Source organism: Nannobrachium achirus (genome assembly GCF_963921795.1).
Source record: "Nannobrachium achirus genome assembly, contig: SCAFFOLD_112, whole genome shotgun sequence".
In the NCBI taxonomy this organism is placed as follows: domain Eukaryota; kingdom Metazoa; phylum Chordata; class Actinopteri; order Myctophiformes; family Myctophidae; genus Nannobrachium; species Nannobrachium achirus.
This window is the reverse complement of record NW_027665015.1, coordinates 193,729-265,817: the sequence shown is the minus strand read 5'-3', so window position 1 is coordinate 265,817 and position 72,089 is coordinate 193,729.

Below are 72,089 nucleotides of genomic sequence, written 5' to 3'. Positions count from 1 at the left end.
CGAAGGAACAATATTTTTCTAGTTGTGGGCTCGCCTATAAGGCGAGCACACTTTAGATATTGTCATTATTTCTATACTAGGCAGGCATATCAAGTATCAAAAAACTTCGGTTCCTTTCTACTCCTACATACTTAGTGAGAAAATGAAAATAAAAACATCAATGTGTTCAGCTTACTGTGGCGAAGTATGCTATTACTTTTTACAGCAATCGGCCAAATGGTGGCGCTGTAGGAAGCCTTCGAAAGTGCGAACTTTGAACAGGTATAGCTCATGCTGTGTTATAAATACAGCCATGAAACCTGTATACACTTATGCGTCTCCTCATGCCGAACAACTTTTACCCTCTAACTTTTGACCTCTGACCTTTAGGTCTCCCACAATTCGGAATTATATGAAAAACAGTAAAAATCTATCTCCTCCTGGGATTTTCGCGTCAAGTGCACAAAACTTTTTTCACATGAACTTTGGACCAATACGGTCAAACTGTCTGGTCGGATTTCTTTTAAAGTGAAATATAATTTTTTAATAATTCAATCAATATTGCGGTTTTATGCAAATTATTCTTTTGCCTCTAAATCATACATGCAAAGTTACGCGTTCATGGCATTTGGCAAAGATGTAGAGGGTTAGTCAAAATATCACTGAAACCAATCTTATTCCAATTGGCCAAAGGGTGGCGCTATACGAAGCGTTTGAAAATTCAAACTTCAAACGGGCATAAGTCATGACTCGTTTCGTTTGAAGACATGCAACTTGTTACACGCGTGCTTTGACTCGAGCAGAAGACATCTGTGTCGTTGTTAAGTAAGCTCCGCCCTTCGATTTTCCGCCATTTTGAGCACTTTGTAAAACGCGTAAAACCGCTTTTATTCTGGAATTTTCGCTCCACGTGCACAAAACTTTTTTTACGTGAACTTTGGACCGATATCTAAAGATCTGTCAGATCGGATTTCTTTAAAATTGAAACATGCTTTTTTAAATAAATTCCATGAATATTGCAGTTTTATGCAAATTATTCTTCTGCCTCTAAATCATACATGCAAAGTAACATGTTCATGGCATTTGGCAAAGATGTAGAGTGTTAGTCCAAATATCACTAAAACCAATCTTACCCCAATTGGCCAAAGGGGGGCGCTATATCATTTTGAGCAGTTTGTGAAACGCTTAAACCCGTTTGGATTTTTTTTTTTTGCAATTTGCATGAAACATTCTACACACAATCTAAGGACCTTTATCTAATATGCCTATGAAGTGCACACACACAAAAAAAATAATAATAATGAATATAGCTGCAAGCAGCGATAAAGTGGCCAAAGCCAAAAACACCTCAAATCATGAACACAGCCTGCAATGTGCGTGAAATCTTGCAAGCACATTCCCAATAGGTCAAGGAACAGATACCACCCTTCTTACATTGGCCTGTTATAGCGCCACCAGCGGGTCAACTTTTGCACAACACATTTTTGGAACAAAATGGACCAATCTTTGACGTCAGTAACGTCAAAGAGAGCACTGCCTGCGATCTTGACATTTTGTACTTTAATAGCCATTGTTTTCTGGCTTGAAGCGAGCCCACAATTGTTTCGAAGGAACAATATTTTTCTAGTGACAATATCTAACCGTCATATCAAGTTCTCCTCAAAACTTCGGTTCCTTTCTACTCCTACATACTTAGACAGAAAATGAAAATAAAAACATCAATGTGTTCAGCTTACAGTGGCGAAGTGTGCTATTATTTTTTACAGCAATCGGCCAAATGGTGGCGCTGTAGGAAGCCTTCGAAAGTGCGAACTTTGAACAGATAGAGCTCATGCTCTGTTATACGTACAGTCATGAAACCTGTATACACGTATGTGTCTCCTCATGCCGAACAACTTTTACGCTCTGACTTTTGACCTCTGACCTTTAGATCCCCCAGAATTTTGAATTATATGAAAAACAATAAAAATCTATCTCCTCCTGGGATTTTTGCGTTACGCGCACAACACTTTTTTCACATGAACTTTGGACCAATACGGTCAAACTAGTCTGGTCGGATTTCTTTTAAAGTGAAATATATTTTTTTAATAATTCCATCAATATTGCGGTTTTATGCAAATTATTCTTCGGCCTCTAAATCATACATGCAAAGTTACACGTTCATGGCATTTGGCAAAGATGTAGAGGGTTAGTCAAAGTATCACTGAAACCAATTTTATTCCAATCGGCCAAAGGGGGGCGCTATACGAAGCGTTTGAAAATTCAAACTTTAAATGGGCATAAGTCATGCCTCGTTTCGTTTGAAGACATGCAACTTGCTTACACGTGTGCTTTGACTCAAGCGGAAGACATCTGTGTCTTTGTTGAGTAAGCTCCGCCCTTAGATTTTCTGCCATTTTGAGCAGTTTGTAAAACACTTAAACCCACTTTTATTCTGGAATGTTCGCGTCACGTGCACAAAACTTTTTTTACGTGAACTTTGGACCAATATCTAAAGATCTGTCAGATCGGATTTTTTTTTTAAATTTAAACATGCTTTTTTAATAAATTCAATGAATATTGCAGTTTTATGCAAATTATTCTTCTGCCTCTAAATCATACATGCAAAGTAACATATTCATGGCATTGGGCAAAGATGTAGAGTGTTATTCCAAATATCACTAAAACCAATCTTACCCCAATTGGCCAAAGGGGGGCGCTATATCATTTTGAGCAGTTTGTGAAACGCTTAAACCTGTTTTTATTCTAGGGTTCTTTTTTGCAATTTGCATGAAACATTCTACACACAATCGAAGGACCTTTATCTAACATGCCTATGAAGTGCACAATTTTTTTTAAATAATATTAATAATAATAAATATAGCTGCAAGCAGCGATAAAGTGGCCAAAAACACCTCAAATCATGAACACAGCCTGCGATGTGCGTGAAATTTTGCAAGCACATTCCCAATAGGTCAAGGAACAGATGCCGCCCTTCTCACATTGGCCTGTTATAGCGCCACCAGCGGGTCAACTTTTGCATAACACATTTTTGGAACAAAATGCCTCAAATCACGCATGCAGCGTCCGATTGCGTCAGTAACGTCAAAGAGAGCACTGCCTGCGATCTTGACATTTTGTACTTTTATAGCCATTGTTTTCTGGCTTGAAGCGAGCCCACAATTGTTTCGAAGGAACAATATTTTTCTAGTGACAATATCTAACCGTCATATCAAGTTCTCCTCAAACCTTCGGTTCCTTTCTACTCCTACATACTTAGACAGAAAATGAAAATAAAAACATCAATGTGTTCAGCTTACAGTGGCGAAGTGTGCTATTATTTTTTACAGCAATCAGCCAAATGGTGGCGCTGTAGGAAGCCTTCGAAAGTGCGAACTTTGAACAGATAGAGCTCATGCTCTGTTATACGTACAGTCATGAAACCTGTATACACGTATGCGTCTCCTCATGCCGAACAACTTTTACCCTCTGACTTTTGACCTCTGACCTTTAGATCCCCCAGAATTTTGAATTATATAAAAAACAGTAAAAATCTATCTCCTCCTGGGATTTTTGCGTTACGCGCACAAAACCTTTTTAACATGAACTTTGGACCAATACGGTCAGATTGATCAACCAGATTTTTTTTAAAGTGAAATATAATTTTTTAATAATTCAATCAATATTGCGGTTTTATGCAAATTATTCTTCGGCCTCTAAATCATACATGCAAAGTTACACGTTCATGGCATTTGGCAAAGATGTGGAGGGTTAGTCAAAGTATCACTGAAACCAATTTTATTCCAATCGGCCAAAGGGGGGCGCTATACGAAGCGTTTGAAAATTCAAACTTCAAACGGGCATAAGTCATGACTCGTTTCGTTTGAAGACATGCAACTTGTTACACGCGTGCTTTGACTCGAGCGGAAGACATCTGTGTCGTTGTTAAGTAAGCTCCGCCCTTCAATTTTCCGCCATTTTGAGCAGTTTGTAAAACGCGTAAACCCGCTTTTATTCTGGAATTTTCGCTCCACGTGCACAAAACTTTTTTTACGTGAACTTTGGACCGATATCTAAAGATCTGTCAGATCGGATTTCTTTAAAATTGAAACATGCTTTTTTAAATAAATTCAATAAATATTGCAGTTTTATGCAAATTATTCTTCTGCCTCTAAATCATACATGCAAAGTAACATGTTCATGGCATTTGGCAAAGATGTAGAGTGTTAGTCCAAATATCACTAAAACCAATCTTACCCCAATTGGCCAAAGGGGGGCGCTATATCATTTTGAGCAGTTTGTGAAACGCTTAAACCCGTTTGGATTTTTTTTGCAATTTGCATGAAACATTCTACACACAATCTAAGGACCTTTATCTAATATGCCTATGAAGTGCACACACACACAAAAATAATAATAATGAATATAGCTGCAAGCAGCGATAAAGTGGCCAAAGCCAAAAACACCTCAAATCATGAACACAGCCTGCAATGTGCGTGAAATCTTGCAAGCACATTCCCAATAGGTCAAGGAACAGATACCACCCTTCTTACATTGGCCTGTTATAGCGCCACCAGCGGGTCAACTTTTGCACAACACATTTTTGGAACAAAATGGACCAATCTTTGACGTCAGTAACGTCAAAGAGAGCACTGCCTGCGATCTTGACATTTTGTACTTTTATAGCCATTGTTTTCTGGCTTGAAGCGAGCCCACAATTGTTTCGAAGGAACAATATTTTTCTAGTTGTGGGCTCGCCTATAAGGCGAGCACACTTTAGATATTGTCATTAGTGTGGTTGCCCTTACAGGGCAACCACACTATAGTTCTAGGGTAACTTTATTATCCTTTACTTACTGGAGTAACCTTTTTTTCGGCGCGAATCTCCTCCCACAGTTTTTGCGCCACACACTCGCACCATATGTCAAATCGACCGGCTTGATTGGGAATAGTGTGCTATTACTTTTCTAAGAGAAAAGTTGTATAGTTTAATTGATATTAATTTATTAGTGAATTAATTTTCCCATTGACTTATAATGGGAGCCGAGTTCAAGTATTTTTCTCTCAAAAGTCTTAAGGGCTACAGTTTCACAATTTGGAGAGGAGATTCCTAGTGCTTCTAAGGATTAACTGAAAAATAATTACATCAATCGGCCAGATGGTGGCGCTATAACAGCCCACTTTACGTTTCGGCCTATAACTCTCTAACCGTAGGTCGGAAAATTAAAATTCCTTTTTCCCTGGATTCCTTGGGTCATGACGCATCTCCCCATATAGGCCCCGCCCATTTGCGTCAGGATAGATTTTCCGCCATTTTGAATTTTCTTCAAAACACACTTTTTGCTCCTTTTCCTACATATTTTCTCCAAATGTCACAAAAATCAGTACACATGATCTCTGGACCCATGCGATGAACAAATTCAAGCGATATTTCGATAGTCCATACCGTTCCTCCGTAACAGCCTTCCAAAGTTAGCGGGAGGGGCCCGTTTCGCAAAAAATAGCCATAAATCCGGAACGAAACATCCAGTCAACACCACATTTTAACCACTAGTCGGGGGTGGTATACTCAACAAATCCCCAAAAGCATTTCCATTTCGACCCATAGGGGGCGCCGGGCAACCACACTCGCAATTTCCCAAATTGCACATTTTCTAGTTAGTGTGGTTGCCCTTACAGGGCAACACACTATAGTCCTAGGGAAACTTTAGTTTTTCTTCTTTATTCTAGATAAACTTTTTTTTCGGCGCGTTTCACGGCCCACAGTTTTTGCGCCACACACTCGCGCCATATGTCAAATCGACCGGCTTCATCGGGAATTGTGTGCTATCATTTTGCTAAGAGAAAGGTTGTATCGTTTAATTGATATTAATTTATTAGTGAATTAATTTTCCCCATTGACTTATAATGGGAATCACAAAAACTCACATTCAATAATTTTTCTCTCACAAACCATTGGGGCTACAGTTTCAAAACTTGGAGAGGAGGTTCATAATGCATGCAAGGATTAACTGAAAAATTATTACATCATTCGGCCTCATGGTGGCGCTATAACAACTCACTTTACGTTTTGGCTTATAACTCTTGAACCGTAGGTCGGAAAATTAAAATTATTTTTTCCCTGGATTCCTTGGGTCATGACGCATCTCGTCATATAGGCCACGCCCATTTGCGTCAGGATAGATTTTCCGCCATTTTGAATTTTCTTCAAAACACACTTTTTGCTACTTTTCCTACATATTTTCTCCAAATGTCACAAAAATCGGTACACATGATCTATGGGATACCCATGCGATAAACATGTTCAAGCGATATTTCGATAGTCCATACCGTTCGTCCGGAACAGGCTTACGAAGTTAGCGAGAGGGGCCAGTTTCGCCAAAAATAGCCATAAATCACAAACGAAACATCCAGTCAACACCAAATTTTAACCACAAGTTGCAGGTGGGATATTCAACAAATCCCCAAAAGCATTTCCACTTCGACCCATAGGGGGCGGCAGGGCAGGCAACCACACTCGCAATTTCCCAAATTGCACATTTTCTAGTTATTTATTTATCTAGTAAGTAGACGGGATCTTCGGTTCCTTTCTACTCCTACATACTTAGTGAGAAAATGAAAATAAAAACATCAATGTGTTCAGTTTACAGTGGCGAAGTGTGCTATTACTTTTTACAGCAATCGGCCAAATGGTGGCGCTGTAGGAAGCCTTCGAAAGTGCGATCTTTGAACAGGTATAGCTCATGCTGTGTTATACATACAGCCATGAAACCTGTATACACTTATGCGTCTCCTCATGCCGAACAACTTTTACCCTCTAACTTTTGACCTCTGACCTTTAGGTCTCCCACAATTCGGAATTATATGAAAAACAGTAAAAATCTATCTCCTCCTGGGTTTTTTTCGATACGCGCACGAAACTTTTTTCACATGAACTTTGGACCAATACGGTCAGATTTATCTCGGCGGATTTCTTTTAAAGTGAAATATAATTTTTTAATAATTCAATAAATATTGCGGTTTTATGCAAATTATTCTTCTGCCTCTAAATCATGCATGCAAAGTTACACGTTCATGGCATTTGGCAAAGATGTGGAGGGTTAGTCAAAGTATCACTGAAACCAATTTTATTCCAATCGGCCAAAGGGGGGCGCTATACGAAGCGTTTGAAAATTCAAACTTCAAACGGGCATAAGTCATGACTCGTTTCGTTTGAAGACATGCAACTTGTTACACGCATGCTTTGACCCAAGCGGAAGACATCTGTGTCGTTGTTAAGTAAGCTCCGCCCTTCGATTTTCCGCCACTTTGAGCAGTTTGTAAAACGCGTAAACCCGCTTTTATTCTGGAATTTTCGCGTCACGTGCACAAAACATTTTTTTACATGAACTTTGGACCGATATCTAAAGATCTGTCAGATCGGATTTCTTTAACATTGAAACATGCTTTTTTAAATAATTCAAACAATATTGCATTTTTATGCAAATTATTCTTCTGCCTCTAAAACATACAAGCAAAGTCACATTTTCATGACAAAATAGTGTAGAGGGTTAGTTCAAATATCACTGAAACCAATCTTACCCCAAATGGCCAAAGGGGGGCGCTATATAATTTTGAGCAGTTTGTAAAACGCTTAAACCCGTTTTTATTCTAGGATTTTTTTTGCAATTTGCATGAAACATTCTACACGCAATCTAAGGACCTTTATCTAACATGCCTATGAAGTGCACACAAAAAATTATAAAATAATAATAATAAATATAGCTGCAAGCAGCGATAAAGTGTCCAAAGCCAAAAACACCTCAAATCATGAACACAGCCTGGGATGTGCGTGAAATCTTGCAAGCACATTCCCAATAGGTCAAGGAACAGATACCAACCTTCTCACATTGGCCTGTTATAGCGCCACCAGCGGGTCAACTTTTGCACAACACATTTTTGGAACAAAATGGACCAATCTTTGACGTCAGTAACGTCAAAGAGAGCACTGCCTGCGATCTTGACATTTTGTGCTTTTATAGCCATTGTTTTCTGGCTTGAAGCGAGCCCACAATTGTTTCGAAGGAACAATATTTTTCTAGTTGTGGGCTCGCCTATAAGGCGAGCACACTTTAGATATTGTCATTATTGTGGGCTCGCCTATAAGGCGAGCACACTTTAGATATTGTCATTATTTATCTATCAGTCAGTCAGACAGTAGACGGGAACTTCGGTTCCTTTCTACTCCTACATACTTAGTGAGAAAATGAAAATAAAAACATCAATGTGTTCAGTTTACAGTGGCGAAGTGCGCTATTATTTTTTATAGCAATCGGCCAAATGGTGGCGCTGTAGTTAGCCTTCGAAAGTGCGAACTTTGAACAGGTAGAGCTCATGCTGTGTTTGAGGTACAGCCATGAAACCTGTATACACTTATGCGTCTCCTCATGCCGAACAACTTTTAGCCTCTAACTTTTGACCTCTGACCTTTAGGTCTCCCACAATTCGGAATTATATGAAAAACAGTAAAAATCTATCTCCTCCTGGGATTTTCCCGTCAAGTGCACAAAACTTTTTTCACATGAACTTTGGACCAATACGGTCAGATTGATCAACCAGATTTTTTTTAAAGTGAAATATAATTTTTTAATAATTCAATCAATATTGCGGTTTTATGCAAATTATTCTTCGGCCTCTAAATCATACATGCAAAGTTACACGTTCATGGCATTTGGCAAAGATGTGGAGGGTTAGTCAAAGTATCACTGAAACCAATTTTATTCCAATCGGCCAAAGGGGGGCGCTATACGAAGCGTTTGAAAATTCAAACTTCAAACGGGCATAAGTCATGACTCGTTTCGTTTGAAGACATGCAACTTGTTACACGCGTGCTTTGACTCAAGCGGAAGACATCTGTGTCGTTGTTAAGTAAGCTCCGCCCTTCGATTTTCCGCCATTTTGAGCAGTTTGTAAAACGCGTAAACCCGCTTTTATTCTGGAATTTTCGCTCCACGTGCACAAAACTTTTTTTACGTGAACTTTGGACCGATATCTAAAGATCTGTCAGATCGGATTTCTTTAAAATTGAAACATGCTTTTTAAAATAAATTCAATGAATATTGCAGTTTTATGCAAATTATTCTTCTGCCTCTAAATCATACATGCAAAGTAACATGTTCATGGCATTTGGCAAAGATGTAGAGTGTTAGTCCAAATATCACTAAAACCAATCTTACCCCAATTGGCCAAAGGGGGGCGCTATATCATTTTGAGCAGTTTGTGAAACGCTTAAACCCGCTAGGATTTTTTTTTTGCAATTTGCATGAAACATTCTGCACACAATCTAAGGACCTTTATCTAATATGCCTATGAAGTGCACACACACAAAAAAATAATAATAATGAATATAGCTGCAAGCAGCGATAAAGTGGCCAAAGCCAAAAACACCTCAAATCATGAACACAGCCTGCAATGTGCGTGAAATCTTGCAAGCACATTCCCAATAGGTCAAGGAACAGATACCACCCTTCTCACATTGGCCTGTTATAGCGCCACCAGCGGGTCAACTTTTGCACAACACATTTTTGGAACAAAATGGACCAATCGTTGACGTCAGTAACGTCAAAGAGAGCACTGCCTGCGATCTTGACATTTTGTGCTTTTATAGCCATTGTTTTCTGGCTTGAAGCGAGCCCACAATTGTTTCGAAGGAACAATATTTTTCTAGTTTATCTATCAGTCAGTCAGTCAGTCAGACAGTAGACGGGAACTTCGGTTCCTTTCTACTCCTACATACTTAGTGAGAAAATGAAAATAAAAACATCAATGTGTTCAGTTTACAGTGGCGAAGTGCGCTATTATTTTTTATAGCAATCGGCCAAATGGTGGCGCTGCACGAAGCCTTCGAAAGTGCGAACTTTGAACAGGTATAGCTCATGCTGTGTTTGAGGTACAGGCATGAAACCTGTATACACGTATGCGTCTCCTCATGCCGAACAACTTTTAGCCTCTGACTTTTGACCTCTGACCTTTAGATCTCCCACAATTTGGAATTATATGATAAACAGTAAAAATCTATCTCCTCCTGGAATTTTTGCGTTAAGCGTACACAACTTTTTTCACATGAACTTTGGACCAATACGGTCAGATTGATCAACCAGATTTTTTTAAAAGTGAAATATAATTTTTTAATAATTTTATCAATATTGCGGTTTTATGCAAATTATTCTTCGGCCTCTAAATCATACATGCAAAGTTACACGTTCATGGCATTTGGCAAAGATGTGGAGGGTTAGTCAAAGTATCACTGAAACCAATTTTATTCCAATCGGCCAAAGGGGGGCGCTATACGAAGCGTCTGAAAATTCAAACTTCAAACGGGCATAAGTCATGACTCGTTTCGTTTGAAGACATGCAACTTGTTACACGCGTGCTTTGACTCAAGCGGAAGACATATGTGTCGTTGTTAAGTAAGCTCCGCCCTTCAATTTTCCGCCATTTTGAGCAGTTTGTAAAACGCGTAAACCCGCTTTTATTCTGGAACTTTCGCGTCACGTGCACAAAACTTTTTTTACGTGAACTTTGGACCGATATCTAAAGATCTGTCAGATCGGATATCTTTAACATTGAAACATGCTTTTTTAAATAATTCAAACAATATTGCATTTTTATGCAAATTATTCTTCTGCCTCTAAAACATACATGCAAAGTCACATTTTCATGACAAAATAGTGTAGAGGGTTAGTTCAAATATCACTGAAACCAATCTTACCCCAAATGGCCAAAGGGGGGCGCTATGTAATTTTGAGCAGTTTGTAAAACGCTTAAACCCGTTTTTATTCTAGGATTTTTTTTGCAATTTGCATGAAACATTCTACACGCAATCTAAGGACCTTTATCTAACATGCCTATGAAGTGCACACAAAAAAATTATAAAATAATAATAATAAATATAGCTGCAAGCAGCGATAAAGTGTCCAAAGCCAAAAACACCTCAAATCATGAACACAGCCTGGGATGTGCGTGAAATCTTGCAAGCACATTCCCAATAGGTCAAGGAACAGATACCAACCTTCTCACATTGGCCTGTTATAGCGCCACCAGCGGGTCAACTTTTGCACAACACATTTTTGGAACAAAATGGACCAATCTTTGACGTCAGTAACGTCAAAGAGAGCACTGCCTGCGATCTTGACATTTTGTGCTTTTATAGCCATTGTTTTCCGGCTTGAAGCGAGCCCACAATTGTTTCGAAGGAACAATATTTTTCTAGTTGTGGGCTCGCCTATAAGGCGAGCACACTTTAGATATTGTCATTATTTCTATACTAGGCAGGCAGTCAGTGCAAGTATCAAAAAACTTCGGTTCCTTTCTACTCCTACATACTTAGTGAGAAAATGAAAATAAAAACATCAATGTGTTCAGCTTACTGTGGCGACGTGTGCTATTACTTTTTACAGCAATCGGCCAAATGGTGGCGCTGTAGGAAGCCTTCGAAAGTGCGAACTTTGAACAGGTATAGCTCATGCTGTATTTGAGGTAAAGCCATGAAACCTGTATACACGTATGCGTCTCCTCATGCCGAACAACTTTTACGCTCTGACTTTTGACCTCTGACCTTTAGATCCCCCAGAATTTTGAATTATATGAAAAACAGTAAAAATCTATCTCCTCCTGGGATTTTTGCATAACGCGCATGAAACTTTTTTCACATGATCTTTGGACCAATACGGTCAAACTAGTCTCGGCGGATTTCTTTTAAAGTGAAATATATTTTTTTAATAATTCAATCAATATTGCGGTTTTATGCAAATTATTCTTCGGCCTCTAAATCATACATGCAAAGTTACACGTTCATGGCATTTGGCAAAGATGTGGAGGGTTAGTCAACGTATCACTGAAACCAATTTTATTCCAATCGGCCAAAGGGGGGCGCTATACGAAGCGTTTGAAAATTCAAACTTCAAACGGGCATAAGTCATGACTCGTTTCGTTTGAAGACATGCAACTTGTTACACGCGTGCTTTGACTCAAGCGGAAGACATCTGTGTCGTTGTTAAGTAAGCTCCGCCCTTCGATTTTCCGCCATTTTGAGCAGTTTGTAAAACGCGTAAACCCGCTTTTATTCTGGAATTTCCGCTCCACGTGCACAAAACTTTTTTTACGTGAACTTTGGACCGATATCTAAAGATCTGTCAGATCGGATTTCTTTAAAATTGAAACATGCTTTTTTAGATAAATTCAATGAATATTGCAGTTTTATGCAAATTATTCTTCTGCCTCTAAATCATACATGCAAAGTAACATGTTCATGGCATTTGGCAAAGATGTAGAGTGTTAGTCCAAATATCACTAAAACCAATCTTACCCTAATTGGCCAAAGGGGGGCGCTATATCATTTTGAGCAGTTTGTGAAACGCGTAAACCCGTTAGGATTTTTTTTTTGCAATTTGCATGAAACATTCTACACACAATCTAAGGACCTTTATCTAATATGCCTATGAAGTGCACACACACACACACACACACACACAAAAAAAAAAATAATAATGAATATAGCTGCAAGCAGCGATAAAGTGGCCAAAGCCAAAAACACCTCAAATCATGAACACAGCCTGCAATGTGCGTGAAATCTTGCAAGCACATTCCCAGTAGGTCAAGGAACAGATACTACCCTTCTTACATTGGCCTGTTATAGCGCCACCAGCGGGTCAACTTTTGCACAACACTTTTTTGGAACAAAATCGACCAATCTTTGACGTCAGTAACGTCAAAGAGAGCACTGCCTGCGATCTTGACATTTTGTACTTTTATAGCCATTGTTTTCTGGATTGAAGCGAGCCCACAATTGTTTCGAAGGAACAATATTTTTCTAGTGAGAACTTGATATTGTCATATCAAGTTCTCCTCAAAACTTCGGTTCCTTTCTACTCCTACATACTTAGTGAGAAAATGAAAATAAAAACATCAATGTGTTCAGCTTACAGTGGCGAAGTGTGCTATTATTTTATACAGCAATCGGCCAAATGGTGGCGCTGTAGGAAGCCTTCGAAAGTGCGAACTTTGAACAGGGTAGAGCTCATGCTCTGTTATACGTACAGCCATGAAACCTGTATACACGTATGCGTCTCCTCATGCCGAACAACTTTTACGCTCTGACTTTTCACCTCTGACCTTTAGATCCCCCAAAATTTGGAATTATATGAAAAACAGTAAAAATCTATCTCCTCCTGGGATTTTCGCGTTATGCTCACAAAACCTTTTTCACATGAACTTTGGACCAATACGGTCAAACTAGTCTCGCCGGATTTCTTTTAAAGTGAAATATTTTTTTTTTATAATTCAATCTATATTGCGGTTTTATGCAAATTATTCTTCGGCCTCTAAATCATACATGCAAAGTTACACGTTCATGGCATTTGGCAAAGATGTGGAGGGTTAGTCAAAGTATCACTGAAACCAATTTTATTCCAATCGGCCAAAGGGGGGCGCTATACGAAGCGTCTGAAAATTCAAACTTCAAACGGGCATAAGTCATGACTCGTTTCGTTTGAAGACATGCAACTTGTTACACGCGTGCTTTGACTCAAGCGGAAGACATCTGTGTCGTTGTTAAGTAAGCTCCGCCCTTTGATTTTCCGCCATTTTGAGCAGTTTGTAAAACGCGTAAACCCGCTTTTATTCTGGAATTTTCGCGTCACGTGCACAAAACCTTTTTTACGTGAACTTTGGACCGATATCTAAAGATCTGTCAGATCGGATTTCTTTAACATTGAAACATGCTTTTTTAAATAATTCAAACAATATTGCATTTTTATGCAAATTATTCTTCTGCCTCTAAAACATACATGCAAAGTCACATTTTCATGACAAAATAGTGTAGAGGGTTAGTTCAAATATCACTGAAACCAATCTTACCCCAAATGGCCAAAGGGGGGCGCTATATAATTTTGAGCAGTTTGTAAAACGCTTAAACCCGTTTTTATTCTAGGATTTTTTTTGTAATTTGCATGAAACATTCTACACGCAATCTAAGGACCTTTATCTAACATGCCTATGAAGTGCACACAAAAAAATTATAAAATAATAATAATAAATATAGCTGCAAGCAGCGATAAAGTGTCCAAAGCCAAAAACACCTCAAATCATGAACACAGCCTGGGATGTGCGTGAAATCTTGCAAGCACATTCCCAATAGGTCAAGGAACAGATACCAACCTTCTCACATTGGCCTGTTATAGCGCCACCAGCGGGTCAACTTTTGCATAACACATTTTTGGAACAAAATGGACCAATCTTTGACGTCAGTAACGTCAAAGAGAGCACTGCCTGCGATCTTGACATTTTGTGCTTTTATAGCCATTGTTTTCTGGCTTGAAGCGAGCCCACAATTGTTTCGAAGGAACAATATTTTTCTAGTGAGAACTTGATATTGTCATATCAAGTTCTCCTCAAAACTTCGGTTCCTTTCTACTCCTACATACTTAGTGAGAAAATGAAAATAAAAACATCAATGTGTTCAGCTTACAGTGGCGAAGTGTGCTATTATTTTATACGGCAATCGGCCAAATGGTGGCGCTGTAGGAAGCCTTCGAAAGTGCGAACTTTGAACAGGTAGAGCTCATGCTCTGTTATACGTACAGCCATGAACCCTATATACACGTAAGCGTCTCCTCATGCCGAACAACTTTTACGCTCTGACTTTTCACCTCTGACCTTTAGATCCCCCAAAATTTGGAATTATATGAAAAACAGTAAAAATCTATCTCCTCCTGGGATTTTCGCGTTATGCTCACAAAACTTTTTTCACATGAACTTTGGACCAAGACGGTCAAACTAGTCTCGCCGGATTTCTTTTAAAGTGAAATATATTTTTTTTATAATTCAATCTATATTGCGGTTTTATGCAAATTGTTATTCGGCCTCTAAATCATACATGCAAAGTTACACGTTCATGGCATTTGGCAAAGATGTAGAGGGTTAGTCAAAGTATCAGTGAAACCAATTTTATTCCAATCGGCCAAAGGGGGGCGCTATACGAAGCGTCTGAAAATTCAAACTTCAAACGGGCATAAGTCATGACTCGTTTCGTTTGAAGACATGCAACTTGTTACACGCGTGCTTTGACTCAAGCGGAAGACATCTGTGTCGTTGTTAAGTAAGCTCCGCCCTTCAATTATCCGCCATTTTGAGCAGTTTGTAAAACGCGTAAACCCGCTTTTATTCTGGAATTTTCGCATCACGTGCACAAAACTTTTTTTACGTGAACTTTGGACCGATATCTAAAGATCTGTCAGATTGGATTTCTTTAACATTGAAACATGCTTTTTTAAATAATTCAAACAATATTGCATTTTTATGCAAATTATTCTTCTGCCTCTAAAACATACATGCAAAGTCACATTTTCATGACAAAATAGTGTAGAGGGTTAGTTCAAATATCACTGAAACCAATCTTACCCCAAATGGCCAAAGGGGGGCACTATATAATTTTGAGCAGTTTGTAAAACGCTTAAACCCATTTTTATTCTAGGATTTTTTTTGCAATTTGCATGAAACATTCTACACGCAATCTAAGGACCTTTATCTTTATTTAGCCTATGAAGTGCACACAAAACAATTATAAAATAATAATAATAATAAATATAGCTGCAAGCAGCGATAAAGTGGCCAAAGCCAAAAACACCTCAAATCATGAACACAGCCTGGGATGTGCGTGAAATCTTGCAAGCACATTCCCAATAGGTCAAGGAACAGATACCAACCTTCTCACATTGGCCTGTTATAGCGCCACCAGCGGGTCAACTTTTGCACAACACATTTTTGGAACAAAATGGACCAATCTTTGACGTCAGTAACGTCAAAGAGAGCACTGCCTGCGATCTTGACATTTTGTGCTTTTATAGCCATTGTTTTCTGGCTTGAAGCGAGCCCACAATTGTTTCGAAGGAACAATATTTTTCTAGTGACAATATCTAACCGTCATATCAAGTTCTCCTCAAAACTTCGGTTCCTTTCTACTCCTACATACTTAGACAGAAAATGAAAATAAAAACATCAATGTGTTCAGCTTACTGTGGCGACGCGTGCTATTACTTTTTACAGCAATCGGCCAAATGGTGGCGCTGTAGGAAGCCTTCGAAAGTGCGATCTTTGAACAGGTATAGCTCATGCTGTGTTATACATACAGCCATGAAACCTGTATACACTTATGCGTCTCCTCATGCCGAACAACTTTTACCCTCTAACTTTTGACCTCTGACCTTTAGGTCTCCCACAATTTGGAATTATATGAAAAACAGTAAAAATCTATCTCCTCCTGGGATTTTCGCGTCAAGTGCACAAAACTTTTTTCACATGAACTTTGGACCAATACGGTCAGATTGATCAACCAGATTTTTTTTAAAGTGAAATATAATTTTTTAATAATTCAATCAATATTGCGGTTTTATGCAAATTATTCTTCGGCCTCTAAATCATACATGCAAAGTTACACGTTCATGGCAATTGGCAAAGATGTGGAGGGTTAGTCAAAGTATCACTGAAACCAATTTTATTCCAATCGGCCAAAGGGGGGCGCTATACGAAGCGTTTGAAAATTCAAACTTCAAACGGGCATAAGTCATGACTCGTTTCGTTTGAAGACATGCAACTTGTTACACGCGTGCTTTGACTCAAGCGGAAGACATCTGTGTCGTTGTTAAGTAAGTTCCGCCCTTCGATTTTCCGCAATTTTGAGCAGTTTGTAAAACGCGTAAACCCGCTTTTATTCTGGAACTTTCGCTCCATGTGCACAAAACTTTTTTTACGTGAACTTTGGACCGATATCTAAAGATCTGTCAGATCGGATTTCTTTAAAATTGAAACATGCTTTTTTAAATAAATTCAATGAATATTGCAGTTTTATGCAAATTATTCTTCTGCCTCTAAATCATACATGCAAAGTAACATGTTCATGGCATTTGGCAAAGATGTAGAGTGTTAGTCCAAATATCACTAAAACCAATCTTACCCCAATTGGCCAAAGGGGGGCGCTATATCATTTTGAGCAGTTTGTGAAACGCTTAAACCCGTTAGGATTTTTTTAGCAATTTGCATGAAACATTCTACACACAATCTAAGGACCTTTATCTAATATGCCTATGAAGTGCACAAACACAAAAAAAACATAATAATAAATATAACTGCAAGCAGCGATAAAGTGGCCAAAGCCAAAAACACCTCAAATCATGAACACAGCCTGCAATGTGCGTGAAATCTTGCAAGCACATTCCCAATAGGTCAAGGAACAGATACCTCCCTTCTTACATTGGCCTGTTATAGCGCCACCAGCGGGTCAACTTTTGCACAACACATTTTTGAAATAAAATGGACCAATCTTTGACGTCAGTAACGTCAAAGAGAGCACTGCCTGCGATCTTGACATTTTGTACTTTTATAGCCATTGTTTTCTGGCTTGAAGCGAGCCCACAATTGTTTCGAAGGAACAATATTTTCTAGTTGTGGGCTCGCCTATAAGGCGAGCACACTTTAGATATTGTCATTATTTCTATACTAGGCAGGCAGTCAGTGCAAGTATCAAAAAACTTCGGTTCCTTTCTACTCCTACATACTTAGTGAGAAAATGAAAATAAAAACATCAATGTGTTCAGCCTACAGTGGCGACGTGTGCTATTATTTTATACAGCAATCGGCCAAATGGTGGCGCTGTAGGAAGCCTTCGAAAGTGCGAACTTTGAACAGGTATAGCTCATGCTGTGTTTGAGGTAAAGCCATGAAACCTGTATGCACGTATGCGTCTCCTCATGCCGAACAACTTTTACGCTCTGACTTTTGACCTTTGACCTTTAGATCCCCCAGAATTTTGAATTATATGAAAAACAGTAAAAATCTATCTCCTCCTGGGTTTTTTTCGTTACGCGCACGAAACTTTTTTCACATGAACTTTGGACCAATACGGTCAGATTGATCAACCAGATTTTTTTTAAAGTGAAATATAATTTTTTAATAATTCAATCAATATTGCGGTTTTATGCAAATTATTCTTCGGCCTCTAAATCATACATGCAAAGTTACACGTTCATGGCATTTGGCAAAGATGTAGAGGGTTAGTCAAAGTATCACTGAAACCAATTTTATTCCAATCGGCCAAAGGGGGGCGCTATACGAAGCGTTTGAAAATTCAAACTTCAAACGGGCATAAGTCATGACTCGTTTTGTTTTAAGACATGCAACTTGCTTACACGCGTGCTTTGACTCGAGCGGAAGACATCTGTGTCGTTGTTAAGTAAGCTCCGCCCTTCGATTTTCCGCCATTTTGAGCAGTTTGTAAAACACGTAAACCCGCTTTTATTCTGGAATTTTCGCGTCACGTGCACAAAACTTTTTTTACGTGAACTTTGGACCAATATCTAAAGATCTGTCAGATCGGATTTCTTTAAAATTGAAACATGCTTTTTTTATAAATTCAATGAATATTGCAGTTTTATGCAAATTATTCTTCTGCCTCTAAATCATACATGCAAAGTAACATGTTCATGGCATTTGGCAAAGATGTAGAGTGTTAGTCCAAATATCACTAAAACCAATCTTACCCCAATTGGCCAAAGGGGGGCGCTATATCATTTTGAGCAGTTTGTGAAACGCTTAAACCCGTTAGGATTTTTTTCGCAATTTGCATGAAACATTCTACACACAATCTAAGGACCTTTATCTAATATGCCTATGAAGTGCACACACACAAAAAATATAATAATAATTATAAATATAGCTGCAAGCAGCGATAAAGTGGCCAAGGCCAAAAACACCTCAAATCATGAACACAGCCTGCAATGTGCGTGAAATCTTGCAAGCACATTCCCAATAGGTCAAGGAACAGATAGCACCCTTCTCACATTGGCCTGTTATAGCGCCACCAGCGGGTCAACTTTTGCACAACACATTTTTGGAACAAAATGGACCAATCTTTGACGTCAGTAACGTCAAAGAGAGCACTGCCTGCGATCTTGACATTTTGTACTTTTATAGCCATTGTTTTCTGGCTTGAAGCGAGCCCACAATTGTTTCGAAGGAACAATATTTTCTAGTGACAATATCTAACCGTCATATCAAGTTCTCCTCAAAACTTCGGTTCCTTTCTACTCCTACATACTTAGTGAGAAAATGACAATAAAAACATCAATGTGTTCAGCTTACTGTGGCGACGTGTGCTATTACTTTTTACAGCAATCGGCCAAATGGTGGCGCTGTAGGAAGCCTTCGAAAGTGCGAACTTTGAACAGGTATAGCTCATGCTCTGTTATACGTACAGCCATGAAACCTGTATACACGTATGCGTCTCCTCATGCCGAACAATTTTTACACTCTGACTTTTGACCTCTGATCTTTAGATCCCTCAGAATTTGGAATTATATGAAAAACAGTAAAAATCTATCTCCTCCTGGGATCTTTGCGATACGCGCATGAAACTTTTTTCACATGAACTTTGGACCAATACGGTCAAACTAGTCTCGGCGGATTTCTTTTAAAGTGAAATATATTTTATTAATAATTCAATCAATGTTGCGGTTTTATGCAAATTATTCTTCGGCCTCTAAATCATACATGCAAAGTTACACATTCATGGCATTTGGCAAAGATGTGGAGGGTTAGTCAAAGTATCACTGAAACCAATTTTATTCCAATCGGCCAAAGGGGGGCGCTATACGAAGCGTTTGAATATTCAAACTTCAAACGGGCATAAGTCATGACTCGTTTTGTTTGAAGACATGCAACTTGTTACACGCGTGCTTTGACTCGAGCGGAAGACATCTGTGTCGTTGTTAAGTAAGCTCCGCCCTTCGATTTTCCGCCATATTGAGCAGTTTGTAAAACGCGTAAACCCGCTTTTATTCTGGAATTTTCGCTCCACGTGCACAAAACTTTTTTTACGTGAACTTTGGACCGATATCTAAAGATCTGTCAGATCGGATTTCTTTAAAATTGAAACATGCTTTTTTAAATAAATTCAATGAATATTGCAGTTTTATGCAAATTATTCTTCTGCCTCTAAATCATACATGCAAAGTAACATGTTCATGGCATTTGGCAAAGATGTAGAGTGTTAGTCCAAATATCACTAAAACCAATCTTACCCCAATTGGCCAAAGGGGGGCGCTATATCATTTTGAGCAGTTTGTGAAATGCTTAAACCCGTTAGGATTTTTTTTTTTGCAATTTGCATGAAACATTCTACACACAATCTAAGGACCTTTATCTAATATGCCTATGAAGTGCACACACACGAAAAAATAATAATAATGAATATAGCTGCAAGCAACGATAAAGTGGCCAAAGCCAAAAACACCTCAAATCATGAACACAGCCTGCAATGTGCGTGAAATCTTGCAAGCACATTCCCAATAGGTCAAGGAACAGATACCACCCTTCTTACATTGGCCTGTTATAGCGCCACCAGCGGGTCAACTTTTGCACAACACATTTTTGGAACAAAATGGACCAATCTTTGACGTCAGTAACGTCAAAGAGAGCACTGCCTGCGATCTTGACATTTTGTACTTTTATAGCCATTGTTTTCTGGCTCGAAGCGAGCCCACAATTGTTTCGAAGGAACAATATTTTTCTAGTTGTGGGCTCGCCTATAAGGCGAGCACACTTTAGATATTGTCAATATTTATTTATCTATCAGGCAGGCAGGCAGGCAATCAGTAGACGGGATCTTCGGTTCCTTTCTACTCCTACATACTTAGTGAGAAAATGAAAATAAAAACATCAATGTGTTCAGCTTACTGTGGCGCAGTGTGCTATTACTTTTTACAGCAATCGGCCAAATGGTGGCGCTGTAGGAAGCCTTCGAAAGTGCGAACTTTGAACAGGTATAGCTCATGCTGTGTTTTAGGTACAGCCATGAAACCTGTATACACGTATGCGTCTCCTCATGCCGAACAACTTTTACCCTCTAACTTTTGACCTCTGACCTTTAGGTCTCCCACAATTTGGAATAATATGAAAAACAGTAAAAATCTATCTCCTCCTGGGTTTTTTTCGTTACGCGCACGAAACCTTTTTCACATGAACTTTGGACCAATACGGTCAGATTTATCTCGGCGGATTTCTTTTAAAGTGAAATATCATTTTTTAATAATTCAATAGATATTGCGGTTTTATGCAAATTATTCTTCTGCCTCTAAATCATACATGCAAAGTTACACGTTCATGGCATTTGGCAAAGATGTGGAGGGTTAGTCAAAGTATCACTGAAACCAATTTTATTCCAATCGGCCAAAGGGGGGTGCTATACGAAGCGTTTGAAAATTCAAACTTCAAACGGGCATAAGTCATGACTCGTTTCGTTTGAAGACATGCAACTTGTTACACGTGTGCTTTGACTCGAGCGGAAGACATCTGTGTCGTTGTTAAGTAAGCTCCGGCCTTCGGTTTTCCGTCATTTTGAGCAGTTTGTAAAACGCGTAAACCCGCTTTTATTCTGGAATTTTCGCTCCACGTGCACAAAACTTTTTTTACGTGAACTTTGGACCGATATCTAAAGATCTGTCAGATCGGATTTCTTTAAAATTGAAACATGCCTTTTTAAATATATTCAATGAATGTTGCAGTTTTATGCAAATTATTCTTCTGCCTCTAAATCATACATGCAAAGTAACATGTTCATGGCATTTGGCAAAGATGTAGAGTGTTAGTCCAAATATCACTAAAACCAATCTTACCCCAATTGGCCAAAGGGGGGCGCTATATCATTTTGAGCAGTTTGTGAAACGCTCAAAATAGGATTTTTTCTTTTTTTGCAATTTGCATGAAACATTCTACACACAGTCTAAGGACCTTTATCTAATATGCCTATGAAGTGCACACACACAAAAAAATAAAAATAAATAATGAATATAGCTGCAAGCAGCGATAAAGTGGCCAAAGCCAAAAACACCTCAAATCATGAACACAGCCTGCAATGTGCGTGAAATCTTGCAAGCACATTCCCAATAGGTCAAGGAACAGATACCACCCTTCTCACATTGGCCTGTTATAGCGCCACCAGCGGGTCAACTTTTGCACAACACATTTTTGGTCCAAAATGGACCGATCTTTGACGTCAGTAACGTCAAAGAGAGCACTGCCTGCGATCTTGACATTTTGTACATTTATAGCCATTGTTTTCCGGCTTGAAGCGAGCCCACAATTGTTTCGAAGGAACAATATTTTCTAGTGACAATATCTAACCGTCATATCAAGTTCTCCTCAAAACTTCGGTTCCTTTCTACTCCTACATACTTAGACAGAAAATGAAAATAAAAACATCAATGTGTTCAGCTTACAGTGGCGAAGTGTGCTATTATTTTTTACAGCAATCGGCCAAATGGTGGCGCTGTAGGAAGCCTTCGAAAGTGCGAACTTTGAACAGATGGAGCTCATGCTCTGTTATACGTACAGTCATGAAACCTGTATACACGTATGCATCTCCTCATGCCGAACAACTTTTACGCTCTGACTTTTGACCTCTGACCTTTATATCCCCCAGAATTTTGAATTATATAAAAAACAGTAAAAATCTATCTCCTCCTGGGATTTTTGCGTTACGCGCACGAAACTTTTTTCACATGAACTTTGGACCAATACGGTCAAACTAGTCTCGGCGGATTTCTTTTAAAGTGAAATATATTTTTTTAATAATTCAATCAATATTGCGGTTTTATGCAAATTATTCTTCGGCCTCTAAATCATACATGCAAAGTTACACGTTCATGGCATTTGGCAAAGATGTGGAGGGTTAGTCAAAGTATCACTGAAACCAATTTTATTCCAATCGGCCAAAGGGGGGCACTATACGAAGAGTTTGAAAATTCAAACTTCAAACGGGCATAAGTCATGACTCGTTTCGTTTGAAGACATGCAACTTGTTACACGCGTGCTTTGACTCAAGCGGAAGACATCTGTGTCGTTGTTAAGTAAGCTCCGCCCTTCAATTTTCCGCCATTTTGAGCAGTTTGTAAAACGCGTAAACCCGCTTTTATTCTGGAATTTTCGCTCCACGTGCACAAAACTTTTTTTACGTGAACTTTGGACCGATATCTAAAGATCTGTCAGATCGGATTTCTTTAAAATTGAAACATGCTTTTTAAAATAAATTCAATGAATATTGCAGTTTTATGCAAATTATTCTTCTGCCTCTAAATCATACATGCAAAGTAACATGTTCATGGCATTTGGCAAAGATGTAGAGTGTTAGTCCAAATATCACTAAAACCAATTTACCCCAATTGGCCAAAGGGGGGCGCTATATAATTTTGAGCAGTTTGTGAAACGCTTAAACCCGTTAGGATTTTGTTTTGCAATTTGCATGAAACATTCTACACACAATCTAAGGACCTTTATCTAATATGCCTATGAAGTGCACACACACAAAAAAAAGAATAATAATGAATATAGCTGCAAGCAGCGATAAAGTGGCCAAAGCCAAAAACACCTCAAATCATGAACACAGCCTGCAATGTGCGTGAAATCTTACAAGCACATTCCCAATAGGTCAAGGAACAGATACCACCCTTCTTACATTGGCCTGTTATAGCGCCACCAGCGGGTCAACTTTTGCACAACACATTTTTGGAACAAAATGGACCAATCTTTGACGTCAGTAACGTCAAAGAGAGCACTGCCTGCGATCTTGATATTTTGTACTTTTATAGCCATTGTTTTCTGGCTTGAAGCGAGCCCACAATTGTTTCGAAGGAACAATATTTTTCTAGTTGTGGGCTCGCCTATAAGGCGAGCACACTTTAGATATTGTCATTATTTATCTATCAACCAGAGCATATCAAGTTCTCCTCAATACTTTGTCCGCTTTCAACTCCTACATACTTAGTGAGAAAATGAAAATAAAAACATCAATGTGTTCAGCTTACTGTGGCGACGTGTGCTATTACTTTTTACAGCAATCGGCCAAATGGTGGCGCTGTAGGAAGCCTTCGAAAGTGCGAACTTTGAACAGGTATAGCTCAAGCTGTGTTTGAGGTACAGCCATGAAACCCGTATACACGTATGCGTCTCCTCATGCCGAACAACTTTTACCCTCTAACTTTTGACCTCTGACCTTTAGGTCTCCCACAATTCGGAATTATATGAAAAACAGTAAAAATCTATCTCCTCCTGGGATTTTCGCGTCAAGTGCACAAAACTTTTTTCACATGAACTTTGGACCAATACGGTCAGATTGATCAACCAGATTTTTTTCAAAGTGAAATATAATTTTTTAATAATTCAATCAATATTGCGGTTTTATGCAAATTATTCTTCGGCCTCTAAATCATACATGCAAAGTTACACGTTCATGGCATTTGGCAAAGATGTGGAGGGTTAGTCAAAGTATCACTGAAACCAATTTTATTCCAATCGGCCAAAGGGGGGCGCTATACGAAGCGTCTGAAAATTCAAACTTCAAACGGGCATAAGTCATGACTCGTTTCGTTTGAAGACATGCAACTTGTTACACGCGTGCTTTGACTCAAGCGGAAGACATCTGTGTCGTTGTTAAGTAAGCTCCGCCCTTCAATTTTCCGCCATTTTGAGCAGTTTGTAAAACGCGTAAACCCGCTTTTATTCTGGAATTTTCGCGTCACGTGCACAAAACTTTTTTTACGTGAACTTTGGACCGATATCTAAAGATCTGTCAGATCGGATTTCTTTAACATTGAAACATGCTTTTTTAAATAATTCAAACAATATTGCATTTTTATGCAAATTATTCTTCTGCCTCTAAAACATACATGCAAAGTCACATTTTCATGACAAAATAGTGTAGAGGGTTAGTTCAAATATCACTGAAACCAATCTTACCCCAAATGGCCAAAGGGGGGCGCTATATAATTTTGAGCAGTTTGTAAAACGCTTAAACCCGTTTTTATTCTAGGATTTTTTTTGCAATTTGCATGAAACATTCTACACGCAATCTAAGGACCTTTATCTAACATGCCTATGAAGTGCACACAACAAAAATTATAAAATAATAATAATAAATATAGCTGCAAGCAGCGATAAAGTGGCCAAAGCCAAAAACACCTCAAATCATGAACACAGCCTGGGATGTGCGTGAAATCTTGCAAGCACATTCCCAATAGGTCAAGGAACAGATACCAACCTTCTCACATTGGCCTGTTGTAGCGCCACCAGCGGGTCAACTTTTGCACAACACATTTTTGGAACAAAATGGACCAATCTTTGACGTCAGTAACGTCAAAGAGAGCACTGCCTGCGATCTTGACATTTTGTGCTTTTATAGCCATTGTTTTCTGGCTTGAAGCGAGCCCACAATTGTTTCGAAGGAACAATATTTTTCTAGTTGTGGGCTCGCCTATAAGGCGAGCACACTTTAGATATTGTCATTATTTATCTATCAGTCAGTCAGTCAGTCAGACAGACAGTAGACGGGAACTTCGGTTCCTTTCTACTCCTACATACTTAGTGAGAAAATGAAAATAAAAACATCAATGTGTTCAGTTTACAGTGGCGAAGTGCGCTATTATTTTTTATAGCAATCGGCCAAATGGTGGCGCTGCACGAAGCCTTCGAAAGTGCGAACTTTGAACAGGTATAGCTCATGCTGTGTTTGAGGTACAGGCATGAAACCTGTATACACGTATGCGTCTCCTCATGCCGAACAACTTTTACCCTCTAACTTTTGACCTCTGACCTTTAGGTCTCCCACAATTCGGAATTATATGAAAAACAGTAAAAATCTATCTCCTCCTGGGATTTTCGCGTCAAGTGCACAAAACCTTTTTCACATGAACTTTGGACCAATACGGTCAGATTGATCAACCAGATTTTTTTTAAAGTGAAATATAATTTTTTAATAATTCAATCAATATTGCGGTTTTATGCAAATTATTCTTCGGCCTCTAAATCATACATGCAAAGTTACACGTTCATGGCATTTGGCAAAGATGTGGAGGGTTAGTCAAAGTATCACTGAAACCAATTTTATTCCAATCGGCCAAAGGGGGGCGCTATACGAAGCGTTTGAAAATTCAAACTTCAAACGGGCATAAGTCATGACTCATTTCGTTTGAAGACATGCAACTTGTTACACATGTGCTTTGACTCAAGCGGAAGACATCTGTGTCGTTGTTAAGTAAGCTCCGCCCTTTGATTTTCCGCCATTTTGAGCAGTTTGTAAAACGCGTAAACCCGCTTTTATTCTGGAATTTTCGCTCCACGTGCACAAAACCTTTTTTACGTGAACTTTGGACCGATATCTAAAGATCTGTCAGATCGGATTTCTTTAAAATTGAAACATGCTTTTTTAAATAAATTCAATGAATATTGCAGTTTTATGCAAATTATTCTTCTGCCTCTAAATCATACATGCAAAGTAACATGTTCATGGCATTTGGCAAAGATGTAGAGTGTTAGTCCAAATATCACTAAAACCAATCTTACCCCAATTGGCCAAAGGGGGGCGCAATATCATTTTGAGCTTAAATCCGTTTTTATTTGGGGATTTTTTTTTTGTTGCAATTTGAAACATTCTACACACAATCTAAGGACCTTTATCTAATGCCTATGAGGTAGTTTTTTTTGCAATTTGCATGAAACATTCTACACACAATCTAAGGACCTTTATCTAATATGCCTATGAAGTGCACACACACAAAACAATTATAATAATGAATATAGCTGCAAGCAGCGATAAAGTGGCCAAAGCCAAAAACACCTCAAATCATGAACACAGCCTGCAATGTGCGTGAAATCTTGCAAGCACATTCCCAATAGGTCAAGGAACAGATACCACCCTTTTTACATTGGCCTGTTATAGCGCCACCAGCGGGTCAACTTTTGCACAACACATTTTTGGAACAAAATGGACCAATCGTTGACGTCAGTAACGTCAAAGAGAGCACTGCCTGCGATCTTGACATTTTGTACTTTTATAGCCATTGTTTTCTGGCTTGAAGCGAGCCCACAATTGTTTCGAAGGAACAATATTAGATATTGTCATTATTGTGGGCTCGCCTATAAGGCGAGCACACTTTAGATATTGTCATTATTTATTTATCTATCAGGCAATCAGTAGACGGGATCTTCGGTTCCTTTCTACTCCTACATACTTAGTGAGAAAATGAAAATAAAAACATCAATGTGTTCAGTTTACAGTGGCGAAGTGTGCTATTATTTTTTATAGCAATCGGCCAAATGGTGGCGCTGTAGGAAGCCTTCGAAAGTGCGATCTTTGAACAGGTATAGCTCATGCTGTGTTATACATACAGCCATGAAACCTGTATACACTTATGCGTCTCCTCATGCCGAACAACTTTTTCCCTCTAACTTTTGACCTCTGACCTTTAGGTCTCCCACAATTCGGAATTATATGAAAAACAGTAAAAATCTATCTCCTCCTGGGATTTTCGCGTCAAGTGCACAAAACTTTTTTCACATGAACTTTGGACCAATACGGTCAGATTGATCAACCAGATTTTTTTTAAAGTGAAATATAATTTTTTAATAATTTAATCAATATTGCGGTTTTATGCAAATTATTCTTCGGCCTCTAAATCATACATGCAAAGGTACACGTTCATGGCATTTGGCAAAGATGTGGAGGGTTAGTCAAAGTATCACTGAAACCAATTTTATTCCAATCGGCCAAAGGGGGGCGCTATACGAAGCGTTTGAAAATTCAAACTTCAAACAGGCATAAGTCATGACTCGTTTCGTTTGAAGACATGCAACTTGTTATACGCGTGCTTTGACTCGAGCGGAAGACATCTGTGTCGTTGTTAAGTAAGCTCCGCCCTTCGATTTTCCGCCATTTTGAGCAGTTTGTAAAACGCGTAAACCCGCTTTTATTCTGGAATTTTCGCTCCACGTGCACAAAACTCTTTTTTACGTGAACTTTGGACCGATATCTAAAGATCTGTCAGATCGGATTTCTTTAAAATTGAAACATGCTTTTTTAAATAAATTCAATGAATATTGCAGTTTTATGCAAATTATTCTTCTGCCTCTAAATCATACATGCAAAGTAACATGTTCATGGCATTTGGCAAAGATGTAGAGTGTTAGTCCAAATATCACTAAAACCAATCTTACCCCAATTGGCCAAAGGGGGGCGCTATATCATTTTGAGCAGTTTGTGAAACGCTTAAACCCATTAGGATTTTTTTTTTTTGCAATTTGCATGAAACATTCTACACACAATCTAAGGACCTTTATCTAATATGCCTATGAAGTGCACACACACAAAAAAATAAAAAATAATAATGAATATAGCTGCAAGCAGCGATAAAGTGGCCAAAGCCAAAAACACCTCAAATCATGAACACAGCCTGCAATGGGTGTGAAATCTTGCAAGCACATTCCCAATAGGTCAAGGAACAGATACCACCCTTCTTACATTGGCCTGTTATAGCGCCACCAGCGGGTCAACTTTTGCACAACACATTTTTCGAACAAAATGGACCAATCTTTGACGTCAGTAACGTCAAAGAGAGCACTGCCTGCGATCTTGACATTTTGTACTTTTATAGCCATTGTTTTCCGGCTTGAAGCGAGCCCACAATTGTTTCGAAGGAACAATATTTTTCTAGTTTATCTATCAGTCAGTCAGTCAGTCAGACAGTAGACGGGAACTTCGGTTCCTTTCTACTCCTACATACTTAGTGAGAAAATGAAAATAAAAACATCAATGTGTTCAGTTTACAGTGGCGAAGTGCGCTATTATTTTTTATAGCAATCGGCCAAATGGTGGCGCTGCACGAAGCCTTCGAAAGTGCGAACTTTGAACAGGTATAGCTCATGCTGTGTTTGAGGTACAGGCATGAAACCTGTATACACGTATGCGTCTCCTCATGCCGAACAACTTTTACCCTCTAACTTTTGACCTCTGACCTTTAGGTCTCCCACAATTCGGAATTATATGAAAAACAGTAAAAATCTATCTCCTCCTGGGATTTTCGCGTCAAGTGCACAAAACCTTTTTCACATGAACTTTGGACCAATACGGTCAGATTGATCAACCAGATTTTTTTTAAAGTGAAATATAATTTTTTAATAATTCAATCAATATTGCGGTTTTATGCAAATTATTCTTCGGCCTCTAAATCATACATGCAAAGTTACACGTTCATGGCATTTGGCAAAGATGTGGAGGGTTAGTCAAAGTATCACTGAAACCAATTTTATTCCAATCGGCCAAAGGGGGGCGCTATACGAAGCGTTTGAAAATTCAAACTTCAAACGGGCATAAGTCATGACTCATTTCGTTTGAAGACATGCAACTTGTTACACATGTGCTTTGACTCAAGCGGAAGACATCTGTGTCGTTGTTAAGTAAGCTCCGCCCTTTGATTTTCCGCCATTTTGAGCAGTTTGTAAAACGCGTAAACCCGCTTTTATTCTGGAATTTTCGCTCCACGTGCACAAAACCTTTTTTACGTGAACTTTGGACCGATATCTAAAGATCTGTCAGATCGGATTTCTTTAAAATTGAAACATGCTTTTTTAAATAAATTCAATGAATATTGCAGTTTTATGCAAATTATTCTTCTGCCTCTAAATCATACATGCAAAGTAACATGTTCATGGCATTTGGCAAAGATGTAGAGTGTTAGTCCAAATATCACTAAAACCAATCTTACCCCAATTGGCCAAAGGGGGGCGCAATATCATTTTGAGCTTAAATCCGTTTTTATTTGGGGATTTTTTTTTTGTTGCAATTTGAAACATTCTACACACAATCTAAGGACCTTTATCTAATGCCTATGAGGTAGTTTTTTTTGCAATTTGCATGAAACATTCTACACACAATCTAAGGACCTTTATCTAATATGCCTATGAAGTGCACACACACAAAACAATTATAATAATGAATATAGCTGCAAGCAGCGATAAAGTGGCCAAAGCCAAAAACACCTCAAATCATGAACACAGCCTGCAATGTGCGTGAAATCTTGCAAGCACATTCCCAATAGGTCAAGGAACAGATACCACCCTTTTTACATTGGCCTGTTATAGCGCCACCAGCGGGTCAACTTTTGCACAACACATTTTTGGAACAAAATGGACCAATCGTTGACGTCAGTAACGTCAAAGAGAGCACTGCCTGCGATCTTGACATTTTGTACTTTTATAGCCATTGTTTTCTGGCTTGAAGCGAGCCCACAATTGTTTCGAAGGAACAATATTTTTCTAGTTTATCTATCAGTCAGTCAGTCAGTCAGTCAGACAGTAGACGGGAACTTCGGTTCCTTTCTACTCCTACATACTTAGTGAGAAAATGAAAATAAAAACATCAATGTGTTCAGTTTACAGTGGCGAAGTGCGCTATTATTTTTTATAGCAATCAGCCAAATGGTGGCGCTGTAGGAAGCCTTCGAAAGTGCGAACTTTGAACAGGTATAGCTCATGCTGTGTTTTAGTTACAGCCATGAAACCTGTATACACGTATGCGTCTCCTCATGCCGAACAACTTTTACCCTCTAACTTTTGACCTCTGACCTTTAGGTCTCCCACAATTCGGAATTATATGAAAAACAGTAAAAATCTATCTCCTCCTGGGATTTTCGCATCAAGTGCACAAAACTTTTTTCACATGAACTTTGGACCAATACGGTCAGATTGATCAACCAGATTTTTTTTAAAGTGAAATATAATTTTTTTATAATTCAATCAATATTGCGGTTTTATGCAAATTATTCTTCGGCCTCTAAATCATACATGCAAAGTTACACGTTCATGGCATTTGGCAAAGATGTGGAGGGTTAGTCAAAGTATCACTGAAACCAATTTTATTCCAATCGGCCAAAGGGGGGCGCTATACGAAGCGTTTGAAAATTCAAACTTCAAACGGGCATAAGTCATGACTCGTTTTGTTTGAAGACATGCAACTTGTTACACGCGTGCTTTGACTCGAGCGGAAGACATCTGTGTCGTTGTTAAGTAAGCTCCGCCCTTCGATTTTCCGCCATATTGAGCAGTTTGTAAAACGCGTAAACCCGCTTTTATTCTGGAATTTTCGCTCCACGTGCACAAAACTTTTTTTACGTGAACTTTGGACCGATATCTAAAGATCTGTCAGATCGGATTTCTTTAAAATTGAAACATGCTTTTTTAAATAAATTCAATGAATATTGCAGTTTTATGCAAATTATTCTTCTGCCTCTAAATCATACATGCAAAGTAACATGTTCATGGCATTTGGCAAAGATGTAGAGTGTTAGTCCAAATATCACTAAAACCAATCTTACCCCAATTGAACAAAGGGGGGCGCTATATCATTTTGAGCAGTTTGTGAAACGCTTAAACCCGTTAGGATTTTTTTTTTGCAATTTGCATGAAACATTCTACACACAATCTAAGGACCTTTATCTAATATGCCTATGAAGTGCACACACACAAAAAAATTATAATAATGAATATAGCTGCAAGCAGCGATAAAGTGGCCAAAGCCAAAAACACCTCAAATCATGAACACAGCCTGCAATGTGCGTGAAATCTTGCAAGCACATTCCCAATAGGTCAAGGAACAGATACCACCCTTCTTACATTGGCCTGTTATAGCGCCACCAGCGGGTCAACTTTTGCACAACACATTTTTGGAACAAAATGGACCAATCGTTGACGTCAGTAACGTCAAAGAGAGCACTGCCTGCGATCTTGACATTTTGTACTTTTATAGCCATTGTTTTCTGGCTTGAAGCGAGCCCACAATTGTTTCGAAGGAACAATATTTTTCTAGTTGTGGGCTCGCCAGTACCTGGCGAGCACACTTTAGATATTGTCATTATTGTGGGCTCGCCAGTACCTGGCGAGCACACTTTAGATATTGTCATTATTTATTGTGGGCTCGCCTAAAGGCGAGCACACGTATGTTATCTTCATTATTTATTTCTATACTAGTCAGTATCCTAAAACTTTGGCGCGCTTCATCTCCTAAACGCTTACACCTTTCAACACCATTCAAATTTTTATGTGTTCAGCTTACTGAGGACAAGTGTGCGTGTATTTTTCTTTTTGAAATGTTTTGTAGTTTAATTATAAAAAAATAAAAATGTTTAACTTTAAGCACCCAATGCATTTCCAATGGGTCCCCAGAGTGGAGAGAAGGATAATAGACCCATGTTTATGTTAAGGCGCTGTGGCTGCAGTGTTCACACTTCAGATATGCTATCTATATCATTGCGTTCACACAGGTCTGCTCTCTGATTTGATCCAAATGTCTAAGCTGTGTGATGTATAAAACTATAGTTATAGTTAAAACTATAAATAAATGTCCCTCTCCACTCTACTGATTACACAGCTGTGATCAAGAATCAAGTCCGGGCGATGGGATGTAAATCCCATAGCCATATATCCTAGAGCCCGCAGGGACAGTCAGCCATATTAGTGGTTGTTGTTGGTTGTCAGGGAGATATCAAAACCAATGCATTTCCAAGTCAGATCCACAAACACAATAAAAGCCATGCTCCACTCCTCAGTCTGGAGTGGCCACATAGAAGAACGCCTTGGTTATAGACATAGTGGAGGACAGATGTGATCTGGGATTGTTAGCCTACAGTATATGCACTCAATATACTCCACTACAGTTGGAGTCCATTTGACAGTTGCTGGTTCCCAAACACAGAATCAAAAATGTAGATCTAGAACACATATAATATGTACAGTACAGTAAGGTTCAGTAGAGTACAGTAAAAGTACAGTAAGGTTCAGTAGAGTACAGTAAAGTACAGTAAGGTACAGAAAGGTACAGTACAGAAAGGTACAGTAGAGTACAGTACAGTAAGGTACAGTAAAGTACAATACAGTACAGTAAGGTACAGTAGAGTACAGTAAAGTACAATAAAGTACAGTAAAGTAGAATAAAGTACAGTAAGGTACAGTGGAGTACAGTAAAGTACAGTAGAGTACAGTAAAGTACAGTATAGTAAGGTACAGTAGAGTACAGTACAGTAAGGTACAGTACGGTACAGTAGAGTACAGTATAGTATAGTACAGTAAGGTACAGTACAGTACAGTAAGGTACAGTAGAGTACAGTACAGTAAGGTACAGTAGAGTACAGTAAAGTACAGTAAGTTACAGTAGAATACAGTAAAGTACAGTACAGTAGAGTACAGTAAAGTACAGTAAGTTACAGTACAGTACAGTACAGTACAGTACAGTAAGGTGCAGTACAGTATAGTAAGGTACAGTACAATACTGTAAGGTACTGTACCTTACAGTACCTTAAAGTATCCTATTTGTTGGGTTGGAACCGAGCCCACACTGTTTCGAAGGAACAGTATTTCTAGTTTATTTATTTATCTAGTAAGTAGACGGGATTTTCGGTTCCTTTCTACTCCTACATACTTAGTGAGAAAATGAAAATAAAAACATCAATGTGTTCAGCTTACAGTGGCGACGTGTGCTATTACTTTATACAGCAATCGGCCAAATGGTGGCGCTGTAGGAAGCCTTCGAAAGTGCGATCTTTGAACAGGTATAGCTCATGCTGTGTTATACATACAGCCATGAAACCTGTATACACTTATGCGTCTCCTCATGCCGAACAACTTTTACCCTCTAACTTTTGACCTCTGACCTTTAGGTCTCCCACAATTCGAAATAATATGAAAAACAGTAAAAATCTATCTCCTCCTGGGATTTTCGCGTCAAGTGCACAGAACTTTTTTCACATGAACTTTGGACCAATACGGTCAGATTGATCAACCAGATTTTTTTTAAAGTGAAATATAATTTTTTAATAATTTAATCAATATTGCGGTTTTATGCAAATTATTCTTCGGCCTCTAAATCATACATGCAAAGTTACACGTTCATGGCATTTGGCAAAGATGTGGAGGGTTAGTCAAAGTATCACTGAAACCAATTTTATTCCAATCGGCCAAAGGGGGGCGCTATACGAAGCGTCTGAAAATTCAAACTTCAAACGGGCATAAGTCATGACTCGTTTTGTTTGAAGACATGCAACTTGTTACACGCGTGCTTTGACTCAAGCGGAAGACATCTGTGTTGTTGTTAAGTAAGCTCCGCCCTTCGATTTTCCGCCTTTTTGAGCAGTTTGTAAAACGCGTAAACCCGCTTTTATTCTGGAATTTTCGCGTCACGTGCACAAAACTTTTTTTACGTGAACTTTGGACCGATATCTAAAGATCTGTCAGATCGGATTTCTTTAACATTGAAACATGCTTTTTTAAATAATTCAAACAATATTGCATTTTTATGCAAATTATTCTTCTGCCTCTAAAACATACATGCAAAGTCACATTTTCATGACAAAATAGTGTAGAGGGTTAGTTCAAATATCACTGAAACCAATCTTACCCCAAATGGCCAAAGGGGGGCGCTATATAATTTTGAGCAGTTTGTAAAACGCTTAAACCCGTTTTTATTCTAGGATTTTTTTTGCAATTTGCATGAAACATTCTACACGCAATCTAAGGACCTTTATCTAACATGCCTATGAAGTGCACACAAAACAATTATAAAATAATAATAATAAATATAGCTGCAAGCAGCGATAAAGTGTCCAAAGCCAAAAACACCTCAAATCATGAACACAGCCTGGGATGTGCGTGAAATCTTGCAAGCACATTCCCAATAGGTCAAGGAACAGATACCAACCTTCTCACATTGGCCTGTTATAGCGCCACCAGCGGGTCAACTTTTGCACAACACATTTTTGGAACAAAATGGACCAATCTTTGACGTCAGTAACGTCAAAGAGAGCACTGCCTGCGATCTTGACATTTTGTGCTTTTATAGCCATTGTTTTCTGGCTTGAAGCGAGCCCACAATTGTTTCGAAGGAACAATATTTTTCTAGTTATTTATTTATTTATTTATCTAGTAAGTAGACGGGATTTTCGGTTCCTTTCTACTCCTACATACTTAATGAGAAAATGAAAATAAAAACATCAATGTGTTCAGCTTACAGTGGCGACGTGTGCTATTACTTTATACAGCAATCGGCCAAATGGTGGTGCTGTAGGAAGCCTTCGAAAGTGCGATCTTTGAACAGGTATAGCTCATGCTGTGTTATACATACAGCCATGAAACCTGTATACACTTATGCGTCTCCTCATGCCGAACAACTTTTACCCTCTAACTTTTGACCTCTGACCTTTAGGTCTCCCACAATTCGGAATTATATGAAAAACAGTAAAAATCTATCTCCTCCTGGGATTTTCGCGTCAAGTGCACAAAACTTTTTTCACATGAACTTTGGACCAATACGGTCAGATTGATCAACCAGATTTTTTTTAAAGTGAAATATAATTTTTTAATAATTCCATCAATATTGCGGTTTTATGCAAATTATTCTTCGGCCTCTAAATCATACATGCAAAGTTACACGTTCATGGCATTTGGCAAAGATGTGGAGGGTTAGTCAAAGTATCACTGAAACCAATTTTATTCCAATCGGCCAAAGGGGGGCGCTATACGAAGCGTTTGAAAATTCAAACTTCAAACGGGCATAAGTCATGACTCGTTTTGTTTGAAGACATGCAACTTGTTACACGCGTGCTTTGACTCGAGCGGAAGACATCTGTGTCGTTGTTAAGTAAGCTCCGCCCTTCAATTTTCCGCCATATTGAGCAGTTTGTAAAACGCGTAAACCCGCTTTTATTCTGGAATTTTCGCTCCACGTGCACAAAACTTTTTTTACGTGAACTTTGGACCGATATCTAAAGATCTGTCGGATCGGATTTCTTTAAAATTGAAACATGCTTTTTTAAATAAATTCAATGAATATTGCAGTTTTATGCAAATTATTCTTCTGCCTCTAAATCATACATGCAAAGTAACATGTTCATGGCATTTGGCAAAGATGTAGAGTGTTAGTCCAAATATCACTAAAACCAATCTTACCCCAATTGGCCAAAGGGGGGCGCTATATCATTTTGAGCAGTTTGTGAAACGCTTAAACCCGTTAGGATTTTTTTTTTGCAATTTGCATGAAACATTCTACACACAATCTAAGGACCTTTATCTAATATGCCTATGAAGTGCACACACACAAAAAAAATATAATAATGAATATAGCTGCAAGCAGCGATAAAGTGTCCAAAGCCAAAAACACCTCAAATCATGAACACAGCCTGCAATGTGCGTGAAATCTTGCAAGCACATTCCCAATAGGTCAAGGAACAGATACCACCCTTCTTACATTGGCCTGTTATAGCGCCACCAGCGGGTCAACTTTTGCACAACACATTTTTGGAACAAAATGGACCAATCGTTGACGTCAGTAACGTCAAAGAGAGCACTGCCTGCGATCTTGACATTTTGTGCTTTTATAGCCATTGTTTTCCGGCTTGAAGCGAGCCCACAATTGTTTCGAAGGAACAATATTTTTCTAGTGACAATATCTAACCGTCATATCAAGTTCTCCTCAAAACTTCGGTTCCTTTCTACTCCTACATACTTAGACAGAAAATGAAAATAAAAACATCAATGTGTTCAGCTTACAGTGGCGAAGTGTGCTATTATTTTTTACAGCAATCGGCCAAATGGTGGCGCTGTAGGAAGCCTTCGAAAGTGCGAACTTTGAACAGATAGAGCTCATGCTCTGTTATACGTACAGTCATGAAACCTGTATACACATATGCGTCTCCTCATGCCGAACAACTTTTACCCTCTAACTTTTGACCTCTGACCTTTAGATCCCCCAGAATTTTGAATTATATAAAAAACAGTAAAAATCTATCTCCTCCTGGGATTTTTGCGTTACGCGCACAAAACTTTTTTCACATGAACTTTGGACCAATACGGTCAAACTAGTCTGGTCGGATTTCTTTTAAAGTGAAATATAATTTTTTAATAATTCAATAAATATTGCGGTTTTATGCAAATTATTCTTCGGCCTCTAAATCATACATGCAAAGTTACACGTTCATGGCATTTGGCAAAGATGTGGAGGGTTAGTCAAAGTATCACTGAAACCAATTTTATTCCAATCGGCCAAAGGGGGGCGCTATACGAAGCGTCTGAAAATTCAAACTTCAAACGGGCATAAGTCATGACTCGTTTTGTTTGAAGACATGCAACTTGTTACACGCGTGCTTTGACTCAAGCGGAAGACATCTGTGTCGTTGTTAAGTAAGCTCCGCCCTTCAATTTTCCGCCATTTTGAGCAGTTTGTAAAACGCGTAAACCCGCTTTTATTCTGGGATTTTCGCGTCACGTGCACAAAACTTTTTTTACGTGAACTTTGGACCGATATCTAAAGATCTGTCAGATCGGATTTCTTTAACATTGAAACATGCTTTTTTTAAATAATTCAAACAATATTGCATTTTTATGCAAATTATTCTTCTGCCTCTAAAACAGTATGCAAAGTCACATTTTCATGACAAAATAGTGTAGAGGGTTAGTTCAAATATCACTGAAACCAATCTTACCCCAAATGGCCAAAGGGGGGCGCTATATCATTTTGAGCAGTTTGTAAAACGCTTAAACCCGTTTTTATTCTAGGATTTTTTTTGCAATTTGCATGAAACATTCTACACGCAATCTAACCACCTTTATCTAACATGCCTATGAAGTGCACACAAAAAAAATATAAAATAATAATAATAAATATAGCTGCAAGCAGCGATAAAGTGGCCAAAGCCAAAAACACCTCAAATCATGAACACAGCCTGGGATGTGCGTGAAATCTTGCAAGCACATTCCCAATAGGTCAAGGAACAGATACCAACCTTCTCACATTGGCCTGTTATAGCGCCACCAGCGGGTCAACTTTTGCACAACACATTTTTGGAACAAAATGGACCAATCTTTGACGTCAGTAACGTCAAAGAGAGCACTGCCTGCGATCTTGACGTTTTGTGCTTTTATAGCCATTGTTTTCCGGCTTGAAGCGAGCCCACAATTGTTTCGAAGGAACAATATTTTTCTAGTTATTGTGGGCTCGCCTATAAGGCGAGCACACTTTAGATATTGTCATTATTTATTTATCTATCAGTCATACAGTAGACGGGAACTTCGGTTCCTTTCTACTCCTACATACTTAGTGAGAAAATGAAAATAAAAACATCAATGTGTTCAGTTTACAGTGGCGAAGTGTGCTATTATTTTTTATAGCAATCGGCCAAATGGTGGCGCTGTAGGAAGCCTTCGAAAGTGCGATCTTTGAACAGGTATAGCTCATGCTGTGTTATACATACAGCCATGAAACCTGTATACACTTATGCGTCTCCTCATGCCGAACAACTTTTACCCTCTAACTTTTGACCTCTGACCTTTAGGTCTCCCACAATTCGGAATTATATGAAAAACAGTAAAAATCTATCTCCTCCTGGGTTTTTTTCGTTACGCGCACGAAACATTTTTCACATGAACTTTGGACCAATACGGTCAGATTTATCTCGGCGGATTTCTTTTAAAGTGAAATATAATTTTTTAATAATTCAATAGATATTGCGGTTTTATGCAAATTATTCTTCTGCCTCTAAATCATACATGCAAAGTTACACGTTCATGGCATTTGGCAAAGATGTAGAGGGTTAGTCAAAGTATCACTGAAACCAATTTTATTCCAATCGGCCAAAGGGGGGCGCTATACGAAGCGTTTGGAAATTCAAACTTCAAACGGGCATAAGTCATGACTCGTTTCGTTTGAAGACATGCAACTTGTTACACGCGTGCTTTGACTCGAGCGGAAGACATCTGTGTCGTTGTTAAGTAAGCTCCGCCCTTCGGTTTTCCGCCATTTTGAGCAGTTTGTAAAACGCGTAAACCCGCTTTTATTCTGGAATTTTCGCTCCACGTGCACAAAACTTTTTTTACGTGAACTTTGGACCGATATCTAAAGATCTGTCAGATCAGATTTCTTTAAAATTGAAACATGCTTTTTTAAATAAATTCAATGAATATTGCAGTTTTATGCAAATTATTCTTCTGCCTCTAAATCATACATGCAAAGTAACATGTTCATGGCATTTGGCAAAGATGTAGAGTGTTAGTCCAAATATCACTAAAACCAATCTTACCCCAATTGGCCAAAGGGGGGCGCTATATCATTTTGAGCAGTTTGTGAAACGCTTAAACCCGTTAGGATTTTTTTTTGCAATTTGCATGAAACATTCTACACACAATCTAAGGACCTTTATCTAATATGCCTATGAAGTGCACACACACAAAAAAAATATAATAATAATGAATATAGCTGCAAGCAGCGATAAAGTGTCCAAAGCCAAAAACACCTCAAATCATGAACACAGCCTGCAATGTGCGTGAAATCTTGCAAACACATTCCCAATAGGTCAAGGAGCAGATACCACCCTTCTCACATTGGCCTGTTATAGCGCCACCAGCGGGTCAACTTTTGCACAACACATTTTTGGAACAAAATGGACCAATCTTTGACGTCAGTAACGTCAAAGAGAGCACTGCCTGCGATCTTGACATTTTGTACATTTATAGCTATTGTTTTCCGGCTTGAAGCGAGCCCACAATTGTTTCGAAGGAACAATATTTTCTAGTTGTGGGCTCGCCTAAAGGCGAGCACACTTTAGATATTGTCATTATTTATTTATTTATTTATTTATATACTATATCAAGTTTTCCTCAATACTTTGGCACCTTTCTACTCCTACATACTTAGTGAGAAAATGAAAATAAAAACATCAATGTGTTCAGCTTACAGTGGCGACGTGTGCTATTACTTTATACAGCAATCGGCCAAATGGTGGCGCTGTAGGAAGCCTTCGAAAGTGCGATCTTTGAACAGGTATAGCTCATGCTCTGTTATACGTACAGCCATGAAACCTGTATACACTTATGCGTCTCCTCATGCCGAACAACTTTTACCCTCTAACTTTTGACCTCTGACCTTTAGGTCTCCCACAATTCGGAATTATATGAAAAACAGTAAAAATCTATCTCCTCCTGGGTTTTTTTCGATACGCGCACGAAACTTTTTTCACATGAACTTTGGACCAATACGGTCAGATTTATCTCGGCGGATTTCTTTTAAAGTGAAATATCATTTTTTAATAATTCAATAAATATTGCGGTTTTATGCAAATTATTCTTCTGCCTCTAAATCATGCATGCAAAGTTACACGTTCATGGCATTTGGCAAAGATGTGGAGGGTTAGTCAAAGTATCACTGAAACCAATTTTATTCCAATCGGCCAAAGGGGGGCGCTATACGAAGCGTTTGAAAATTCAAACTTCAAACGGGCATAAGTCATGACTCGTTTCGTTTGAAGACATGCAACTTGTTACACGCGTGCTTTGACTCAAGCGGAAGACATCTGTGTCGTTGTTAAGTAAGCTCCGCCCTTCAATTTTCCGCCACTTTGAGCAGTTTGTAAAACGCGTAAACCCGCTTTTATTCTGGAATTTTCGCGTCACGTGCACAAAACATTTTTTTACATGAACTTTGGACCGATATCTAAAGATCTGTCAGATCGGATTTCTTTAACATTGAAACATGCTTTTTTAAATAATTCAAACAATATTGCATTTTTATGCAAATTATTCTTCTGCCTCTAAAACATACAAGCAAAGTCACATTTTCATGACAAAATAGTGTAGAGGAAATATCACTGAAACCAATCTTACCCCAAATGGCCAAAGGGGGGCGCTATATAATTTTGAGCAGTTTGTAAAACGCTTAAACCCGTTTTTATTCTAGGATTTTTTTTGCAATTTGCATGAAACATTCTACACGCAATCTAAGGACCTTTATCTAACATGCCTATGAAGTGCACACAAAAAATTATAAAATAATAATAATAAATATAGCTGCAAGCAGCGATAAAGTGTCCAAAGCCAAAAACACCTCAAATCATGAACACAGCCTGGGATGTGCGTGAAATCTTGCAAGCACATTCCCAATAGGTCAAGGAACAGATACCAACCTTCTCACATTGGCCTGTTATAGCGCCACCAGCGGGTCAACTTTTGCACAACACATTTTTGGAACAAAATGGACCAATCTTTGACGTCAGTAACGTCAAAGAGAGCACTGCCTGCGATCTTGACATTTTGTGCTTTTATAGCCATTGTTTTCCGGCTTGAAGCGAGCCCACAATTGTTTCGAAGGAACAATATTTTTCTAGTGACAATATCTAACCGTCATATCAAGTTCTCCTCAAAACTTCGGTTCCTTTCTACTCCTACATACTTAGTGAGAAAATGAAAATAAAAACATCAATGTGTTCAGCTTACTGTGGCGACGTGTGCTATTACTTTTTACAGCAATCGGCCAAATGGTGGCGCTGTAGGAAGCCTTCGAAAGTGCGAACTTTGAACAGGTATAGCTCATGCTCTGTTATACGTACAGCCATGAAACCTGTATACACGTATGCGTCTCCTCATGCCGAACAATTTTTACGCTCTGACTTTTGACCTCTGATCTTTAGATCCCTCAGAATTTGGAATTATATGAAAAACAGTAAAAATCTATCTCCTCCTGGGATCTTTGCGATACGCGCATGAAACTTTTTTCACATGAACTTTGGACCAATACGGTCAAACTAGTCTCGGCGGATTTCTTTTAAAGTGAAATATATTTTATTAATAATTCAATCAATGTTGCGGTTTTATGCAAATTATTCTTCGGCCTCTAAATCATACATGCAAAGTTACACGTTCATGGCATTTGGCAAAGATGTGGAGGGTTAGTCAAAGTATCACTGAAACCAATTTTATTCCAATCGGCCAAAGGGGGGCGCTATACGAAGCGTTTGAAAATTCAAACTTCAAACGGGCATAAGTCATGACTCGTTTCGTTTGAAGACATGCAACTTGTTACACGCGTGCTTTGACTCGAGCGAAAGACATCTGTGTCGTTGTTAAGTAAGCTCCGCCCCCCGATTTTCCGCCATATTGAGCAGTTTGTAAAACGCGTAAACCCGCTTTTATTCTGGAATTTTCACTCCACGTGCACAAAACTTTTTTTACGTGAACTTGGGACCAATATCTAAAGATCTGTCAGATCGGATTTCTTTAAAATTACAACATGCTTTTTTAAATAAATTCAATGAATATTGCAGTTTTATGCAAATTATTCTTCTGCCTCTAAATCATACATGCAAAGTAACATGTTCATGGCATTTGGCAAAGATGTAGAGTGTTAGTCCAAATATCACTAAAACCAATCTTACCCCAATTGGCCAAAGGGGGGCGCTATATCATTTTGAGCAGTTTGTGAAACGCTTAAACCCGTTAGGATTTTTTTTTGCAATTTGCATGAAACATTCTACACACAATCTAAGGACCTTTATCTAATATGCCTATGAAGTGCACACACACAAAAAAAATAATAATAATGAATATAGCTGCAAGCAGCGATAAAGTGGCCAAAGCAAAAAACACCTCAAATCATGAACACAGCCTGCAATGTGCGTGAAATCTTGCAAGCAAATTCCCAATAGGTCAAGGAACAGATATCACCCTTCTCACATTGGCCTGTTATAGCGCCACCAGCGGGTCAACTTTTGCACAACACATTTTTGGAACAAAATGGACCAATCTTTGACCTCAGTAACGTCAAAGAGAGCACTGCCTGCGATCTTGACGTTTTGTACTTTTATAGCCATTGTTTTCTGGCTTGAAGCGAGCCCACAATTGTTTCGAAGGAACAATATTTTTCTAGTGACAATATCTAACCGTCATATCAAGTTCTCCTCAAAACTTCGGTTCCTTTCTACTCCTACATACTTAGTGAGAAAATGAAAATAAAAACATCAATGTGTTCAGCTTACTGTGGCGACGTGTGCTATTACTTTTTACAGCAATCGGCCAAATGGTGGCGCTGTAGGAAGCCTTCGAAAGTGCGAACTTTGAACAGGTATAGCTCATGCTCTGTTATACGTACAGCCATGAAACCTGTATACACGTATGCGTCTCCTCATGCCGAACAATTTTTACGCTCTGACTTTTGACCTCTGATCTTTAGATCCCTCAGAATTTGGAATTATATGAAAAACAGTAAAAATCTATCTCCTCCTGGGATCTTTGCGATACGCGCATGAAACTTTTTTCACATGAACTTTGGACCAATACGGTCAAACTAGTCTCGGCGGATTTCTTTTAAAGTGAAATATATTTTATTAATAATTCAATCAATGTTGCGGTTTTATGCAAATTATTCTTCGGCCTCTAAATCATACATGCAAAGTTACACGTTCATGGCATTTGGCAAAGATGTGGAGGGTTAGTCAAAGTATCACTGAAACGAATTTTATTCCAATCGGCCAAAGGGGGGCGCTATACGAAGCGTTTGAAAATTCAAACTTCAAACGGGCATAAGTCATGGCTCGTTTCGTTTGAAGACATGCAACTTGTTACACGCGTGCTTTGACTCGAGCGGAAGACATCTGTGTCGTTGTTAAGTAAGCTCCGCCCCCCGATTTTCCGCCATATTGAGCAGTTTGTAAAACGCGTAAACCCGCTTTTATTCTGGAATTTTCACTCCACGTGCACAAAACTTTTTTTACGTGAACTTTGGACCGATATCTAAAGATCTGTCAGATCGGATTTCTTTAAAATTGAAACATGCTTTTTAAAATAAATTCAATGAATATTGCAGTTTTATGCAAATTATTCTTCTGCCTCTAAATCATACATGCAAAGTAACATGTTCATGGCATTTGGCAAAGATGTAGAGTGTTAGTCCAAATATCACTAAAACCAATCTTACCCCAATTGGCCAAAGGGGGGCGCTATATCATTTTGAGCAGTTTGTGAAACGCTTAAACCCGTTAGGATTTATTTTTGCAATTTGCATGAAACATTCTACACACAATCTAAGGACCTTTATCTAATATGCCTATGAAGTGCACACACACAAAAAAAATAATAATAAATAATATAGCTGCAAGCAGCGATAAAGTGGCCAAAGCCAAAAACACCTCAAATCATGAACACAGCCTGCAATGTGCGTGAAATCTTGCAAGCACATTCCCAATAGGTCAAGGAACAGATACCACCCTTCTCACATTGGCCTGTTATAGCGCCACCAAAGGGTCAACTTTTGCACAACACATTTTTGGAACAAAATGGACCAATCTTTGACGTCAGTAACGTCAAAGAGAGCACTGCCTGCGATCTTGACATTTTGTACATTTATAGCCATTGTTTTCTGGCTTGAAGCGAGCCCACAATTGTTTCGAAGGAACAATATTTTTCTAGTGACAATATCTAACCGTCATATCAAGTTCTCCTCAAAACTTCGGTTCCTTTCTACTCCTACATACTTAGTGAGAAAATGAAAATAAAAACATCAATGTGTTCAGTTTACAGTGGCGAAGTGTGCTATTATTTTTTATAGCAATCGGCCAAATGGTGGCGCTGTAGGAAGCCTTCGAAAGTGCGATCTTTGAACAGGTATAGCTCATGCTCTGTTATACGTACAGCCATGAAACCTGTATACACTTATGCGTCTCCTCATGCCGAACAACTTTTACCCTCTAACTTTTGACCTCTGACCTTTAGGTCTCCCACAATTCGGAATTATATGAAAAACAGTAAAAATCTATCTCCTCCTGGGATTTTTGCGATACGCGCATGAAACTTTTTTCACATGAACTTTGGACCAATACGGTCAAACTAGTCTCGGCGGATTTCTTTTAAAGTGAAATATAATTTTTTAATAATTCAATCAATATTGCGGTTTTATGCAAATTATTCTTCGGCCTCTAAATCATACATGCAAAGTTACACGTTCATGGCATTTGGCAAAGATGTGGAGGGTTAGTCAAAGTATCACTGAAACCAATTTTATTCCAATCGGCCAAAGGGGGGCGCTATACGAAGCGTTTGAAAATTCAAACTTCAAACGGGCATAAGTCATGACTCGTTTTGTTTGAAGACATGCAACTTGTTACACGCGTGCTTTGACTCGAGCGGAAGACATCTGTGTCGTTGTTAAGTAAGCTCCGCCCTTCGATTTTCCGCCATATTGAGCAGTTTGTAAAACGCGTAAACCCGCTTTTATTCTGGAATTTTCGCTCCACGTGCACAAAACTTTTTTTACGTAAACTTTGGACCGATATCTAAAGATCTGTCAGATCGGATTTCTTTAAAATTGAAACATGCTTTTTTAAATAAATTCAATGAATATTGCAGTTTTATGCAAATTATTCTTCTGCCTCTAAATCATACATGCAAAGTAACATGTTCATGGCATTTGGCAAAGATGTAGAGTGTTAGTCCAAATATCACTAAAACCAATCTTACCCCAATTGGCCAAAGGGGGGCGCTATATCATTTTGAGCAGTTTGTGAAACGCTTAAACCCGTTAGGATTTTTTTTTTGCAATTTGCATGAAACATTCTACACACAATCTAAGGACCTTTATCTAATATGCCTATGAAGTGCACACACACAAAAAAATAATAATGAATATAGCTGCAAGCAGCGATAAAGTGGCCAAAGCCAAAAACACCTCAAATCATGAACACAGCCTGCAATGTGCGTGAAATCTTGCAAGCACATTCCCAATAGGTCAAGGAACAGATACCACCCTTCTTACATTGGCCTGTTATAGCGCCACCAGCGGGTCAACTTTTGCACAACACATTTTTGGAACAAAATGGACCAATCGTTGACGTCAGTAACGTCAAAGAGAGCACTGCCTGCGATCTTGACATTTTGTACTTTTATAGCCATTGTTTTCTGGCTTGAAGCGAGCCCACAATTGTTTCGAAGGAACAATATTTTTCTAGTTGTGGGCTCGCCTATAAGGCGAGCACACTTTAGATGTTGTCATTATTTATCTATCAGTCATATCATACTGTAGACGGGAACTTCGGTTCCTTTCTACTCCTACATACTTAGTGAGAAAATGAAAATAAAAACATCAATGTGTTCAGCTTACAGTGGCGAAGTGTGCTATTATTTATTATAGCAATCGGCCAAATGGTGGCGCTGTAGGAAGCCTTCGAAAGTGCGAACTTTGAACAGGTATAGCTCATGCTGTGTTTGAGGTCCAGCCATGAAACCTGTATACCCTTATGCGTCTCCTCATGCCGAACAACTTTTACCCTCTAACTTTTGACCTCTGACCTTTAGGTCTCCCACAATTCGGAATTATATGAAAAACAGTAAAAATCTATCTCCTCCTGGGTTTTTTTCGATACGCGCACAAAACTTTTTTCACATGAACTTTGGACCAATACGGTCAAACTAATCTCGGCGGATTTCTTTTAAAGTGAAATATAATTTTTTAATAATTCTATCAATATTGCGGTTTTATGCAAATTATTCTTCGGCCTCTAAATCATACATGCAAAGTTACACGTTCATGGCATTTGGCAAAGATGTGGAGGGTTAGTCAAAGTATCACTGAAACCAATTTTATTCCAATCGGCCAAAGGGGGGCGCTATACGAAGCGTCTGAAAATTCAAACTTCAAACGGGCATAAGTCATGACTCGTTTCGTTTGAAGACATGCAACTTGTTACACGCGTGCTTTGACTCAAGCGGAAGACATCTGTGTCGTTGTTAAGTAAGCTCCGCCCTTCGATTTTCCGCCACTTTGAGCAGTTTGTAAAACGCGTAAACCCGCTTTTATTCTGGAATTTTCGCGTCACGTGCACAAAACTTTTTTTACGTGAACTTTGGACCGATATCTAAAGATCTGTCAGATCGGATTTCTTTAACATTGAAACATGCTTTTTTAAATAATTCAAACAATATTGCATTTTTATGCAAATTATTCTTCTGCCTCTAAAACATACAAGCAAAGTCACATTTTCATGACAAAATAGTGTAGAGGGTTAGTTCAAATATCACTGAAACCAATCTTACCCCAAATGGCCAAAGGGGGGCGCTATATAATTTTGAGCAGTTTGTAAAACGCTTAAACCCGTTTTTATTCTAGGATTTTTTTTGCAATTTGCATGAAACATTCTACACGCAATCTAAGGACCTTTATCTAACATGCCTATGAAGTGCACACAAAAAAATTATAAAATAATAATAATAAATATAGCTGCAAGCAGCGATAAAGTGTCCAAAGCCAAAAACACCTCAAATCATGAACACAGCCTGGGATGTGCGTGAAATCTTGCAAGCACATTCCCAATAGGTCAAGGAACAGATACCAACCTTCTCACATTGGCCTGTTATAGCGCCACCAGCGGGTCAACTTTTGCACAACACATTTTTGGAACAAAATGGACCAATCTTTGACGTCAGTAACGTCAAAGAGAGCACTACCTGCGATCTTGACATTTTGTGCTTTTATAGCCATTGTTTTCTGGCTTGAAGCGAGCCCACAATTGTTTCGAAGGAACAATATTTTTCTAGTTGTGGGCTCGCCTATAAGGCGAGCACACTTTAGATATTGTCATTATTTATCTATCAGTCAGTCAGTCAGTCAGACAGTAGACGGGAACTTCGGTTCCTTTCTACTCCTACATACTTAGTGAGAAAATGAAAATAAAAACATCAATGTGTTCAGTTTACAGTGGCGAAGTGCGCTATTATTTTTTATAGCAATCGGCCAAATGGTGGCGCTGTAGGAAGCCTTCGAAAGTGCGAACTTTGAACAGGTATAGCTCATGCTGTGTTTTAGGTACAGCCATGAAACCTGTATACACGTATGCGTCTCCTCATGCCGAACAACTTTTACCCTCTAACTTTTGACCTCTGACCTTTAGGTCTCCCACAATTCGGAATTATATGAAAAACAGTAAAAATCTATCTCCTCCTGGGATTTTCGCGTCAAGTGCACAAAACTTTTTTCACATGAACTTTGGACCAATACGGTCAGATTGATCAACCAGATTTTTTTTAAAGTGAAATATAATTTTTTAATAATTTTATCAATATTGCGGTTTTATGCAAATTATTCTTCGGCCTCTAAATCATACATGCAAAGTTACACGTTCATGGCATTTGGCAAAGATGTGGAGGGTTAGTCAAAGTATCACTGAAACCAATTTTATTCCAATTGGCCAAAGGGGGGCGCTATCTGAAGCGTCTGAAAATTCAAACTTCAAACGGGCATAAGTCATGACTTGTTTCGTTTGAAGACATGCAACTTGTTACACGCGTGCTTTGACTCAAGCGGAAGACATCTGTGTTGTTGTTAAGTAAGCTCCGCCCTTCAATTTTCCGCCATTTTGAGCAGTTTGTAAAACGCGTAAACCCGCTTTTATTCTGGAATTTTCGCGTCACGTGCACAAAACTTTTTTTACGTGAACTTTGGACCGATATCTAAAGATCTGTCAGATCGGATTTCTTTAACATTGAAACATGCTTTTTTAAATAATTCAAACAATATTGCATTTTTATGCAAATTATTCTTCTGCCTCTAAAACATACATGCAAAGTCACATTTTCATGACAAAATAGTGTAGAGGGTTAGTTCAAATATCACTGAAACCAATCTTACCCCAAATGGCCAAAGGGGGGCGCTATATAATTTTGAGCAGTTTGTAAAACGCTTAAACCCGTTTTTATTCTAGGATTTTTTTTGCAATTTGCATGAAACATTCTACACGCAATCTAAGGACCTTTATCTAACATGCCTATGAAGTGCACACAAAAAAATTATAAAATAATAATAATAAATATAGCTGCAAGCAGCGATAAAGTGGCCAAAGCCAAAAACACCTCAAATCATGAACACAGCCTGGGATGTGCGTGAAATCTTGCAAGCACATTCCCAATAGGTCAAGGAACAGATACCAACCTTCTCACATTGGCCTGTTATAGCGCCACCAGCGGGTCAACTTTTGCACAACACATTTTTGGAACAAAATGGACCAATCTTTGACGTCAGTAACGTCAAAGAGAGCACTGCCTGCGATCTTGACATTTTGTGCTTTTATAGCCATTGTTTTCTGGCTTGAAGCGAGCCCACAATTGTTTCGAAGGAACAATATTTTTCTAGTTGTGGGCTCGCCTATAAGGCGAGCACACTTTAGATATTGTCATTATTGTGGGCTCGCCTATAAGGCGAGCACACTTTAGATATTGTCATTATTTATCTATCAGTCAGTCAGACAGTAGACGGGAACTTCGGTTCCTTTCTACTCCTACATACTTAGTGAGAAAATGAAAATAAAAACATCAATGTGTTCAGTTTACAGTGGCGAAGTGCGCTATTATTTTTTATAGCAATCGGCCAAATGGTGGCGCTGTAGGAAGCCTTCGAAAGTGCGATCTTTGAACAGGTATAGCTCATGCTGTGTTATACATACAGCCATGAAACCTGTATACACTTATGCGTCTCCTCATGCCGAACAACTTTTACCCTCTAACTTTTGACCTCTGACCTTTAGGTCTCCCACAATTCGGAATTATATGAAAAACAGTAAAAATCTATCTCCTCCTGGGATTTTCGCGTCAAGTGCACAAAACTTTTTTCACATGAACTTTGGACCAATACGGTCAGATTGATCAACCAGATTTTTTTTAAAGTGAAATATAATTTTTTAATAGTTCAATCAATATTGCGGTTTTATGCAAATTATTCTTCGGCCTCTAAATCATACATGCAAAGTTACACGTTCATGGCATTTGGCAAAGATGTGGAGGGTTAGTCAAAGTATCACTGAAACCAATTTTATTCCAATCGGCCAAAGGGGGGCGCTATACGAAGCGTCTGAAAATTCAAACTTCAAACGGGCATAAGTCATGACTCGTTTCGTTTGAAGACATGCAACTTGTTACACGCGTGCTTTGACTCAAGCGGAAGACATCTGTGTCGTTGTTAAGTAAGCTCCGCCCTTCAATTTTCCGCCATTTTGAGCAGTTTGTAAAACGCGTAAACCCGCTTTTATTCTGGAATTTTCGCGTCACGTGCACAAAACTTTTTTTACGTGAACTTTGGACCGATATCTAAAGATCTGTCAGATCGGATTTCTTTAACATTGAAACATGCTTTTTTAAATAATTCAAACAATATTGCATTATTATGCAAATTATTCTTCTGCCTCTAAAACATACATGCAAAGTCACATTTTCATGACAAAATAGTGTAGAGGGTTAGTTCAAATATAACTGAAACCAATCTTACCCCAAATGGCCAAAGGGGGGCGCTATATAATTTTGAGCAGTTTGTAAAACGCTTAAACCCGTTTTTATTCTAGGATTTTTTTTGCAATTTGCATGAAACATTCTACACGCAATCTAAGGACCTTTATCTAACATGCCTATGAAGTGCACACAACAAAAATTATAAAATAATAATAATAAATATAGCTGCAAGCAGCGATAAAGTGGCCAAAGCCAAAAACACCTCAAATCATGAACACAGCCTGGGATGTGCGTGAAATCTTGCAAGCACATTCCCAATAGGTCAAGGAACAGATACCAACCTTCTCACATTGGCCTGTTATAGCGCCACCAGCGGGTCAACTTTTGCACAACACATTTTTGGAACAAAATGGACCAATCTTTGACGTCAGTAACGTCAAAGAGAGCACTGCCTGCGATATTGACATTTTGTGCTTTTATAGCCATTGCTTTCTGCCTTGAAGCGAGCCCACAATTGTTTCGAAGGAACAATATTTTTCTAGTTTATCTATCAGTCAGTCAGACAGTAGACGGGAACTTCGGTTCCTTTCTACTCCTACATACTTAGTGAGAAAATGAAAATAAAAACATCAATGTGTTCAGTTTACAGTGGCGAAGTGCGCTATTACTTTTTACAGCAATCGGCCAAATGGTGGCGCTGTAGGAAGCCTTCGAAAGTGCGATCTTTGAACAGGTATAGCTCATGCTGTGTTTGAGGTACAGGCATGAAACCTGTATACACGTATGCGTCTCCTCATGCCGAACAACTTTTACCCTCTAACTTTTGACCTCTGACCTTTAGGTCTCCCACAATTCGGAATAATATGAAAAACAGTAAAAATCTATCTCCTCCTGGGTTTTTTTTGTTACGCGCACGAAACTTTTTTCACATGAACTTTGGACCAATACGGTGAGATTGATCAACCAGATTTTTTTTAAAGTGAAATATAATTTTTTAATAATTCAATCAATATTGCGGTTTTATGCAAATTATTCTTCGGTCTCTAAATCATACATGCAAAGTTACACGTTCATGGCATTTGGCAAAGATGTAGAGGGTTAGTCAAAGTATCACTGAAACCAATTTTATTCCAATCGGCCAAAGGGGGGCGCTATACGAAGCGTTTGAAAATTCAAACTTCAAACGGGCATAAGTCATGACTCGTTTCGTTTGAAGACATGCAACTTGTTACACGCGTGCTTTGACTCGAGCGGAAGACATCTGTGTCGTTGTTAAGTAAGCTCCGCCCTTTGATTTTCCGCCATTTTGAGCAGTTTGTAAAACGCGTAAACCCGCTTTTATTCTGGAATTTTCGCGTCACGTGCACAAAACTTTTTTTACGTGAACTTTGGACCGATATCTAAAGATCTGTCAGATCGGATTTCTTTAACATTGAAACATGCTTTTTTAAATAATTCAAACAATATTGCATTTTTATGCAAATTATTCTTCTGCCTCTAAAACATACATGCAAAGTCACATTTTCATGACAAAATAGTGTAGAGGGTTAGTTCAAATATCACTGAAACCAATCTTACCCCAAATGGCCAAAGGGGGGCGCTATATAATTTTGAGCAGTTTGTAAAACGCTTAAACCCGTTTTTATTCTAGGATTTTTTTTGCAATTTGCATGAAACATTCTACACGCAATCTAAGGACCTTTATCTAACATGCCTATGAAGTGCACACAAAAAAATGATAAAATAATAATAATAAATATAGCTGCAAGCAGCGATAAAGTGTCCAAAGCCAAAAACACCTCAAATCATGAACACAGCCTGGGATGTGCGTGAAATCTTGCAAGCACATTCCCAATAGGTCAAGGAACAGATACCAACCTTCTCACATTGGCCTGTTATAGCGCCACCAGCGGGTCAACTTTTGCACAACACATTTTTGGAACAAAATGGACCAATCTTTGACGTCAGTAACGTCAAAGAGAGCACTGCCTGCGATCTTGACATTTTGTGCTTTTATAGCCATTGTTTTCTGGCTTGAAGCGAGCCCACAATTGTTTCGAAGGAACAATATTTTTCTAGTGAGAACTTGATATTGTCATATCAAGTTCTCCTCAAAACTTCGGTTCCTTTCTACTCCTACATACTTAGTGAGAAAATGAAAATAAAAACATCAATGTGTTCAGCTTACAGTGGCGAAGTGTGCTATTATTTTATACAGCAATCGGCCAAATGGTGGCACTGTAGGAAGCCTTCGAAAGTGCAAACTTTGAACAGGTAGAGCTCATGCTCTGTTATACGTACAGCCATGAAACCTGTATACACGTATGCGTCTCCTCATGCCGAACAACTTTTACGCTCTGACTTTTCACCTCTGACCTTTAGATCCCCCAAAATTTGGAATTATATGAAAAACAGTAAAAATCTATCTCCTCCTGGGATTTTCGCGTTATGCTCACAAAACTTTTTTCACATGAACTTTGGACCAATACGGTCAAACTAGTCTCGCCGGATTTCTTTTAAAGTGAAACATATTTTTTTTATAATTCAATCTATATTGCGGTTTTATGCAAATTATTCTTCGGCCTCTAAATCATACATGCAAAGTTACACGTTCATGGCATTTGGCAAAGATGTAGAGGGTTAGTCAAAGTATCACTGAAACCAATTTTATTCCAATCGGCCAAAGGGGGGCGCTATACAAAGCGTTTGAAAATTCAAACTTTAAACGGGCATAAGTCATGCCTCGTTTCGTTTGAAGACATGCAACTTGCTTACACGCGTGCTTTGACTCAAGCAGAAGACATCTGTGTCTTTTTTAAGTAAGCTCCGCCCTTAGATTTTCCGCCATTTTGAGCAGTTTGTAAAACGCTTAAACCCGCTTTTAATCTGGAATTTTCGCGTCACGTTCACAAAACTTTTTTTACATGAACTTTGGACCAATATCTAAAGATCTGTCAGATCGGATTTAAAAGAAAAATTGAAACATGCTTTTTTAATAATTCAATGAATATTGCAGTTTTATGCAAATTATTCTTCTGCCTCTAAATCATACATGCAAAGTAACATGTTCATGGCATTTGGCAAAGATGTAGAGTGTTAGTCCAAATATCACTAAAACCAATCTTACTCCAATTGGCCAAAGGTATATCATTTTGAGCAGTTTGTGAAACGCTTAAACCCGTTTGGATTTTTTTTCCAATTTGCATGAAACATCCTACACACAATCTAAGGACCTTTATCTAATAAGCCTATGAAGTGCAAACACACAAATAATAATAATAATAATAATAAATATAGCTGCAAGCAGCGATAAAGTGGCCAAAGCCAAAAACACCTCAAATCATGAACACAGCCTGCAATCTGCGTGAAATCTTGCAAGCACATTCCCAATAGGTAAAGGAACAGATACCACCCTTCTTACACTGGCATGTTATAGCGCCACCAGCGGGTCAACTTTTGCACAACACATTTTTGGAACAAAATGGACCAATCTTTGACGTCAGTAACGTCAAAGAGAGCACTGCCTGCGATCTTGGCATTTTGTACTTTTATAGCCATTGTTTTCTGGCTTGAAGCGAGCCCACAATTGTTTCGAAGGAACAATATTTTCTAGTGACAATATCTAACCGTCATATCAAGTTCTCCTCAAAACTTCGGTTCCTTTCTACTCCTACATACTTAGACAGAAAATGAAAATAAAAACATCAATGTGTTCAGCTTACAGTGGCGAAGTGTGCTATTATTTTTTACAGCAATCGGCCAAATGGTGGCGCTGTAGGAAGCCTTCCAAAGTGCAAACTTTGAACAGATAGAGCTCATGCTCTGTTATACGTACAGTCATGAAACCTGTATACACGTATGCGTCTCCTCATGCCGAACAACTTTTACGCTCTGACTTTTGACCTCTGACCTTTAGATCCCCCAGAATTTTGAATTACATAAAAAACAGTAAAAATCTATCTCCTCCTGGGATTTTTGCGTTACGCGCACAAAACCTTTTTCACATGAACTTTGGACCACTACGGTCAAACTAGTCTGGTCGGATTTCTTTTAAAGTGAAATATAATTTTTTAATAATTCAATCAATATTGCGGTTTTATGCAAATTATTCTTCGGCCTCTAAATCATACATGCAAAGTTACACGTTCATGGCATTTGGCAAAGATGTGGAGGGTTAGTCAAAGTATCACTGAAACCAATTTTATTCCAATCGGCCAAAGGGGGGCGCTATACGAAGCGTTTGAAAATTCAAACTTCAAACGGGCATAAGTCATGACTTGTTTTGTTTGAAGACATGCAACTTGTTACACGCGTGCTTTGACTCGAGCGGAAGACATCTGTGTCGTTGTTAAGTAAGCTCCGCCCTTCGATTTTCCGCCATATTGAGCAGTTTGTAAAACGCGTAAACCCGCTTTTATTCTGGAATTTTCGCTCCACGTGCACAAAACCTTTTTTACGTGAACTTTGGACCGATATCTAAAGATCTGTCAGATCGGATTTCTTTAACATTGAAACATGCTTTTTTAAATAATTCAAACAATATTGCATTTTTATGCAAATTATTCTTCTGCCTCTAAAACATACATGCAAAGTCACATTTTCATGACAAAATAGTGTAGAGGGTTAGTTCAAATATCACTGAAACCAATCTTACCCCAAAAGGCCAAAGGGGGGCGCTATATAATTTTGAGCAGTTTGTAAAACGCTTAAACCCGTTTTTATTCTAGGATTTTTTTTGCAATTTGCATGAAACATTCTACACGCAATCTAAGGACCTTTATCTAACATGCCTATGAAGTGCACACAAAAAAATTATAAAATAATAATAATAAATATAGCTGCAAGCAGCGATAAAGTGTCCAAAGCCAAAAACACCTCAAATCATGAACACAGCCTGGGATGTGCGTGAAATCTTGCAAGCACATTCCCAATAGGTCAAGGAACAGATACCAACCTTCTCACATTGGCCTGTTATAGCGCCACCAGCGGGTCAACTTTTGCATAACACATTTTTTGAACAAAATGGACCAATCTTTGACCTCAGTAACGTCAAAGAGAGCACTGCCTGCGATCTTGACATTTTGTGCTTTTATAGCCATTGTTTTCTGGCTTGAAGCGAGCCCACAATTGTTTCGAAGGAACAATATTTTCTAGTGACAATATCTAACCGTCATATCAAGTTCTCCTCAAAACTTCGGTTCCTTTCTACTCCTACATACTTAGACAGAAAATGAAAATAAAAACATCAATGTGTTCAGCTTACAGTGGCGAAGTGTGCTATTATTTTTTACAGCAATCGGCCAAATGGTGGCGCTGTAGGAAGCCTTCGAAAGTGCGAACTTTGAACAGATAGAGCTCATGCTCTGTTATACGTACAGTCATGAAACCTGTATACACATATGCGTCTCCTCATGCCGAACAACTTTTACCCTCTAACTTTTGACCTCTGACCTTTAGATCCCCCAGAATTTTGAATTATATAAAAAACAGTAAAAATCTATCTCCTCCTGGGATTTTTGCGTTACGCGCACAAAACTTTTTTCACATGAACTTTGGACCAATACGGTCAAACTAGTCTGGTCGGATTTCTTTTAAAGTGAAATATAATTTTTTAATAATTCAATAAATATTGCGGTTTTATGCAAATTATTTTTCGGCCTCTAAATCATACATGCAAAGTTACACGTTCATGGCATTTGGCAAAGATGTGGAGGGTTAGTCAAAGTATCACTGAAACCAATTTTATTCCAATCGGCCAAAGGGGGGCGCTATACGAAGCGTCTGAAAATTCAAACTTCAAACGGGCATAAGTCATGACTCGTTTTGTTTGAAGACATGCAACTTGTTACACGCGTGCTTTGACTCAAGCGGAAGACATCTGTGTCGTTGTTAAGTAAGCTCCGCCCTTCGATTTTCCGCCATTTTGAGCAGTTTGTAAAACGCGTAAACCCGCTTTTATTCTGGAATTTTCGCGTCACGTGCACAAAACTTTTTTTACGTGAACTTTGGACCGATATCTAAAGATCTGTCAGATCGGATTTCTTTAACATTGAAACATGCTTTTTTTAAATAATTCAAACAATATTGCATTTTTATGCAAATTATTCTTCTGCCTCTAAAACAGTATGCAAAGTCACATTTTCATGACAAAATAGTGTAGAGGGTTAGTTCAAATATCACTGAAACCAAACTTACCCCAAATGGCCAAAGGGGGGCGCTATATCATTTTGAGCAGTTTGTAAAACGCTTAAACCCGTTTTTATTCTAGGATTTTTTTTGCAATTTGCATGAAACATTCTACACGCAATCTAACCACCTTTATCTAACATGCCTATGAAGTGCACACAAAAAAATTATAAAATAATAATAATAAATATAGCTGCAAGCAGCGATAAAGTGGCCAAAGCCAAAAACACCTCAAATCATTAACACAGCCTGGGATGTGCGTGAAATCTTGCAAGCACATTCCCAATAGGTCAAGGAACAGATACCAACCTTCTCACATTGGCCTGTTATAGCGCCACCAGCGGGTCAACTTTTGCACAACACATTTTTGGAACAAAACGGACCAATCTTTGACGTCAGTAACGTCAAAGAGAGCACTGCCTGCGATCTTGACATTTTGTGCTTTTATAGCCATTGTTTTCTGGCTTGAAGCGAGCCCACAATTGTTTCGAAGGAACAATATTTTTCTAGTGACAATATCTAACCGTCATATCAAGTTCTCCTCAAAACTTCGGTTCCTTTCTACTCCTACATACTTAGACAGAAAATGAAAATAAAAACATCAATGTGTTCAGCTTACAGTGGCGAAGTGTGCTATTATTTTTTACAGCAATCGGCCAAATGGTGGCGCTGTAGGAAGCCTTCGAAAGTGCGAACTTTGAACAGATAGAGCTCATGCTCTGTTATACGTACAGTCATGAAACTTGTATACACGTATGCGTCTCCTCATGCCGAACAACTTTTGCACTCTGACTTTTGACCTCTGACCTTTAGATCCCCCAGAATTTTGAATTATATAAAAAACAGTAAAAATCTATCTCCTCCTGGGATTTTTGCGTTACGCGCACAAAACTTTTTTCACATGAACTTTGGACCAATACGGTCAAACTAGTCTCGGCGGATTTCTTTTAAAGTGAAATATAATTTTTTAATACTTCAATCAATATTGCGGTTTTATGCAAATTATTCTTCAGCCTCTAAATCATACATGCAAAGTTACACGTTCATGGCATTTGGCAAAGATGTGGAGGGTTAGTCAAAGTATCACTGAAACCAATTTTATTCCAATCGGCCAAAGGGGGGCGCTATACGAAGCGTTTGAAAATTCAAACTTCAAACGGGCATAAGTCATGACTCGTTTCGTTTGAAGACATGCAACTTGTTACACGCGTGCTTTGACTCAAGCGGAAGACATCTGTGTCGTTGTTAAGTAAGCTCCGCCCTTCGATTTTCCGCCTTTTTGAGCAGTTTGTAAAACGCGTAAACCCGCTTTTATTCTGGAATTTTCGCTCCACGTGCACAAAACTTTTTTTACGTGAACTTTGGACCGATATCTAAAGATCTGTCAGATCGGATTTCTTTAAAATTGAAACATGCTTTTTTTAAATAAATTCAATGAATATTGCAGTTTTATGCAAATTATTCTTCTGCCTCTAAATCATACATGCAAAGTAACATGTTCATGGTATTTGGCAAAGATGTAGAGTGTTAGTCCAAATATCACTAAAACCAATCTTACCCCAATTGGCCAAAGGGGGGCGCTATATCATTTTGAGCAGTTTGTGAAACGCTTAAACCCGTTAGGATTTCTTTTTGCAATTTGCATGAAACATTCTACACACAATCTAAGGACCTTTATATAATATGCCTATGAAGTGCACACACACACAAAAAAATAATAATAATGAATATAGCTGCAAGCAGCGATAAAGTGGCCAAAGCCAAAAACACCTCAAATCATGAACACAGCCTGCAATGTGCGTGAAATCTTACAAGCACATTCCCAATAGGTCAAGGAACAGATACCACCCTTCTTACATTGGCCTGTTATAGCGCCACCAGCGGGTCAACTTTTGCACAACACATTTTTGGAACAAAATGGACCAATCTTTGACGTCAGTAACGTCAAAGAGAGCACTGCCTGCGATCTTGACATTTTGTACTTTTATAGCCATTGTTTTCTGGCTTGAAGCGAGCCCACAATTGTTTCGAAGGAACAATATTTTTCTAGTTGTGGGCTCGCCAGTACCTGGCGAGCACACTTTAGATATTGTCATTATTTATTTATCTAGTAAGTAGACGGGATTTTCGGTTCCTTTCTACTCCTACATACTTAGTGAGAAAATGAAAATAAAAACATCAATGTGTTCAGTTTACAGTGGCGAAGTGTGCTATCATTTTCTATAGCAATCGGCCAAATGGTGGCGCTGTAGGAAGCCTTCGAAAGTACGATCTTTGAACAGGTATAGCTCATGCTGTGTTTTAGGTACAGCCATGAAACCTGTATACACGTATGCGTCTCCTCATGCCGAACAACTTTTACCCTCTAACTTTTGACCTCTGACCTTTAGGTCTCCCACAATTCGGAATTATATGAAAAACAGTAAAAATCTATCTCCTCCTGGGATTTTCGCGTCAAGTGCACAAAACTTTTTTTCACATGAACTTTGAACCTATATCTACACAGGCTATGTGGTGAGAAGTTTGTACGTTAAATAATAATTTTTTAATAATTCAATATATGTTGCGGTTTTATGCAAATTATTCTTCGGCCTCTAAATCATACATGCAAAGTTACACGTTCATGGCATTTGGCAAAGATGTGGAGGGTTAGTCAAAGTATCACTGAAACCAATTTTATTCCAATTGGCCAAAGGGGGGCGCTATACGAAGCGTCTGAAAATTCAAACTTCAAACAGGCATAAGTCATGACTCGTTTCGTTTGAAGACATGCAACTTGTTACACGCGTGCTTTGACTCAAGCGGAAGACATCTGTGTTGTTGTTAAGTAAGCTCCGCCCTTCGATTTTCCGCCATTTTGAGCAGTTTGTAAAACGCGTAAACCCGCTTTTATTCTGGAATTTTCGCGTCACGTGCACAAAACTTTTTTTACGTGAACTTTGGACCGATATCTAAAGATCTGTCAGATCGGATTTCTTTAACATTGAAACATGCTTTTTTAAATAATTCAAACAATATTGCAGTTTTATGCAAATTATTCTTCTGCCTCTAAAACATACATACAAAGTCACATTTTCATGACAAAATAGTGTAGAGGGTTAGTTCAAATATCACTGAAACCAATCTTACCCCAAATGGCCAAAGGGGGGCGCTATATAATTTTGAGCAGTTTGTAAAACGCTTAAACCCGTTTTTATTCTAGGATTTTTTTTGCAATTTGCATGAAACATTCTACACGCAATCTAAGGACCTTTATCTAACATGCCTATGAAGTGCACACAAAAAAAATATAAAATAATAATAATAAATCTAGCTGCAAGCAGCGATAAAGTGGCCAAAGCCAAAAACACCTCAAATCATGAACACAGCCTGCAATGTGCGTGAAATCTTGCAAGCACATTCCCAATAGGTCAAGGAACAGATACCACCCTTCTCACATTGGCCTGTTATAGCGCCACCAGCGGGTCAACTTTTGCATAACACATTTTTGGAACAAAATGGACCAATCTTTGACGTCAGTAACGTCAAAAGTGAGCACTGCCTGCGATCTTGACATTTTGTACTTTTATAGCCATTGTTTTCTGGCTTGAAGCGAGCCCACAATTGTTTCGAAGGAACAATATTTTTCTAGTGACAATATCTAACCGTCATATCAAGTTCTCCTCAAAACTTCGGTTCCTTTCTACTCCTACATACTTAGTGAGAAAATGAAAATAAAAACATCAATGTGTTCAGCTTACTGTGGCGACGTGTGCTATTACTTTTTACAGCAATCGACCAAATGGTGGCGCTGTAGGAAGCCTTCGAAAGTGCGAACTTTGAACAGTTATAGCTCATGCTCTGTTATACGTACAGCCATGAAACCTGTATACACGTATGCGTCTCCTCATGCCGAACAATTTTTACGCTCTGACTTTTGACCTCTGATCTTTAGATCCCTCAGAATTTGGAATTATATGAAAAACAGTAAAAATCTATCTCCTCCTGGGATCTTTGCGATACGCGCATGAAACTTTTTTCACATGAACTTTGGACCAATACGGTCAAACTAGTCTCGGCGGATTTCTTTTAAAGTGAAATATATTTTATTAATAATTCAATCAATGTTGCGGTTTTATGCAAATTATTCTTCGGCCTCTAAATCATACATGCAAAGTTACACGTTCATGGCATTTGGCAAAGATGTGGAGGGTTAGTCAAAGTATCACTGAAACCAATTTTATTCCAATCGGCCAAAGGGGGGCGCTATACGAAGCGTTTGAAAATTCAAACTTCAAACGGGCATAAGTCATGACTCGTTTCGTTTGAAGACATGCAACTTGTTACACGCGTGCTTTGACTCGAGCGGAAGACATCTGTGTCGTTGTTAAGTAAGCTCCGCCCCCCGATTTTCCGCCATATTGAGCAGTTTGTAAAACGCGTAAACCCGCTTTTATTCTGGAATTTTCACTCCACGTGCACAAAACTTTTTTTACGTGAACTTTGGACCGATATCTAAAGATCTGTCAGATCGGATTTCTTTAAAATTGAAACATGCTTTTTAAAATAAATTCAATGAATATTGCAGTTTTATGCAAATTATTCTTCTGCCTCTAAATCATACATGCAAAGTAACATGTTCATGGCATTTGGCAAAGATGTAGAGTGTTAGTCCAAATATCACACTAAAACCAATCTTACCCCAATTGGCCAAAGGGGGGCGCTATATCATTTTGAGCAGTTTGTGAAACGCTTAAACCCGTTAGGATTTATTTTTGCAATTTGCATGAAACATTCTACACACAATCTAAGGACCTTTATCTAAAGTGCACACACAAAAAAAAAATAATAATAATGAATATAGCTGCAAGCAGCGATAAAGTGGCCAAAGCCAAAAACACCTCAAATCATGAACACAGCCTGCAATGTGCGTGAAATCTTGCAAGCACATTCCCAATAGGTCAAGGAGCAGATACCACCCTTCTTACATTGGCCTGTTATAGCGCCACCAGCGGGTCAACTTTTGCACAACACATTTTTGGAACAAAATGGACCAATCTTTGACGTCAGTAACGTCAAAGAGAGCACTGCCTGCGATCTTGACATTTTGTACTTTTATAGCCATTGTTTTCTGGCTTGAAGCGAGCCCACAATTGTTTCGAAGGAACAATATTTTTCTAGTTTATAGCTATATGTGTATCTCCTCAAAACTTTGGCGCGCTTCATCTCTTAAACGCTTACACCTTTCAACACCATTCAAATTTTTATGTGTTCAGCTTACTGAGGACAAGTGTGCTTGTATTTTTGGTTTTGAAATGTTTTGTAGTATAAATATAAAAAAATAAAAATGTTTAACTTTAAGCACCCAATGCATTTCCAATGGGTTTAGTGAGTGGGGACAGTGGAGTGGTGAGTGGAGAGAAGGATAATAGACCCATGTTTATGTTAAGGCGCTGTGGCTGCAGTGTTCACACTTCAGATATGCTATCTATATCATTGCGTTCACACAGGTCTGCTCTCTGATTTGATCCAAATGTCTAAGCTGTGTGATGTATAAAACTATAGTTATAGTTAAAACTATAAATAAATGTCCCTCTCCACTCTACTGATTACACAGCTGTGATCAAGAATCAAGTCCGGGCGATGGGATGTAAATCCCATAGCCATATATCCTAGAGCCCGCAGGGACAGTCAGCCATATTAGTGGTTGTTGTTGGTTGTCAGGGAGATATCAAAACCAATGCATTTCCAAGTCAGATCCACAAACACAATAAAAGCCATGCTCCACTCCTCAGTCTGGAGTGGCCACATAGAAGAACGCCTTGGTTATAGACATAGTGGAGGACATATGTGATCTGGGATTGTTAGCCTACAGTATATGCACTCAATATACTCCACTACAGTTGGAGTCCATTTGACAGTTGCTGGTTCCCAAACACAGAATCAAAAATGTAGATCTAGAACACATAGAATATGTACAGTACAGTAAGGTTCAGTAGAGTACAGTAAAAGTACAGTAAGGTTCAGTAGAGTACAGTAAAGTACAGTAAGGTACAGAAAGGTACAGTACAGAAAGGTACAGTAGAGTACAGTACAGTAAGGTACAGTAAAGTACAATACAGTACAGTAAGGTACAGTAGAGTACAGTAAAGTACAATAAAGTACAGTAAAGTAGAATAAAGTACAGTAAGGTACAGTGGAGTACAGTAAAGTACAGTAGAGTACAGTAAAGTACAGTATAGTAAGGTACAGTAGAGTACAGTACAGTAAGGTACAGTACGGTACAGTAGAGTACAGTATAGTATAGTACAGTAAGGTACAGTACAGTACAGTAAGGTACAGTAGAGTACAGTAAAGTACAGTAAGTTACAGTAGAATACAGTAAAGTACAGTACAGTAGAGTACAGTAAAGTACAGTAAGTTACAGTACAGTACAGTACAGTACAGTACAGTACAGTAAGGTGCAGTACAGTATAGTAAGGTACAGTACAATACTGTAAGGTACTGTACCTTACAGTACCTTATCCTATTTGTTGGGTTGGAACCGAGCCCACACTGTTTCGAAGGAACAGTATTTCTAGTTGTAGATTGTAACCTTCATCTACAGTCAAATAGACTACTATACATGTTACCATGTTAATTAATTCATAATACTGTGTGTGTGTGCGTGCATGTTGAATGGACTATTACTAATCAAGGATGCATTCTTCCCAACAGGTGTGATAGCACTGTAGAGCATCATTGCATTTTACAGTATATGGATTCTTGAAACACACCAAAAGCAGTTGCAGCCTTTTGCCTGTGGAGGGCAGCATTGTACTTTTCTAGAGCAGTGTTTGTGCTCGTGGGCTACACCACCGTTTCCCAAACAGTGGTTTCCTACATTTTGTTTTTAATTATTATTATTTCAAAAGATTTTCCAAAAAAGAAATCCCCCAAAAAGCAATATTCTTTGTGAATAAAAAAAGAAAAGAAAAAGCAACAAGACTTTTGGGTCTCGACCTGAAATGTTTGGGAACCACTTGGTCTACAGCAGTGTTTCCCAAACTTTTTAGCTTGAGACTAAGCTTGAGTCGAGACTAACCCTAACCCTTACTGTCCTAGAATTGTCAATAGAGGGTATGTGCGATTGTGCGTGACCTTATCTTCATCTCCGGACGTTATGCGCGAACGCCTACTGATTGGCAAAACTACTTTCTGGCCTTGACAACCCATACATCCAAACAGAAAAGTCCTATCTGATTGCATCAAAACGATGTTAGGGGAGAGGGGATGGAAGCAAGGACGGACTGGGACTAAAATTCTAGCCTAGTAAACTGACTCCTCCCATCTTGAAGGCAGGAAGAGAGACTGGTTTACGAGGCTACTAAAATTCAGTCCTGGCATCTTGGCCAGACCAGCCCCCACAACCAGCGCGTGCGCAGATACTATACCGACTCGTCGGGCGGCACATATAAATACACAAGCTTTTAATACCACAACTTTACAGACAACATACAATGGGAGAAATAAGTATTGGATACACTGCCGATTTAGCTTTTTTTCCCACTTCCAAAGAATGGAGAGGTCTGCAATTTGTATCATATGTATACTTCAACTATATGAGAGACAGAATCTAAAAAGAAATTCCAGGAAATCACATTGTATGATTTTTTAAATAATTAATTTGCATTTCATTGCAAGAAATAAGTATTGGATACGCCTACCAACCAGCAAGAATTCTGGCTCTCACAGAACTGTCAAATATTTCTTAAGAAGTCCTCCTATTCTACACTCATTACCTGTATTAATTCATCCTATTGACCCACGTTTTACGTTGTTACCTGTATAAAAGACCCCTGTTCACACACTCAATCAAACAGACTCCAACTTAGGGCAAGACCAAAGAGCTGTCTAAGGACCCAGGGAAAAAATTGGTAGACCTGCACACAGGGGCGTCAATTGGGTATGGCAGGGGTATGCAGCTGCCATACCCTGGGTTCAGGGGGGGAAATAAAAGTTACTTTTAAATATAAATCCATGAATGTCTCTTTGTCTATCTGTGCTGGTTATTATGTTGTTACATTACAGGAAAATAATTACAAATGCAAAATGTAACAAAATGGTCACTTTAACAAGGTATTATGATTATATTCTCCAGACTTGTATTCTTCCCAGCTTGGCAGAATGGTATATTCCCAGGTTCCGCGGGTCAGCTGCACAGGTGCAATGCATTGTTGTTAATTGTGGCACGTTTACTAACATGCCAAGTTTGAACAACCGTTCCAGGCTGCCATATCCAGCCCAAGAAACCGTAGAAACCTGTGTAAAAAACTGAAAAAACTATATATATATTTTTTTCAGACATTGTGAAAATAGCAGATCTACATGCTCACAACAACGCCTCGCAGTGCGAGGCGTTGTGAGCATGTATATCTGCTATTTTCACAATAGAACCGTGTTATACAAAATGTAATGCCTATTTTCCATGAGGACTCCCATCTTTGCCATACCCTAGCTTTTGCTGAACTGATGCCACTGCCTGCACAAAGGCTGCGATGGGCTACAGGACAATAGGCAAGCAGCTTAGTGAGAAGGCAACAACTGCATGTAGGCACAATTATTGGAGTATGGAAGAAGCTCAAAATGTCTGTAAAGCTCCCTCTTTCTGGGGCTCCATGTAAGATATCACCTCGTGGGGTATCAATGATCATGAGAAAGATGAGGGATCAGACTAAAATTACTCTGGAGGACCTGGCCAATGACCTGAAGAGAGCTGGGACCACAGTCTGAAAGATTACCATTAGTAAGATACCGTATTGAGGGGAGGATGGATGGGGTCATGTATTCTTACTGCACTCACTGCAGGATTTTAATCAATGGCGGCAACGCAGCGTAGTATCTTACAAATGTTATGGTAATCTTTCAGACTGTGGTCCCAGCTCTTTTCAGGTCATTGTCCAGGTCCTCCCGAGTAGTTCTGGTCTGCGAAAATGAATGGGAGATTTTAAGTGGCACCAGTAGACCACTTCCGCTGCGATGCTCTATAGCGATTCAAAACGGTTGTCCTTCAAACCCCACCTCCATTCACCGTCATCAGAACAGAGGGAGCTCCTCATGATCACCAGAGCGTCTACTGCTCGCCCAGCTGCAGTCCATGAAGCCTAATTTATTCTCTGTCCTGCGACGGTGTCGCACGCAGACCTCCAAGCTCAGAACGGTTGCATTGGTGACGCCATGTGAGCTTGTATATCAGCTACTCTCGACTCGCAATGAAGTATATGAGTGCATCTCTCCATTCCGACATGTCTCCTTTCCGACATGTCTAACCCTATCTCTTACCCTAACCCTAACCTTAACCTCTATGGAAGTGTTGCCACTCCGACAATAAGAAGTCTCTGTCGGAGTGGCGACATGTCGGAATGGAGAGCGCCCCCGAAGTATATATGTCTCGATAAGGGCGCACCCATGGGCCATGGGTGCATCTCACTATAGCCAACACACAAGAGGTTGAATGAACTGAAACCAGCGCTCTCCAAAACAACAGGTTTGGGGATCTGTTGGGAATTGATTACATGAAACAGCCACCTGTGCATTTAGTCTCAATGTTTGTAAACAAGAAATTGGTCTATAGGGTGCCCAGGATTATTCAACATTTAATTGGCAGGTACCCATGGCAACCCAAAATAGGTTTGGCATTGTTGGCATTGCATTGCATTGCATTGTATTGGCAATGTAAAATAAAAAAAATAAAATGCATTATTATTGTGCCAATGTATTTCTAGATAGATAATGAATAGACCAGAGCTTTTAATCAAGAACTTTATGTAGCAAAATAAAGTTTAATCAAGTGTGCGTGCGTGCGTGTGCATAAAGCATGGTGGTGTGCAGAGAGATATGTATCTGTCTTTATTCTCTCTGGTTAGAACTTGTTTGTCAGGAACCAAAGTCTCTCTTCAGGTTCAGGTGAGGTTAGGTACAGACACGCCTCTCTCTCTCTCTCTCTCTCTCTCTCTCTCTCTCTCTCTCTTTCTCTCTCTCTCTCTCTCTCTCTCTGCTGTTTAAAGGCCGGGAACCTCCACCTAAACACTGAAATTATTCAGTTCTCAACTGTCAGAGGAACAGCACAGTGTGGGTTGTGTATTGTGGATTGTCCCTTTAAATGTCCCGAGACCAACCAAACCGCTGTTTTGATCTCACAGGCACCATTACTTGTCAAACAGATGTGAAGATCCTCTGCTCCTCCCCTCCCTTTCTAGGCTCTCCTCTCCCTGCTCTGCACCGTTTGACAAGTAAGGGTGCCTGTGAGGTCAAAACAGCGGTTTGGTTGGTCTCAGGACGTTGTGTAAACACAATCCAATAAAAAAATACTAACTTTGAAGCTAAAGAAATAACCGCACTAGAATAAAGACTTTCTACTCTGTTAGTTATGAGAGGGCCCGTGAAATCTAGCAACAGGGGCAGCCGAAATCTAGCAACAGAGGCAGCTATGAAAAAAATCGACTAAAGCAGGTATGAAGGGGTATGATAAAAGGCAGATTTAACCCTATATGTGTTTTGGTCTGAACGACTCATTTAAAATGATGTTTTTATGTGGCCACACCCACCAGTTCATTGGTATGCGTGGTTGTCATGGTGGGTGGTGACCCAGCTGAAGTTAGCCACACCCACATGTGTTGGGTGACTGGTAATTAGGGGAGGGGTTGATTATATGATGTAATAAGTATGGGTGTTTGTTAGGGGTCCCGCCTGTGACCCCAGGTGTATGGCACCCTGTCTTTTGGAACCCTGTGCACTGTGTCTGCTGAGTGGAGAGAGAGAGGCATCCAGCTCCAAGATGGCCTTGGACTGGAGATGACTCATCAAATGCAGCTGGCCACGCTAACGAGCTGTTATCTTTTCTCTGTCTGGGAACACAAATCTTGGACTGAGGTGCCAGCCCGTGCTGGGAGATTCCCTAGCATTTGGTCCGTGTTGTTATCTCCTATCCGTCAACATGAGATAAGACATCCTGGGAAGAGCGTGTTTCCCAGAAGACTTCTGATGCAAGAGCGGACACTCCCCAGTCTCGCATGAATAGGGGAGTCCTAGCCTGACCTTGACTGACTGATTTTGCAAAGATGTGCGTGTTAGGGCATGTACGTGCACAGGCGCGTGACAACGTATGTGTGCTAAAATATGTTCTGTGTGTAAATCACGTCACTGTGACTGCAACGGACTACTGTATAAAGGAGGCTGCTTCGTGTCTCCTGTGAGTTGTTGTCTGAGTCTGTAGAGAGTGTGTTGAGTTGTTGCAGCTATCCCCGGCCCGTTAGGGGTCGGGGATGGACCTTTTTGTACTTAGTGCAATTTCTGCACCACTTGTTCCTGTACTTAGAGAGACTTTGACTCTGTTAGATTCTCTGTTTTTAGTCAAGTACTTATATTGTACTTCTTCATTATTTCATTGCCAATTACTGTATTGGTGGTTTTATATTTTGTAACTGTTTTTACCAGTAAAGCTTTTTATTATTCACTTTTATCTGGTGTCTGTCTGAACTCATTTTTTAAGAGTTTACAACTTTTTAAGGTCTGACTTCCTCTCCTTCCCTACGGGGAAGGCTGCACTTATGGGAGGAAGGTTTTGAACACCTTCAGGCACTCGAATCATCTCCTGGCTGTGGGACTGAGTGAGGCTTTTGGTAAGAATCAACAAGAGTGTTTTCTTAGGTAAAAGTCTTTTCACCTTCTCAGAAGCCAACTCAGCGCGTGCTGAGTTGGTGCTGAGTTGGTGGGCGAGCTTGGCAGAATATAAGTACAAATCTCCAAACCCCTTAAACCGGATGAACTGATGTTCACACTGGACGGTTTGTACTAATAAGTCAAGCGGCGTCGCTCCCGAGCCCCTGGTGAGAGCTAGGTGTCAGACTCATACTTTACATGGTCTTTGTGGTTTTGCATTCTCCATTCAGACCTAAGGTCTACATTTCTAAAGTAAGGTGCATATCTTGGTCTCTAAAATAAATAGTCGCTGTAGAAAGTAATAATATTCACCAGTTAAAGAGGGTCTCATTGATAGCTCAGCTTTCATTCAGAGAAGTGTAAATATGTAAATATGTATATGTATATGTGTAATAGTAGGTTTACACAAACAAGGAAGGTTATTAAACCTGTTTGTGAACTTACATAGGTTTACACAAATGGGAAACTATTTGTGAACTTAGTACACCTACATAGGTTTACACAAATGGGAAACTGTTTGTGAACTTAATACACTTAATGGGTTTACACAAATGAGAAATTGTTTGTGAACTTAAAGGTGTAGTGTAGTGTTAGTGTTAAAAAAGATCTGGTAACTTCTTGGGCTTAGGACCTGAGGAGGGTTCCGGACGGCGTCGGGGGGTCCCCTAATAGGTGAAGGGGTATCTAGTAACTCGGAGCTCATTACATGGCGTCCCTGGGTGGATATTGATTGATTATTGATTATTGATTAGTAATTAATTTATTATAGGCATAATATTATTGATTAGTAATTGATTAATTATAGGCATAATATTATTGATTAGTAATTGATTAATTATAGGCATAATTGATTGATTAAATTCGTGTCCACTGCCACATAAAGAATAGCCGAGAGACCCTTGGAGTATAGTTATTTACTACAGAAGTAAAGGATAGTTAATATTATCAAGGCTTAAGTGTTTTTTATTCACAAAACTCCCCAGAGCGTCGGAGATTTTGAACATAGTGAAGTGGAGGTCGGTGTGTACAGCCGACGGCCAGTTCGGTAAAAACATCTCCATCAGGAACTAGATAAAATAGCAGTTGAGAACATCTAATAATATTTTAACGACTTTGCGACCAACCTAAGTTATATGGGCGTGGACTCGCCAATCCCACCGCCGCAAATAACTACCTCAATAACTACCTCTTAGATAATGCTACCTCAGGGAGCGGTCGGCAGGGCGAGCCCACATTGGCTCAGCTTAGGTTGGAGAACTCGGTAATAGTACATATTGACCAAGTTCGCAAGACCAGGTGAGCACTGAGAAATGGCCGAAGCTTCGGGTTGTACACCCCTAGTTAGGCATGGAGAGGTTGCGCCAAGGCATGGGACAGGTAACTGTTGTTCTCGTAAGGAGATGCCCTTTGCCTTGGAGTGTGCCAGACATGAAGTGTTGATCTGTGTAGCGCCAGGACGGTCCCCGCCCCCTGGGGACAGTGGAGTTGGAAAGAGTGCCAGAGTGCCTTTGGGCCCAAGGGGGGACCCGGGGAATGTCAAACATTGGTTTGCCCGGGGTGCTACGTCCTGTATGGACTGTGCATCGTCCTGGCAGCCTATCCTGTTATGACCGCTGAAGCTGTGGTCAGATGTTCTTGCTCATGGTTGGGCATTGCCCTGGCCGAATGCAAATGCCAGAGGGGGTGTTAGGGGTCCTGCCTGTGACCCCAAGAATATGGCCCCCTGTCCTTTGAAACCATATGCACTATATGTACTGCATAGAAGGAGAAACACGACCAGATCATTCGCCGGTGGGACATGGAAGATGACGTCCTCTTCGGTACGGACCCTGTGGAGCCTGGCTTGCTCACTGAGGACCCGCCAGAGGAGAACCGGAGTGGCTCTGTCACTCCGGCACCTATGGATGAGCCTGTTGAGCTTCCTGGACCCTCTGATGGGGTCTGGGAGTGCAATCATGCCTGCATTAGAGTCTCTGTCTGACGATGAGGACTCTAATATGCCAAGACTGCAGTTTATGGCACCAATGGCCATAAACTCAGAGATGATGATCTTAAGTTCCCCCAGAATTGGGAGGAGATCGTGGGTATCCGAAGAGGACACCTGCCCCGGAGGGAGCCGTTCATGATGCCCCCCTGGGATGACTACTGGGTGATGAAAGCCGCTTCCATCAAGAGATCTGTGATCCTCACATGCCTGGTCGGAGACAACTGGCGCTCCATCAACCCCGCCTGTGTGTCCATCTTTAAAGTCACGGAGGAACAGGTGCGTTCCCAGCACGGCATGGTGTGGGCTACCGTCGAGACACAGGCGGCTGGCCAGAACCGTTTCGGCTGTCCGGGGGCTGTCTTAGGACCCCGGATGATCTGAGGGAAGTTGGAGGAGCCCCAACTTGGGATTCGGAAGATCGCCCGAGACACTTCACTCTACCCACCTGACTCCGTGGTGGCTGCGGATGAGAGGATCCAGGGTGCCAGAGGGGGTGTTAGGGGTCCCGCCTGTGACCCCAGGTGTATGGCACCCTGTCTTTTGGAACCCTGTGCACTGTGTCTGCTGAGTGGAGAGAGAGAGGCATCCAGCTCCAAGATGGCCTTGGACTGGAGATGACTCATCAAATGCAGCTGGCCACGCTAACGAGCTGTTATCTTTTCTCTGTCTGGGAACACAAATCTTGGACTGAGGTGCCAGCCCGTGCTGGGAGATTCCCTAGCATTTGGTCCGTGTTGTTATCTCCTATCCGTCAACATGAGATAAGACATCCTGGGAAGAGCGTGTTTCCCAGAAGACTTCTGATGCAAGAGCGGACACTCCCCAGTCTCGCATGAATAGGGGAGTCCTAGCCTGACCTTGACTGACTGATTTTGCAAAGATGTGCGTGTTAGGGCATGTACGTGCACAGGCGCGTGACAACGTATGTGTGCTAAAATATGTTCTGTGTGTAAATCACGTCACTGTGACTGCAACGGACTACTGTATAAAGGAGGCTGCTTCGTGTCTCCTGTGAGTTGTTGTCTGAGTCTGTAGAGAGTGTGTTGAGTTGTTGCAGCTATCCCCGGCCCGTTAGGGGTCGGGGATGGACCTTTTTGTACTTAGTGCAATTTCTGCACCACTTGTTCCTGTACTTAGAGAGACTTTGACTCTGTTAGATTCTCTGTTTTTAGTCAAGTACTTATATTGTACTTCTTCATTATTTCATTGCCAATTACTGTATTGGTGGTTTTATATTTTGTAACTGTTTTTACCAGTAAAGCTTTTTATTATTCACTTTTATCTGGTGTCTGTCTGAACTCATTTTTTAAGAGTTTACAACTTTTTAAGGTCTGACTTCCTCTCCTTCCCTACGGGGAAGGCTGCACTTATGGGAGGAAGGTTTTGAACACCTTCAGGCACTCGAATCATCTCCTGGCTGTGGGACTGAGTGAGGCTTTTGGTAAGAATCAACAAGAGTGTTTTCTTAGGTAAAAGTCTTTTCACCTTCTCAGAAGCCAACTCAGCGCGTGCTGAGTTGGTGGGCGAGCTTGGCAGAATATAAGTACAAATCTCCAAACCCCTTAAACCGGATGAACTGATGTTCACACTGGACGGTTTGTACTAATAAGTCAAGCGGCGTCGCTCCCGAGCCCCTGGTGAGAGCTAGGTGTCAGACTCATACTTTACATGGTCTTTGTGGTTTTGCATTCTCCATTCAGACCTAAGGTCTACATTTCTAAAGTAAGGTGCATATCTTGGTCTCTAAAATAAATAGTCGCTGTAGAAAGTAATAATATTCACCAGTTAAAGAGGGTCTCATTGATAGCTCAGCTTTCATTCAGAGAAGTGTAAATATGTAAATATGTATATGTATATGTGTAATAGTAGGTTTACACAAACAAGGAAGGTTATTAAACCTGTTTGTGAACTTACATAGGTTTACACAAATGGGAAACTATTTGTGAACTTAGTACACCTACATAGGTTTACACAAATGGGAAACTGTTTGTGAACTTAATACACTTAATGGGTTTACACAAATGAGAAATTGTTTGTGAACTTAAAGGTGTAGTGTAGTGTTAGTGTTAAAAAAGATCTGGTAACTTCTTGGGCTTAGGACCTGAGGAGGGTTCCGGACGGCGTCGGGGGGTCCCCTAATAGGTGAAGGGGTATCTAGTAACTCGGAGCTCATTACAGTGTTTTTGGAACGGCACATCTGACCCAGCATGTGGCATCCTCCAGCTAAAAACCCAAATAAAAAGAGAATGCATAATTGCTCATAAAAACCACACCAGGGGGTCTAATGAAGTATCGTCAACCTCCTAGAAACATGAAAACCAGAAAAAGTACAAAAGTATGGCACCACCTC